Raw genomic sequence first — 72,089 nt, forward strand, 5'->3', positions numbered from 1 at the left:
CTTGTGTTTGCCTTTTGCCATCTAGTTTTCACTGGTTTTAGTTGGTCTTGTCAGTGCTGGACTCACCAGTGCAAGCTGCCTCTTCCCAGGTGGCCTCTGGTGCACAGCTTACCTCCTGCACTGCCTGGAGACTGGGTGCTGTGGCCCAGGCTGTTCAGATCCTGAAGCAGACACCTGAAGGCTCCCGCTGGGGCATGCTGGACTCACCAGAGCACACCTACTCCTCCCAGCCGGCCTCCCGGTAGCCCCTCTTGCCCCTTGCAGGACCTGGAGATGTGATGTTTCTGCCCAGGCTGTTTTGTATCTGGAAGCGGAGAGATCTGAGGGCTCTCGCCAGAGGCCTCAGGACTGGAACCTAAGCTCCATGCCACCAGAGCAAGCTGTGGGCTCCCAGTCTACCTCCGGGCGCATACCAGGTCTCCTGCACTTCCTGGAGACCAAGTGCTGTGGTCTGGGCTGCTCAGATCCCAAAGCAGACACCTGTAGTCTCCTGCCGGGGCCTGCTTGAATCACCAGAGCACACTGACTCCTCCCAGCCGGCCACCCGGAAGACCCTCTTGCCTCTTGCAGGACCTGGAGATGTGGCGTTGCTGCCCAGGCTGTTCTGGATCCGGAAGCTGAGAGATCTGAGGGCTCCCTCCATAGGCCTCAGGACTGGAACCTAAGCTCAGTGCCACTGGAGCAAGCTGTGCCCTCCCAGTATGCCTCCGGGTGCACACCAGGTCTTCTGCACTTCCTGGAGACCGAGTGCTGTGGCCCAGGCTGTTCACATCCCGAAGCAGCAGAATGAATTCTTATATACCCTTCACTTACCCTCCCATAATTTTAAGATCATATATAACCCTCCTGTATCATATATATACATATATATATGTGTGTGTATATATATATCATATATAACTGCCCCTAATTCTTAATAGTATCTACATCACAAAGGTTGGCATTTAAAACTTGGCATATATTGTGGTTTGAATATAAAATGTCTTGCTGCGTGAGAACTCTGCAGCCAATCCTGCAACATGCAGAGGAAGCTCTACTTCCAGATGCTCTAACACACCTAGGATCATATAAGATCAGAGGTGAGGAGGACATATCTGTCCAAACATCACTGGGCATAACTGGGACCAGGAAGTTCCAGGGACACAGGATACCTACCTGACCAGTGGCACAGGAACACCCTCATAGAAGCAGTGGGAGAGAGTATTGAATAGGGAGTTTCTGGGAGGGGGAACCGGGAAAGTGGATAACATTTGAAATGTAAATAAATAAAATATCCAATAAAAATAAATAATTAATTAATAAACAAATAAAATGTCTCCATAGGCTCATGTGTTTGAATATTTACTCTCTAGCTGGCAGACCAGTATTGCAATGCTGTGGAACCTATAGGAAGTGGTACATCACTGGAAGGAATAGATCACTGGGGCTTTATACTTGGTTTCTGTTTCTTACCTGGACTGTGGACACAATGTGACTAGCCACCTTACAATATAGTCACTGTGCCTTTCATATTACTATGCGCTATATTTCCCCAAACTGTAAACTGAAGGAAACTCTCTTTCCTTATGTTGCTACTTTTAAATTTTTATTATTTTTATATTCTTAATTTGTCTGTTACTTACTGTCAGATACTTAGATATAGCAATGATTGAAACAACTAAAATTGGGTTATCATTACCCAGAGAGTGTCTTATTAACAATGGCATTCAAATTTGAACAGCAATGCCCTTCTTTGGTCTTTGCTCCTAATCTTGCTGTATATTGATATGAAAGCCTGTGTTGTTTTCATGGCTCCATGTGGACATCATTTTGCCTTACTATTTTTTATTGCCAGTACCCTTGAATAATGTGTGACGATCACAACTGGAATGTGAGAAGCTTCCCAATAGTTTAGTTCATACTGTATAATGCTGCTCATAATGAGCATAATCCAAACATAAATAGATCTGGTGTTTATAGACTAATCAAAGAGAAGGTCTCTTATTCTCTAAGTCTAGATGCTTAACCCAGTTGTTCTAACAATACAACATTGAGTGCAGCAAGTGGCCCTGTGCCAGTGTTAACATGTGAGACTATGCAAAAAAGATGATGCAGATGCAGCTACCTTGGGAGAAGCTAAGGATTGCAGTTTAATGAGCTAAAGGTGGTGATAACGGCTGCTATTCCACAGACTTCACTTTAAGTAACAAGGTTACAGAATGATGCTTTATTGGTTATAATTTTGTTTTGTTTTGTTTTGTTTTGTTTTATAGAGCTAATAAAGGAACCATCTTGACCATAGTTGTTGCTAACCCTAATGCAGGTTGGAATCATTTTAAAATTCTAAATGTTACTTTTAATATTGACTTAAATACTTGGCTTGTATATTTCTTTTTGTGCATGTGCATATTCTCCAACAGTTAAATATTACAAATATTATATCAGACTAAAATGACCAACTATGCTAATTTAAGTTAAGCCTCTGTGATCCTGGAGACAAAATAACCCAAAATTCATGGAGCATTTTACCAAGACAAAATGTTAGAAATGAATCTGTTGTACTTAAGCTGAAATCATCCTTCACAGTCCCATGTCATATTGAGGGCAGTGCATGGAATGTAATTAATTATTTCGAATCAGAACATAACTTATTTCATAGAATATTTGGGTATATTTGAATATGTTTTTGATAATACTCAGAGACTAATTTTTTGAGACCCTGTGTCTCTTGAAGCCCAGACTGGCCTTGAACTTGCTATATAGTTGAGGAAAACCTTGAATTTCTCATCCTTCCATCCTCAGTCCGTGGATGCTGGAATTACAGGCAGTTGCCACTATACCAGGTGTATGCATTGCTGTGTATTTCATTCAGGGCCTCATGCATTCAATCACTGAACCACATCTCTAGTCCCTCAGAGGTCTATTGGTTATTTCCAGAGGTCAATTGGTTATTTCTAGAGCAGTGGTTCTCAACATCCCTAATCTTGTTACGCTTTAATGCAGTTACTCATGTTGTAGTGATCACCAAGCATGAATTTATTTTTATTGCTATGCATAACTGTAATTTTGATAATGAATCAAAATGTAAACATTTGATATTTAGGATATCCAATATGCAACTCCTAAAGGGGTCACAAGCCACAGTCTGCAGGTTTTATAGCACTCAGTCTCAGACTACACAGTAGGACTTGGAAAACTGTATTTTTTAAAAATAATTTATTTCATGTGCATTGGTGTTTTGCCTGTGTGTGTGTGTATGTGTGTGTGTGTGTGTGTGTGTGTGTGTGTGTGTGTGTGAGCATGTCAGATCCTCTGGAACTAGAGTTACCAGTTTTGAAATACCACATGGGTGCTGGGAATTGAACCCAGATCCTTTGGAAGAATGGTGCTCTTAACTGCAGTCATCTCCTGCCTGCTGATATCCTTACAAAAAGACAATGATCTTAGCATTTGACAGTTGGTGGGCATCTTGATCAAAATCTATGTGTTTTAGGTCAACAAATGCTTACTTATTGGCCATAATGTCCTAGTCACTGAGGTAAGGGCAAAGCAAAGAGAAAGAAGACAATCTCCTTCCTACCTCCTAAGTGATTCCATCATGGATAATTGATTACTTTTGCTAATTTTTATGCCCTTAACTACATTATTGAGAAAGATTTATTTTTCTTTTAGTGTGGTTAGAGCATCAATGATGGAAATTGGGAGTTTCCTTTAAACAAACTCACATACACATACACACTTTATGAGAGAAAAAAATTAGTGAGCTTTTCAAAGTAAAAATGACCATGGGAAAACTGCTGTAGCAGGTATTTCACTTCATCATTTTTATAAAGAATTTTATACTGCATATCTTCTTTAGAAATAGAACCAGAAAGCAGGTGCAGATGGAAATTCGTTTTCTAGATTTTATTATAGGAAATGGAAAGAATGGTAAAAATTGTTTGTATTCTGAATGTGTCTTTATTGATATTGTGTAGTTGTAGTTTGATTGCATTGTTTATCTTTTGGAATTTATTGACATTTAATAGGTATTAAGGTCTGTATTGGGTATATGTAGCCAATGTCCCAGTAATGTAAGTTAGATTCTTGTTCAGCAATTAGACTTTCTGTATTCATGGCCCTATCAACCTCTATTTCATTGGAGGTAGCTATATGGCCATGATGGATCAATGGACTAGATGCATAAAAAGGGTTTTGGGGTTAAAACTTTAAAAAAGAAGGTCAGCCCTCTTGGAGGTTCTAACTTCACTCAAGAGAAGTATATGCTCAGTATTTGTTTCTTATCAAGCCTGAGTCCAGAGGAACACATATAAAGCCCATTAGGACCCCAATGCCACCAAATACAAGTTTTCTGGGGGTACCTGAAAGCATATTGAGCAAAGTCATTGTTGTGTCATGCCACTGAGACTTGGTATCATTATATTTCCTAACTAGAGTAACACTTCTGATAATAGGTGGATTATAGATGTTACCAGATCACCATAGTTAATCTCCAGCTCATCTTAGTTATGCACCACCATTAGAGCCATTACAAAGAACATCCATTCCTTATCCCATGACAAGGCAGCCTGAATTATGTTGTTCTATGTTGGGGTCCAAGAATCTGAACTTGTCATAGTTTTTTAGTATGCTGGTGCTTCTGGTCCAAGGACCAGTGACTAAAGCAGTGACTAAAACAGAGACTACTAAGATTAACCATGTTTGGGTAGATCATGTTGCACATGTAGAAATGGCTGTGCTCTTAAATTACAATCACTATAAAAATGATATAATCTGTAAGCATGACCAATTTCTTGAGAAAACAGGCTTCAATGAAGAGATCACAAGCAGTGTCATTGACATGGTAGTCAAGAATGGAAAGAGTTGTGTGATAAAGTTTTAACCTTTGAAAGAATGAGATACAGGGCTCTGTAGGCAATAGTTTAGAGAGGAAGCTGTCATAGATTCAGCCACACTGGTCAGTGGGCAGGCACATAGACAAGAATTTTACTTCTGTTAGGAAACATTCATGTGCCTTCTAATCTGAAGATATGGAAGAAATTGGAACATGTAGGCTTATCAGAACACATTTGAAGTATACAATAAAGAGCATGAATGTAGGCACCTTTATATTAGTTTAAAGGAAGAATAAATTTGTGATTCATCTGGAAGTTTTCAAACATCTGCAGATTTGGCCTTATGTTAAGTCATCTGAATATAATGTGTATTGTGGAACTAGAAAGAGACAAGCTTAAAACATGAAGTGGTGGATCAACATGTACATTCTGCTCTCAAAGAAGATGAGGTCCCAGTGGCCTTGTGCTGTTGATACAATAAGAGGCAGGAAGCAGGTCACAGCTTGGCTGGGCAGTTTCCTGGAAAAGGGGAAATGAAATGCATTCAGCTTTGAGTTACATGGATTCCCTTGATGCCTAAATTAGTTGCGTGATATAGAATATTTGATAGAAATCACTTGATGGGTAGAGAGCCAATTGGAGTTTTGAACTAATATAATTCTCCTTCATATTTACCAATGACCTATTCTGAAAACAGCCATTGCTGATACAGCTCCAAAGATTTTCTTCTTGAACTCTAGCACAGTTCTCCACAAACTTCACAACATGTTGGAATTTTTCTGTAAGCTACAAACATCTGGAATCCAGCCTTCATCCCAGACTAAGTTCATCAGGGGATCAACACAGGATTTTTAGGGGTAGAACCCAAGCATCAACATTTTTCTCATCTTTCTTCCTCCTTCACCCATTCATCTTCTTTCTTTTTTCTGAGAGAAGATCTGAAAGGTTCAAATGGAAGAGAATAGAGAGTAGGAGGGATTTTCACAGGCACTCATCTCATTTTAACTTAGAACCTAGCATGGGGTTAATCATTATGGATGGAAAGAAAACTCCAGTTACTTGCCACCACATAAAGGAGGAAAAATATAAGTAACTTAAATTGCAGAAAGGTCAGAAAGATTGGGGGTGAAGTCTCTTGTATCCCAAGAGTCAGCAGCCTTTTTCTGTAATAATGCTGACTGATAGCAATTATTTTTGTCTGTATGGTTATATGGTCCCTAACAAGTACTAACCTCTGCTATTGTAGGTGAAAATATTCATAAAAAAGTATAAACATATGGATGTGCTTATGATCCAATAAAATATGTAGTCAAAATTAGGCAGGTTTTTGCTTCTATGAATATATTGAAAAATCAACTGAAAGTTAGTACTCAACTATATCTTTGTATGCATATATTAGTAGTAATGGCACTAGCCACAGTAGCAAAAAAGTAAAGAACAATATAGTTCATGGGATGATTAGTAAATGAATTATTTTCAGTGGAATAAGGGTCAGAAATAAAAGAAATGAAGTATGGATTCATCCCACAAAGTGAATGAAGTTCAAAATCACTATGTTGAACTGCAGGAGCCATATATGTGAGTTTGTATGTTGAATGATACCAATAATATGAAATATTCCTTATAGGTAAACTATTGATTACCAGAGGACAAGAAAGGATGGATGGAGCATAACAGCTTAAAAGGTACAAGTATCCTTTAGAAATCTGAGCTAGATCGAGGTAGTAGTTGCCCAAAATTATGACAATATTGATGCCACTCAATTGTTCGTTCTTTAATGATTCACTTTAGGTTATGAGAATTTTTGATCAATTAAATATTTAGAAAAATCCAAAACCACAAACCTTCTAGGTTTAGGCCACAGGCTATATTTTACTGACATGTCCCATACTTCTTTTGGACATTACACTGAAAGTTGATAGAGCAACTGTGCCAAAAATCAGCTTCCAAGTCTTCTGTATCAAAACCTATCACACATACTTGGTGACACTCAAGCCAACATTTCTCATTTTAGCTCTGCATCCCTACATACTTTCTCTGCTCATGACCTGGTCCTGACTCCTCCAGCTGGGAAGATGTATTCACGTCTACTTAAATTTGGGGATTTAAGGGTTTCGTAGATATGGAGAGAGGGGGCAGCCTTGTCTAGTCCCTGATTTTAGTGGAATTGGTTCAAGTTTCTCACCATTTAGTTTGATGTTGGCTACCAGTTTGCTGTATATTGCTTTTACTATGTTTAGATATGGACCTTGAATTCCTGTCCTTTCCAAGACTTTTAGCATGAAAGGATGCTGAATTTTGTCAAATGCTTTTTCAGCATCTAATGAAATGATCATGTGTTTTTTTCTTTGAGTTTGTTTATGTAGTGGATTGCATTGACAAGGCTGCCCCCTCTCTCCATATCTTTTCAATATAGTTCTTGAAGTCCTAGTTAGAGCAATTAGACAAAATAAGGAGGTCAAAGGGATACAAATTAGAAAAGAAAAAGTCAAACTATCACTATTTGCAGATGATATGATAGTATACTTAAGTGACCCTAAAACCTCTACTAGAGAACTCCTACAGCTGATAAACAACATCAGCAAAGTGGCTGGCTACAAAATCACCTCAAGCAAATCAGTAGCCTTTATATACTCAAAGGATAAGCAGACTGAGAAAGAAATTGGGGAAATGACACCCTTCACAATAGCTACAAATAGCATAAAGTATCTTGGGGTGACTCTAACCAAACAAGTGAAAGACCTATATGACAAGATCTTCAGATCTCTGAAGAAGGAAATCTAAGAAGATCTCAGAAAAGGGAAAGATCTTCCATGCTCATGGATTGGCAGGATTAATATAGTTAAAATGGCCATCTTGCCAAAGGTAATCTACAGATTCAATTCAATCCCCATAAACATCCCAACCCAGTTCTTCATAGAGTTAGAAAGAGCAATGATCAAATTCATCTGGAATAACAAAAAACCCAGGATCGCTAAAACTATTCTCAACAGTAAAAGAACTTCTGGGGATTCATTATCCCAGACCTCAAACTTTACTACAGAGCAATAGTGATAAAAACTGCATGGTATTGGTACAATATCAGGCAAGTGGATCAATGGAATAAGATTGAAGACCCAGAAATGAATCCGCACACCTATGATCACTTGATCTTTGAAAAAGGAGCTAAAAGCATCCAGTGGAAGAAAGATAATCTTTTCAACAAATGGTGCTGGTTCAATTGGAGGTCAGCATACAGAAGAATGCAAATGATCCATTCTTATCTCCTTGTACTAAGCTGAACTTCAAATGGATCAAGGACCTCCACATAAAACCTGACACACTGAAACTAAAAGAAAAGAAACTGGGGGAAGACCCTTGAGGACATGGGCACAGGGGAAAATTTCCTGAACAGATCACCAATACCTTATGCTTTAAGATCAAGAATTGACAAATGGGACCTCATAAAATTACAAAGTTTCTGTAAGGCAAAGGACACTGTTAAAAGAACTGATAATCCCAGAATAACACTCCTCCACTGCTGGTGGGGTTGCTAGTTGGTACAACCACTCTGGAAATCAGTCTGGCAGTTCCTCCAAAAACTGGGGACCTCACTTCCAGAAGATCCTGCTATACCACTCCTGGGCATATACCCAGAGGATTCCCCACCATGTAATAAGGATACATGCTCTACTCTGTTCATAGCAACCCTATTTATAATAGCCAGAACCTGGAAATAACCCAGGTATCCCTCAACAGAAGAGTGGATGCAAAAAATGTGGTATATCTACACAATGGAGTACTATTCAGCCATTATAAACAATGAATTCATGAAATTCTTAGGCAAATGGATGGAGCTAGAGAACATCATACTAAGTGAGGTAACCCAGACTCAAAAGGTGAATCATGGTATGCACCCACTAATAAGTGGATATTAACCTAGAAAACTGGAATACCCAAAACATGACCCACATATCAAATGAGGTACAAGAAGAAAGGAGGAGTGGCCCCTTGTTCTGGAAAGACTCAGTGAAGCAGTATTCGGCAAAACCAGAACGGGGAAGTGGGCAAGGGTGGGTGGGAGGACAAGGGGAGAGAAGGGGGCTTACGGGACTTTCGGGGAGTGGGGGGATAGAAAAGGGAAAATCATTTGAAATGTAAATAAAAAACATATCGCATAAAAAAAAAAACCTGACACACTGAAACTAATAGAAAAGAAACTGGGAAAGACCCGGGAGGACACGGGCACAGGGGAAAAGTTCCTGAATAGAACACCAATAGCTTATGCTCTAAGATCAAAATTTGACAAATGGGACCTCATAAAACTACAACGTTTCTGTAAGGCAAAGGACACCGTCAAAAAGACAAAACATCAACCAACAGATTGGGAAAGGATCTTCACCAACCCTAAATCTGACAGAGGGCTAATATCTAATATATACAAAGAACTCAAGAAGTAAGACCCCAGGGAACCAAATAACCCCATTAAAAAGTGGGGTACGGAGCTAAACAAAGAATTTTCACAGGAATAAATTCGGAGGGCTGAGAAACACCTTAAGACATGTTCAACATCACACATCAGAACTCTGCCTCCCGCCAGTCAGTTACGAGGGCTCCATATTGGTTCTCGGTCGCCAGAGAAATCAGACTGAGGTACACAAATATAACCCGAGACCAACATCGCGGGGGTCTAAGCCCGACGGGCGTTGGCCTGCACCCAGGCCCTGGGCTGATCGGGGGTCCACCGGGGTGCAAACCCGGCCAGGAGGTTTTTTTCCTCCCGGGCCAGCGCGCTCACCACCACCATTTTGCCTAAGGGAAGCCAGGGAGACCTAGCAGGCAAAACCAAACCGGCTAACAGGCATAGCCCGAGGCGGACATAGCAGGGGTCTCAGACGGTCAGGCCCTGGACTGCCCCCAGGTCCTGGGCTGCTCGGCGGGCCATCTGTGTGCCGACCCAGCCAGGAGCTTGTTTGCCTGGGCCAGCGCGCACCTCCGCCATTTTGCCTACAGGAAGCCAGAGAGACTTCCTGTAGCAGGCAAAACCAAACCAGCTAACAGGCATAGCCCAAGGCGGACATAGCAGGGGTCTCAGACGGTCAGGCCCTGGACTGCCCCCAGGCCCTGGGCTGCTCGGCGGGCCATCTGTGTGCCGACACAGCCAGGAGGTTGTTTATCGGGGCCGTTTGCGTACCACCACCATTTTGCCTACGGGAAGCCAGAGAGACCTAGCAGGCAAAACCAAACCGGCTAACAGGCATAGCCTGAGGCGGACATAGCAGGGGTCTCAGACGGTCAGGCCCTGGACTGCCCCCAGGCCCTGGGCTGCTCCTTGGGCCATCTGTGTGCTGACCCAGCCAGGAGGTTGTTAGCCCAGCAGACTCTCCCAGCACTCTCAGGGAACTCGCGCACACCACCATCCTAGCCACCTGACACACCCAATTAACACCCACAGCTGAGGGGAACTTTGCACCGACATTGGCCTGCCAGGCTTTTGCCTAGACTCAGGGCCTGAGCAGCTAGGCTAGCCTTGTGTGCACCAACCCGGTTGGGAGTTCTGCTGCCCAGATCATCCTGGGCGGCAGCACCACATCTTCAAGTCCTGCAAGTGGCTAGCTAGGTTTCCGGGCGGCCAGCTGGGAGAAGTCAGTGTGCTCCAGTAAATCCAGCGGGCCTCAGCGTGAGCCTTCGGGTGCCTGCTTTGGGATCTGAACAGCCTGGGCAGCAGCACCCTGTCTACAAGCAGTGGAGGAGGTAAGCTGTGCACCAGAGGCCAACTGGGAAGGGACAGCTTGCACTGGTGAGTCCAGCACTGACAAGACAAACTGACACCAGTGAGAACTAGATGGCAAAAGGCAAACGCAGGAACGTCACTAACAGAAATCAAGGCAATATGGCAACATCTGAACCCAATTCTCCTCTACCAACATGTCCTGGATACCCCATCACACCAGTAAAACAAGATTTGGATTTAAAATCACTGGTCATGATGCTGGTATAGGAACACATGAAGGACATACTTAAAGAAATTCAGGAGAAAATGGATCAAAAGTTAGAAGCCCTTGCAAGGGAAACACAAAAATCATTGAAAGAAATCCAGGAGAATGCAAAAGCCAACAAGGAGGAAATGCAAGAAACACTTAAAGAAATACAGGAGAACTTTGGTCAACAGGCTGAGGTCATAAAAGACGAAACACAAAAATCTCTTAAAGAAATACAGGAGAACTTTGGTCAACAGGCTGAGCTCATGAAAGAGGAAACACAAAAATCTCTTAAAGAATTACAGGAAAACACAAACATGCAAGTGAAGGAGCTAAGCAAAACCATCCAGGATCTAAAATCAGAAGTAGAAACAACTAAGAAAACTCAAAGGGAGACAACTTTGGAGATAGAAAGCCTTGGGAAGAAATCAGGGGACAGAGATGCAAATATCAACAACAGAATACAAGAGATAGAAGAAAGAATCTCAGATGCTGAAGATTCCATAGAAACCATGGACTCAACAGTTAAAGAAAATACAAAATGCAAAAAGTTTGTAACCCAAAATATCCAGGAAATCCAGGACACAATGAGAAGACCAAACCTAAGGATTATAGGCATAGATGAGAGTGAAGATTTACAACTTAAAGGGCCAGCAAATATCTTCAATAAAATTATGGAAGAAAACTTCCCTAACCTAAAGAGAGAGATGCCCATGAATATACAAGAAGCCTACAGAACTCCAAACAGACTGGACCAGAACAGAAATACTTCCCGTCACATAATAATCAAAACACCAAAAGTTCTAAACAAAGAAAGAATACTAAAGGCAGTAAGAGAAAAAGGCCAAGTAACATATAAAGGAAGACCTATCAGAATCACAGCAGACTTTTCACCTGAGACTATGAAGGCTAGAAGGTCCTGGGCAGATCTCATGCAGACTCTAAGAGAACACAAATGCCAACCAAAACTACTATATCCAGCAAAACTCTCAATCACCATAGATGGAGAAACTAAGATATTTCATGACAAAACCAAGTTTACCCAATATCTATCCACAAACCCAGCCCTAAAAAGGATAATAGGAGGACAACACCAATACAAGGAGGGAAACTTCACCCTGGAAAAAGCAAGATAGTAACCTTTCATCAAACCCAAAAGAAGTTAAGCATTCAAATTTAAATAATAACGTCAAAAATGATAGGAAGTAACAATCACTATTCCTTAATATCTCTTAACATCAATGGACTTAATGCCCCAATAAAAAGACACAGACTAACTGACTGGATACATAAACAGGACCCTACATTTTGCTGCTTACAGGAAACACACCTCAGGGTCAAAGACAAACACTACCTTAGAGTAAAAGGCTGGAAGACAATTTTACAAGCAAATGGTCTCAGGAAACAAGCTGGAGTAGCCATTTTAATATCAGATAAAATTGACTTTCAACCCAAAGTCATCAAAAGAGACCCTGAGGGACACTTCTTGCTGGTCAAAGGAAAAATACAAAAAGAAGAACTGTCAATCCTGAACATCTATGCCCCAAATGCAAGGGCACCCTCTTTCATAAAAGAAACTTTATTAAAACTAAAAGCACACATTGCACCTAACACAATAATTGTGGGTGACTTCAACACTGCACTTTCCTCAATGGACCGATCAGGAAAGCAGAAACTAAACAGGGACACAATGAAACTAATTGAAGCTTTGGACCAATTAGATTTAACAGATATATATAGAACATTCTATCCTAAAACAAAAGAATATACCTTTTTCTCAGCACCTCATGGTACCTTCTCCAAAATCGACCATATAATTGGTCACAAGACAGACCTCAACAAATATAAGAAGATAGAACTAATCCCATGCCTCCTATCAGATCACTATGGAGTAAAAGTGGTCTTCAATAGCAACAGAAACAACAGAAAACCCACATACACGTGGAAACTGAACAATACTCTACTCAATGATACCTTGGTCAAGGAAGAAATAAAGAAAGAAATTAAAGACTTTTTAGAACACAATGAAAATGAAAACACAACATACCCAAATCTATGGGACACAATGAAAGCAGTGCTAAGAGGAAAACTCATAGCCCTGAGTGCCTCCAAAAAGAAAATGGAGAGAGCATACATTACCAGCTTAATGACACACCTGAAAGCCCTAGAACAAAAAGAAGCTATTTCGCCCAGGAGGAGTAGAAGGCAGGAAATCATCAAACTCAGGGCCGAAATCAATCAAGTAGAAACAAAGAGAACCATACAAAAAATCAACAAAACCAGGAGCTGGTTCTTTGAGAAAATCAACAAGATAGATAAACCCTTAGCCAGACTGACCAAAGGGCACAGAGAAAGTATCCAAATTAACAAACTTAGAAATGAAAAGGGAGATATAACAACGGAAACTGAGGAAATCCAAAAAATCATCAGATCCTACTACAAGAGCCTGTACTCAACACAACTGGAGAATCTGGAGGAAATGGACAATTTCCTTGACAGATACCAAATACCAAAATTAAATCAGGACCAACTAGACCATCTAAACAGTCCCATAATGCCTAAAGAAATAGAAGGAGTCATAGAAAGTCTTCCAACCAAAAAAAGCACAGGACCAGATGGCTTCAGTGCAGAATTCTACCAGACCTTCAAAGAAGAGTTAACACCAATACTCTTCAAACTATTCCACAAAGTAGAAACAGAAGGAACACTACCCAATTCCTTCTACGAAGCCACAATTACGCTGATACCAAAGCCACAAAAAGATCCAACAAAGAAAGAGAACTTCAGACCAATTTCCCTTATGAACATCGATGCAAAAATACTCAATAAAATTCTTGCCAACCGAATCCAAGAACACATCAAAACGATCATCCACCATGATCAAGTAGGCCTTATCCCGGGAATGCAGGGTTGGTTCAATATACGGAAATCCATCAATACAATCCACTACATAAACAAACTCAAAGAACAAAACCACATGGTCATTTCATTGGATGCTGAAAAAGCATTTGACAAAATTCAGCATCCCTTCATGCTTAAAGTCTTGGAGAGAACAGGAATTCAAGGCCCATATCTAAACATAGTAAAAGCAATATACAGCAAACCGGTAGCCAGCATCAAACTAAATGGAGAGAAACTTGAAGCAATCCCACTGAAATCAGGGACCAGACAAGGCTGCCCCCTTTCTCCTTATCTTTTCAATATTGTACTTGAGGTACTAGCTCGGGCAATTCGACAACATAAGGAGGTCAAAGCGATACAAATTGGAACGGAGGAAGTCAAACTATCATTATTTGCAGACGACATGATCGTCTACCTAAGTGACCCAAAGAACTCCACTAGAGAGCTCCTACAGCTGATAAACAACTTCAGCAAAGTGGCAGGTTATAAAATCAACTCAAGCAAATCAGTGGCCTTCCTATACTCAAAGGATAAGCAGGCTAAGAAAGAAATTAGGGAAATGACCCCCTTCACAATAGCCTCAAACAGTATAAAGTATCTTGGGGTGATTCATACCAAACATGTGAAAGATCTGTATGACAAGAACTTCAAGACTCTGAAGAAGGAAATGAAGAAGACCTCAAAAAATGGGAAAACCTCCCATGCTCATGGATCAGTAGAATCAATATAGTTAAAATGGCCATTTTGCCTAAAGCACTATACAGATTCAATGCAATACCCATCAAAATCCCAACTCAGTTCTTCACAGAGTTAGAAAGAGCAATTATCAAATTCATCTGGAACAACAAAAAACCCAGGATAGCTAAAACTATTCTCAGCAACAAAAGAAAATCTGGGGGAATCAGTATCCCTGACCTCAAGCAATACTACAGAGCAATAGTGTTAAAAACTGCATGGTATTGGTACAGTGACAGACAGGAGGATCAATGGAACAGGATTGAAGATCCAGAACTGAACCCACACACCTATGGCCACTTGATCCTCGACAAAGTGGCTGAAAACATCCAATGGAAAAAAGATAGCCTTTTCAACAAATGGTGCTGGTTCAACTGGAGGTCAGCATGCAGAAGAATGCGAATTGATCCATCCTTGTCTCCTTGTACTAAGCTCAAATCCAAATGGATCAAGGACCTCCACATAAAGCCAGACACTCTGAAGCTAATAGAAAAGAAACTGGGGAAGACCCTTGAGGACATCGGTACAGGGAGAAAGTTTCTGAACAGAACACCAATAGCGTATGTTCTAAGAGCAAGAATTGACAAATGGGACCTCATAAAATTACAAAGTTTCTGTAAGGCAAAGGACACCATCAAGAGGACAAATCGGCAACCAACAAATTGGGAAAAGATCTTCACCAATCCTACAGCAGATAGAGGGCTAATATCCAATATATATAAAGAACTCAAGAAGTTAGACTCCAGAAAACCAAGCAACCCTATTAAAAAATGGGGTACAGAGTTAAACAAAGAATTCTCACCTGAAGAACTTCAGATGGCGGAGAAGCATCTTAAAAAATGCTCAACTTCATTAGTCATTAGGGAAATGCAAATCAAAACAACCCTAAGATTTCATCTTACACAAGTCAGAATGGCTAAGATTAAAAATTCAGGAGACAGCAGGTGTTGGAGAGGGTGTGGAGAAAGAGGAACACTCCTCCACTGCTGGTGGGGTTGCAAATTGGTACAACCACTCTGGAAATCAGTCTGGCGGTTCCTCAGAAAACTGGGCACCTCACTTCCAGAAGATCCTGCTATACCACTCCTGGGCATATACCCAGAAGACTCCCCACCATGTAATAAGGATACATGTTCTACTATGTTCATAGCAGCCCTATTTATAATTGCCAGATGCTGGAAAGAACCCAGGTATCCCTCAACAGAAGAGTGGATGCAAAAAATGTGGTATATCTACACAATGGAGTACTATTCAGCCATTAGAAACAATGAATTCATGAAATTCTTAGGCAAATGGATGGAGCTAGAGAACATTATACTAAGTGAGGTAACCCAGACTCAAAAGGTGAATCATGGTATGCACTCACTAATAAGTGGATATTAACCTTGAAAACTGGAATACCCAAAACATAATCCACACATCAAATGAGGTACAAGAAGAAAGGAGGAGTGGCCCCTGGTTCTGGAAAAACTCAGTGAAACAGTATTCAGCAAAACCAGAACGGGGAAGTGGGAAGGGGTGGGAGGGAGGACAGGGGAAGAGAAGGGGGCTTACGGGACTTTCGGGGAGTGGGGGGGCTAGAAAAGGGGAAATCATTTGAAATGTAAATAAATTATATCGAATAAAAAAAATTAAAAAAAAAAGAAATGTTCAACATCATTAATCATTCGGGAAATGCAAATCAAAACAACCCTGAGATTTCACCTCATACCAGTCAGAATGGCTAAGGTCAAAAAATCAGGAGACAGCAGGTGCTGGTGAGGATGTGGAGAAAGAGGAACACTCCTCCACTGCTGGTGGGATTGTAAGATGGTGCAACCACTTTGGAAATCAGTCTGGAGGTTCCTCAGAAAACTGGGCATGACACTTCCTGAGGACCCTGCTATACCACTCCTGGGCATATACCCAGAGGATTCCCCAGCATGTAATAAGGACACATGCTCCACTATGTTCATAGCAGCCCTATTTGTAGTAGCCAGAAGCTGGAAAGAACCCAGGTGTCCCTCAACAGAGGAATGGATACAAAAAATGTTGTATGTTTACACAATGGAGTACTATTCAGGCATTAGAAAGAACTGGGCATGTCACTTCTGAAAGATCCTGCTATACCACTCCTGGGCATATACCCAGAGGATTCCCCAGCATGTAATAAGGATACATGTTCCACTATGTTCATAGCAGCCCTATTTATAATAGCCAGAAGCTGGAAAGAACACAGGTATCCCTCAACAGAAGAATGGATGCAAAAAATGTGGTATATCTACACAATGGTGTACTATTCAGCCATTAGAAACAATGAATTCATGAAATTCTTAGGCAAATGGATGGAGCTGGAGAACATCATACTAAGTGAGGTAACCCAGTCTCAAAAGATCAATCATGGTATGCACTCACTAATAAGTGGATATTAGCTTGGAATAATGGAATATGCAAAACATAATCCACACTTCAAATGAGGTACAAGAAGAATGGAGGAGTGGCCCCTAGTTACGGAAAGACCCAGTGTAGTAGTATAAGACAAAGCCAGAACAAGGAAGTGGGAAGGGATGGGTGGGAGAACAGAGGGAGGAAGGGGGCTTATGTGACTTTTGGGGAGTGGGGAACCAGAAAAGGGGAAATCATTTGAAATGTAAATAAAAAATATATCGAATAAAATTTCAAAAAAAGAAAGAATGAATGAATTCATGGAATTCGTAGACAAATGGATGGAGCTGGAGATCATCATAGTAAGTGAGGTTACCCAGTCTCAAAAGATCAATCATGGTATGCACTCACTGATAAGTGGATATTAGACTAGAAACTTAGAATACCCAAGAAATAATCCACATATTAAATGATGTCCATAAAGAATGGAGGAGTGGCCCCTGGTTCTGGAAAGACTCGGTTTAACAGTATAGGGGAGTACCAGAACAGGGAAGTGGAAAGGAGTAGATAAAGGAACAGGGGGATGGAAGAGGGCTTATGGGACTTGCTGGGAGTGGGGACCCCGGAAAGGGGAAATCATTTGAAATGTAAATAAAGATTACATCGAATTTAAATAAAAGGGTTTTGTAGATTTCAAAATGCTTTTTCAGAAGGCTTCTTTCTCTCATGGGCTCTCTACATCTTTCTTCTTTCCTGAATAATGTGACTTGACACTTGTATTGGTTAAGTTCAGCATCTCCACTTATGACCAGGTTTTAGCCTTGGACAGTGCTGTCCCCTGAGATCACATGGAGGAGGTATGAAGTACTACAACTGAGAATCACTCTTTAGTCAATGCAATTGTGCATAGCTACATGAATTATCTCAAACATGGTTTACAGAAGAACTGACCAGCTGAGCCCTTCTGAAAATGGTAAAAGAGAATTATAAGCAAAATAATTGTTTTCTTTTAGGCCTCACAATTTTTTATTCGATATATTTTTATTTACATTTCAAATGATTTCCCCTTTTCTAGACCCCACTCCCCAAAAGTCCCATCAGCCCCCTTACCTCCCCCTGTTTTCCCACCCAACCCCTCCCACTTCCCTGTTCTGGTTTTGCCCTATATTGCTTCACTGAGTCTTTCCAGAACAAGGAGCCACACCTCCATTCTTGTACCTCATTTGATGTGTGGATTATGTTTTTGGTATTCCAGTTTTCTAGGTTAATATCCACTTATTAGTGAGTGCATGCCATGATTCACCTTTTGAGTCAGGGTTAACTCACTTAGTATGATGTTCTCCAGCTCCATCCATTTGCCTAAGAATTTCATGAATTCATTGTTACTAATGGCTGAATAGTACTCCATTGTGTATATATACCACTTTCTTTGCATCCACTGTTCTGTTGGATACCTGGGTTCTTTCCAGCTTCTGGCAATTATAAATAGGGCTGTTATGAACATAGTGGAACATGTATCCTTATTACATAGTGGGGAATCTTCTGGTATATGCCCAGGAGTGGTATTGCAGGATATTCTAGAAGTGAGGTGCCCAGTTTTCTGAGGAACCGCCAGACTGATTTCCAGAGTGGTTGTACCAAGTTGCAACCCCACCAGCAGTGGAGGAGTGTTCCTCTTTCTCCACATCCTTTCCAACACCTGCTGTCTCCTGAATTTTTAGTCTTAGCAATTCTGACTGTTGTAAGGTGAAATCTCAGGGTTGTTTTGATTTGCATTTCCCTAATGACTAATGAAGTTAAGCATTTTTTAAGATGCTTCTCTGCCATTCGAACTTCTTCAGGTGAAAATTCTTTGTTTAAATTTGGACTCCATTATTTAATAGGGTTATTTGGTTTTCTGGAGTCTAACATCTTGAGTTCTTTATATATATTGGATATTAGCCCTCTATCTGATGTAGGGTTGTTGAAGATCTTTTCCCAATTTGTTGGTTGCCAATTTGTCCTTTTGATGGTGTACTTTGCCTTACATAAACTTTGTAATTTTATGAGGTCCCATTTGTCAATTCTTGATCTTAGAACATAAGCTATTGGTGTTCTGTTCAGGAACTTTCCCCCTGTACCGATGTCCTCAAAGGACTTCCCCAGTTCCTTTTCTATTAGCTTCAGAGTGTCTGGCTTTATGTGGAGGTCCTTGATCCATTTGAATTTGAGCTTAGTACAAGGAGACAAGGATGGATCAATTCCCATTCTTCTGCATGCTGACTTCCAGTTGAACCAGCACCATTTGTTGAAAAGGCTATCTTTTTTTCATTGGATGTTTTCTGCCCCTTTGTCGAGAATCAAGTGGCCATAGGTGTGTGGGGTCATTTCTGGATCTTCAATCCTGTTCTATTGATCTGCCTGCCTGTCACTGTACCAATACCATGCAGTTTTTAACACTATTGAGCTGTAGTATTGCTTGAGGTCAGGGATACTGATTCCCCCAGAATTTCTTTTATTGTTGAGAATAGTTTTAGCTATCCTGGGTTTTTTGTTATTTCAGATGAATTTGAGGATTGCTCTTTCTAACTCTGAAGAATTGAGTTGGGATTTTGATAGGTATTGCGTTGAATCTGTATATTGCTTTTGGCAAAATGGCCATGCTAACTATATTAATCCTGCAGATCCATGAGCATGGGAGGTTTTTCCATTTTTTGAGGTCTTCTTACATTTCCTTCTTCATAGTCTTGAAGTTCTTGTCATACAGATCTTTCACATTTTGGTAAGAGTCACCCTAAGGTGCTTTATACTGTTTGTTGCTATTGTGAAGGGGGTCATTTCCCTAATTTCTTTCTCAGCCTGCTTATCCTTTGAGTATAGGAAGGCTACTGATTTGCTTGAGTTGATTTTATAACATGCCACTTTGCTGAAGTTGTTTATCAGCTGTAGGAGTTCTTTAGTGGAGTTTATCATATCATCTGCAAATAATGATAGTTTGACTTCTTCCCTTCAAATTTGTATCCCTTTGACCTCCTTATGTTGTCTAATTGCCCTAGCTAGGACTTCAAGAACTATATTGAAAAGGTATGGAGAGAAGGGGCAACTTTTTCTAGTCCCTGATTTTAGTGGGATTTCTTCAAGTTTCTCTCCATTTAGTTTGATGCTGGCTACCAGTTTGCTGTATATTGCTTTTACTATGTTTAGGTATGGGCCTTGAATTCCTGTTCTTTCCAAGATTATAAGCATGAAAGGATGCTGAATTTTGTCAAATGCATTTTCAGCATCCAATGAAATGACCATGTGGTTTTTTTCTTTGAGTTTGTTTATGTAGTGGATTGCATTGATGGATTTCCGTATATTGAACCAACCCTGCGTCCCTGGGATAAGGCCTACTTGATCATGGTGGATGATCATTTTGATGTGTTCTTGGATTTGGTTGGCAAGAATTTTATTGAGTATTTCTGCATCCATGTTCATAAGGGAAATTGGTCTGAAGTTCTCTTTCTTTGTTGGATCTTTGTGTGGTTTTGGTATCAGCGTAATTGTGGCTTCGTAGAATGAATTGGGTAGTGTTCCTTCTGCTTCTATTTTGTGGAATAGTTTGAAGAGTATTGTTGTTAGGTCTTCTTTGAATGTCTGATAGAATTCTGCACTGAAACCATCTGGTCCTGTGCTTTTTTTGGTTGGAAGTCTTTCTATGACCCCTTCTATTTCTTTAGGGGTTATGGGATTTTTTAGATGATCTATTTGGTCCTGATTTAATTTTGGTATTTTGTATCTGTCAAGGAAATTGTTCATTTGCTCCAGTTGTGTTGAGTATAGGCTTTTGTAGTAGGATCTGATGATTTTTTGAATTTCCTCAGTTTCTGTTGTTATATCCCCCTTTTCATTTCTAATTTTGTTAATTTGGATACTTTCTCTGTGCCCTTTTGTCAGTCTGGCTAAGGGTTTATATATCTTGTTGATTTTCTCAAAGAACCAGCTCCTGGATTTGTTGAATCTTTGTATGGTTCTCTTTGTTTCCACTTGATTGATTTCAGCCCTGAGTTTGATGATTTCCTGTCTTCTACTCCTCCTGGGGGAATTGGCTTCTTTTTCTTCCAGAGCTTTCAGGTGTGTCGTTAAGCTGCTAGTGTATTCTCTCTCCATTTTCTTTCTGGAGGCACTCAGGGCTATGAGTTTTCCTCTTAGCACTGCTTTCATTGTGTCCCAAAGATTTGTGTATGTTGTGCCTTCGTTTTCATTAAATTCTAAAACGTCTCTGATTTCTTTCTTTATTTCTTCTTTGGCCAAGGTGTCATTGAGTAGAGTATTGTTCAGCCTCCATGTGTATGTGGGCTTTCTGTTGTTTTTGTTGCTATTGAAAACCACTCTTACACCATAGTGTTCTGTTAGGAGGCATGGTATTAGTTCGATCTTGTATTTGTTGAGGCCTGTCTTGTGACCAATTATATGGTTGATTTTTGAAAAGGTACCGTGAGGTGCTGTGGAAAAGGTAGATTCTTTTGCTTTATGGTGAAATGTTCTATAAATATCAGTCAAATCCAATTGGTCCAAAGCTTCAGTTAGTTTTACTGTGTCCCTGTTTAGTTTCTGTTTTCCTGATCTGTCCATTGAGGAGAGTGGAGTGTTAAAGTCCCCCACAATTATTGTGTTAGGTGCAATGTGTGCTTTGAGCTTTAGTAAAGTTTATTTACTAATGAGGGGGCCATTGCATTTGGCGCAGAGATGTTCAGAATTGAAATTTTTCTTCGTGGATTTTTCCTTTGACCAGAAAAAAGTGTCCCTCAGTGTCTCTTTTGATGACTTTAGGTTGAAAGTCAATTTTATCTGAAATTAGAATGGCAATTCTGGCTCGTTTCCCAAGAGCATTGGCTTGTAAAATTGTCTTCTAGCCTTTTACTCTAAGGTAGTTTTTCTCTTTGACATTTAGGTGTGTTTCCTGTATGCAGCAAAATGTAGGGTCCTGTTTCCTTATCCTGTCTGTTAGTCTATGTCTTTTTATTGGTGAATTAAGTCCATTGAAGTTAAGAGCTATTAAGGAATAGTGATTATTACTTCCTGTCATTTTTGATGTTATTTTTATATTTGAGTGGTTATCCTCTTTTGGGTTTGATGAAGGAAGGTTACTGTCTTGCTTTTTTCCAGGGTGTAGTTTCCCTCCTTGTATTGGAGTTTTCCTCCTATTATTCTTTGCAGAGCTTGGTTTGTGGAAAGATATTGTGTAAATTTGGTTTTGCCATGGAATGTCTTCGTTTCTCCATCTATTGTGATTGAGAGTTTTGCTGGGTATAGTTGTCTTGGCTGACATTTGTGTTCTCTTAGAGTCTGCATGAGATCTGCCCATGATCTTCTAGCTTTCATGGTCTCTGGTGAGAAATCTGGTGTGATTCTGATAGGTCTTCCTTTATATGTTACTTGGCCCTTTTCTCTTACTGCCTTTAATATTCTTTCTTTGTTTAGTGCATTTGGGGTTTTAATTATTATGTGGCAAGAGGTATTTCTTCTCAGGTCCAGTCTGTTTGGAGTTCTGTAGGCTTCTTGTATATTCATAGGCATCTCTCTCTTTAAGTTGGGAAAGTTTTCTTCCATAATTTTGTTGAAGATATTTGCTGGCCCTTTCAGTTGTAAATCTTCACTCTCATCTATACCTATAATCCTTAGGTTTGGTCTTCTCATTGTATCCTGGATTTCCTGGATGTTCTGGGATACAAGCTTTTTGCATTTTGCATTTTCTTTGACTGTTGAGTCAATGGTTTCTATGGTATCTTCGGCACCTGAGATTCTTTCTTCCATCTCTTATATTCTGTTGTTTATATTTGCATCTATGGCCCCTGATTTCTTCTCAAGGTTTTCTATCTCCAAAATTGTCTCCGTTTGTGATTTCTTAGTTGTTTCTACTTCTGTTTTTAGATCCAGGATGGTTTTGCTCAGTTCCATCATTTGTTTGTTTGTGTTTTCCTGTAATTCTTTAAGAGATTTTTGTGTTTCCTCTTTCATGACTTCTGCCTTCTGACCCAAGTTCTCCTGCATTTCTTTAAGGTTTTTTTGTGTTTCTTCTTTGTTGGTTTCTATCTCTTGAGCCTTATTCTCCTGCATTTCTTTAAGTGATTTTTGTGTTTCCCTTATATGTGTTTCTAGCTTATTCATGTTCTGCTGTATTTCTTTAAGAGATTCATTTATTTCCTTTTTGTGTTCTTCTAGCAGCATCATGACCAGTGATTTTAAATCCAAATCTTGTTTCTCTGGTGTGTTGGCATAACCAGGACTTGCTGATGTTGGAGAGTTTGGTTCAGATGCTGCCATATTGCCTAGATTTCTTTTAGTAGCATTCCTGCGTTTGCCCTTTGCCATCTTGTTCTCTGAAGTTAGTTGTTCTTGTCTCTGGCTGGTGTTTGAGCCTCTTGAGGGGCTCTGGGGCTATTTGTGCAACACTGGATGGCTGGGTTTCCCCTGTAGCAGATTGCTGATGTGCTGTCCTCTTCTTGGGTGCCCTTGGAGCCCTAGTGTGCTTTGCCCCAGATTGTGTCTGTGAACCAGATGGTGCCTGTTTGCTCCTTTAGGGAGTGCTGAAGTGTGTATGCTGCGGGGACCTTTTCCTCGTGCTGATCTCTCTGCTGGCAGCCATTCTCCCAACCGGCTTGGTGTACACAAGGCTAGCCTAGCTGCCCAGGCCCTGAGTCTAGGCAAAAGCCTTTGAGGCCAAGGTTGGAGCAAAGTTCCCCTTGGGCTATGACTGTTAATTGGGTCTGTCAGGTGGCCAGGATGGCAGGCGTGGGCGTGCTCCCTGAAAGTTCTGGGAGAGTCTGCTGGGCTAACAACCTCCTGGCCAGGTTGACACACAGATGGCCCACCGAGCAGCCCAGTTCTTGGGGTCAGTCCAGGGCCTGTTGGGGCCTAACCTTGGGCTATGCCTGTTAGCTGGCTTTGCCTGCTAGAGCTCTCTGGTGTCCTGTGGGCAAAATGGCGGTGTGCGTGCAGGGCCCGGGCAAAAAACCTCCTGGCTGGGTTGGCACCCCGATGGCCCCCCTAACAGCCCAGGGCTGCAGGCCAATGCCCGTCGGGCTTAGACCCCCGCAATGTTGGCCTCGGGTTATATTTGCTTACCTCAGTCTGTATGATCTCTCTGGAGTCCAAGAACCAAAATGGAGGCGAGTCTCTCATGACTGACGGGAGGCAGAGTTCTAAAGTGGCTTCTGTGTGGTGAAAGGCACCGTAAATCCGCTGCTGCTTGCAGCCCGGCTGGCCAGCAAAGGTCAGTGGTCATGGGCGCAGGGCCTGCCTGGACCCTGTCACCTTGGTTCCACTGCTGATGGCCCTTCAGCTGGACCAGCCACTGCTGCCTCCACTGCCACCACTGCTGCTGCCGCTGCCGCAGCTGCTCTCAAAATTTTTAAGTAGATTTTTAAGCAGAAGGGATAGATAGTACAGTCTCCAGTATTTTTTTTTATATTTTTATTGAGAAAAGAAAACTAAATGGTTTGTGACAAATCATTATTTTATATCTTTTTGTTTTTTAATTTTTCTCTTTTTTATTGAATACATTTTTCATTTACATTATATAAGCTAAAACCTTTCCTGGTTTCCCCCCTCCCCCAAAACCCACATCCCCTTCTCCCACCCACTGCCTCTAAGTATATGCCCCTCCACCAGACACACTCCCAAACCCACCCCCCCTCTATTTCCCTTTGTTGGGGAATCTATTGAACCTTCAAGGAAACAAGAACCTCTCCTCCCACTGATGCCGGACAAGGCATTCCTCTGCCACACTTTTGGCTGGAACCATGTGTACCCCTTGGTTGACGGTTTAGTCCGTAGGAGTCCTGGCGCATCTGGGTGGCAAACATCTTTGTTCTTCCCATTGGACTGTAAACCCCTTCATCTCCTCGAGTTCACCCTCCAACTCCTCTGTGGGAAACTCCACACTTAGTCCAATGGTTGGCTGCTAGCATCTGCCTCTGTATGTGTAAGGCTCTGGCAGGGCCCCTCCAGATACAACCATGACATGCTTCTTTTGGTATGCACTTCTTGTCCATAATAGTGTTAGGGTTTGGTGACTGTTTATAGGATGAATCCCCAGGTAGGTCCATCTCTAGGTGGCCTTACCTTCAGTCTTTGCTCCATATTTTGTCTCCTTTATTGCTTCTGTGAATATTTTGTTCCCTTTCTCAGGGGAACCAAAGCAACCCCACTTCAGTCCTCCTTCTTCTTGAGCTTCTTATTTTGGGTGAGTTGTAGCTTGTGTATTTTGAACTTTTGGGCTAACATCCACTTATCAATGAGTACATACCATATGTGTTCTTTTGTGATTGGGTTACCTCACTCAGGATGACACTTTCTAGTTCCATCCATTTGATAAAGAATTTCATGAATTCATTGTTTTTAATAACTGAATAGTATTCCATTGTGTATATATACCACAATGTCTGTATCCATTCCTCTGTTGAAGGACATCTGGGTTCTTTCCAGTTTCTGGCTATTATAAATAAGGTTGCTATGATCATAGTGGATCATGTGTCCTTATTACATGTTGGAGCATGTTCTGGAGTGGTATAGGTGGGTCCTCAGGTAGCACTAGGTCTAATTTTCTGAGGAACTGCCAAACTGATTTCCAGAGTGGTTTTACCAGCTTACAATCCCACCAACAATGCAAAAGTGTTCCTCTTTCCCCACATCCTCTCCAGCATCTACTGTCCTTTGAGTGTTTCACCTTAGTCATTCTAATTGGTTTGAGGTGGAATCTCAGGGTTGTTTTGATTTGGTTTTCCCTGATAACTAAGGATGCTGAACATTTCTTTAGGTGCTTCAGGGCCATTCAAGTTTCCTCAGTTGAGAATTCCCTGTTTAGATCTGTAACCCATTTTTAATAGGATTATTTGACTCTCTGGAGTCTAACTTCTTTGTATACATTGAATATTAGCCCTCTATCAGATGTAGGATTGGTAAAGAACTTTTCCCAATGTGTTAGTTGCCATTTTGTCCAATTGACAGTGTCCTTTGCTTTATAAAAGTTTTGTAGTTTTATGAGGTCTCAGTTGTTGATTGTTGTTCTTAGAGCATAAGCCATTGGTGTTCTATCCAGGAATTTTCCCCCTGTGCCCATGTGTTAAAGGTTCTTCCTCATTTTCTCCTCTATAAGTTTCAGTGTGTCTGGTTTTATTAGTAGGTCCTTGATCCACTTGGACTTGAACTTTGTACAAGGAGATAAGAATGGGTTGATTTGCATTTTTTGCATGCCAACCTCTAGGTGATCCAGCACCATTTGTCAAAAATGCTGTCTTTTTTCCACTGGATGGTTTTATCTCCTTTATCAAATATCAAATGACCATAGGTGTGTTGGTTCTTTTCTTGGTCTTCAATTCTATTCCATTGATCTTTCCGCCTGTCTCTGTACCAATACCAAACAGTTTTCATCATTATTACTCTGCAGTAGATCTTGAGATCAGGCATAGTGATTTCCCCCAGGAGATCTTTCGTTGTGGAGAATAGTTTTTGCTATCCTGGGTTTCCAGATGAATTTGACAGTTGCACTTTCTAGCTCTAATAAGAATTAATTGGCAATTTTGATGGGGATTGCATTGAATCTGTGGATTGCTTTTGGCAAGATGGCCATTTTTATTACATTAATCCTGACAATCCATGAGCATGGGAGATCTTTCCATCTTCTGAGATCTTCTTTGATTTCTTTCTTCAGAGGCTTGAAGTTCTTGTCATACAGATATTTCACTTGCTTGGTTAGACTCACACCAAGGTATGTAATATTATTTGTGACTATTGTGAAGGGTGCCATTTCCCTAATTTCTTTCTCAGATTGTTTATCCTTTGAGTAGAGGAAGGCTACTGATTTGTTTGAGTTAATTTTGCATCCAGTCACTTTGTTGAAGTTGTTCATAAACTTTAGGAGTTCTCTGGAGGAAGTTTTATGGTCACTTAACTATATGATCATATATCATCTGCAAATAGTGATATTTTGACTTTTTCCTCTCCAGTGTATATACCTTTGACCTCCTATTGTTGTCTGATTGCTCTGGCTAGGACATCAAGTACTATACTGAATAGATTGGGAGAGAGTGGGCAGCCTTGTCTGGTCCTTGATTTTAGTGGAATTGCTTCAAGTTTCTCTCCATTTAGTTTGATATTGGCTACAGGTTTTCAGTGTATTGCTTTCACTATATTTAGGTATGGGCCTTGAATTCCAGATCTCGCCAAGATTTTTATCATGAAGAGATGCTAGATTTTGTCAAAAGCCTTTTCAGCATCTAATGTAATGAATATGTGTTTTTTCCCCTTGAATTTGTTTATGTAGTGGATTACATTGATGAATTTCCATATATTGAACCATCCCTGCATCCCTGGGATGAAGCCTACTGGGTCTTGATGGTGAATTACCTTTTTGATGTATTCTTGAATTGGGTTGGCCAGAATTTTGTTGAATAATTTTGAATTGATTTTCATAAGGGAGATTGTTCTGAAGTTCTCTTTCCTTGTTTGGTCTTCGTTTGGTTTAGGTATAAGCATTATTGTGGCATCATAGAATGAGTTGGGTAGTGTTCTGTTAGTTTCTATTTTGTGGAATAGTTTGTAGAGTATTAGCTCTTCTTTGAAGATCTGATAGGATTCCCCACTAAAACCATCTGGTCCTGGTTTTATTTATTTTTTTTTGATGGGAGACTAATAACAACTGTTTCTATTTCCTCAGGACTAATGGGACTATTTAGGTAGTTTATCTGATTCTGTTTTAACGTTGGCACCTGGTATGTATCTAGAAATTTGTCCATTTTGTCCAGATTTTCAAATTTTGTTGAGCATAAGTTCTTGTAGATCTGAAGATTTTTTGTACTTCCAAAGTTTCTGTTGTTATATCTCCCTTTTCATTTCTCATTTTCTTAATTTGAGTAGTGCCTCTGTACCCTCTGGTTAGTCTGGATAATGGTTTATCTATCTTGTTGATTTTCTCAAAGAAAATTCTCATTAAAAAAGAAATTAAAAAAGAAATTTTCTCATTAAATTCTAAAAAGTCTTTCTCTCTTTATTTCTTCCTTGTGCAAGTTATCATTGAGAAGAACATTGTTCAAAGTCCATGTTTATGAGTGTTTTCCATTGTTTTTGCTTGAACTTAAGACCAGCTTTAGGCCTTGGTGATCTGATAAGGTGCATGGAATAATTTCAGTGTTTCTGTATCTGTATCTGTTGAGGCATGTTTTGTGAACAGTTATATGGTCAATTTTAGAGAAGGTACCATGAGGTGCTGAGAAGAAGGTATATTCTTTTGCTTTAGGATGGAATGTTCTATAAATATCTGTTAGATCCATTTGGTCCATAACTTCAGTAGGTTTCACTGTGTCTCTGTTTAGTTTCTGCTTCCATGATTTGTCCATTGTTGAGAGTGGGGTGTTGAAGTCTCCCATTTTTATTGTGTGAGGTACAATGTATGCTTTGAGCTTTAGTAAAGTTTCTTTTACAAATGTGGGTGCCCTTGCTTTTGGAGCGTAGATGTTCAGAATTGAGAGTTCATCTTGGTAGATGTTTCCTTTGACCAGTATGAAGTGTCCCTCTTTATCTTTTTTGAAAACTTTTGGTTGAAACTCAATTTCATCAGATATAAGAATGGCCACTCCAGCTTGTTTCTTGGGACCATTTGCTTGGAAAATTGTTTTCCAACATTTGACTCTGAAGTAGTGACTGCCTTTGTCACTGAGGTGGGTTTCTTGTATGCAGCAAACTGTTGGGTTCTGTTTACATATCTAGTTTGTTAGTTTATGTCTTTTTATTGGGGAATTGAAACCATTAATGTTAAGAGATATTAAGGAAAGATGATTGTTGCTTCCTGTTAGTTTTGCTGTTAAAGGTGAAATTCTGTTTGTGTGGTTAATTTCTTTTGAGTTTGTTAAAAGAAGATTACTTTATTGGCTTTTCTCTATGGTGTGGTTTCCCACCTTGTGTTGGTATTTTCCACACATTATCCTTTGTAGAACTAGATTTTTGAAAAGATATTTTGTAAATTTGCTTTTGTCATGGAATGTCTTGTTTTCTCTGTCTATGATAATTGAGAGTTTTGCTCGGTATAGTAGTCTGTGGTGACATTTATGTTCTCTTAGGGTCTGTATGACATCTGCCCAGGATCTTCTAGCTTTCATAGTTTCTGGTGAGAATTTTGGTATAATTCCCACAGGTCTGCCTTTATTTGTTACTTGAACTTTATCCCTTACTGCTTTACATTCTTTCTTTGTTTAGTGCTTTTGGTATTTTGATTATTATGTGATGCAAGGAATTTTTTTATGGTCCAGTCTGTTTGGAGTTCTGTAGACTTCTTTTATGTTCATGGACATCTCTTTCTTTAGGTTAAGGAAGTATTCTTCTATAATTTTGTTGAAGATATTTACTAGCCCTTTAAGATATAAATCCTCACTCTGTTCTATACCTATAATCCTTAGGTTTAGATTTCTCATTGTGTCCTAGACTTCCTGGATGTTTTGGGTTAGGAGCTTTTTGCATTTTGCCTTTTCTTTGACTGTTGAGTCAATGTTTTGTATGGAATCTTTAGCGTCTGAGATTCTTTCTTCTATCTCTTTTATTCTGTTGTTGGTGCTTGCATCTAAGACACCTGAATTTTTTCCAAGGCTTTATATCTCCAGAGATGTCCCACTTTGCAATTTCTTTATTGTTTCTACTTTTATTTTTAGATCGTGGATAGTTTTGCTCAGTTCCTTCTGTTGTTTGTTTGTGTTTTCCTGAAATTCTTTAAGGGATTCTTGTTTTTCCTATTTAAGGGTTTCTACCTGTTGACCCATGTTCTCCTCTGTTTCTTTAAGAGATTTTTATGTTTCCTCTTTTTTTTGTTTTTTGTTTGTTTGTTTGAGACAGGGTTTCTCTGTGTAGCCCCTGGCTGTTCTGGAACTCACTCTGTAGACCAGCCTGCCCTAGAACCCTGCCTCTGCCTCCCAAGTGCTGGGGTTAAAGGTGTGTGCCACCACTGCTCAGCTTTATGTTGCCTCTTTAAGGGCTTCTGCCTGTTGACCCATGTTCTCCTGTGATTCTTTAAGGGATTTTTGTGTTTCCTCTTTAAGGGCTTCTACCTGTTGACCCATGTTCTCTTGTATTTCTTTAAGGGAGTTATTTATGTCCTTCTTGAAGTCCTCTACCAGCATCATGAGATGTGATTTTAAATCCAGCTCTTGCTTTTCTGGTATGATGGTCTACCCAGAATTTGCTGTTGTGGGAGAATTGGGTTCTGATGGCGCCATGTTGCCTTTGGTTTTGTTTTGGTAATTATCTTGCATTTGCCTTTTGCCATCTGGTTATCTCTAGTGTCAATTGGTCTTGCTGTCTCTGACTGTGGCTTCTCTGTCCTGCAAGTCTGAGTATCTGTACTCCTGAGATTCCCATTCTCTCAAATGCCCTGCATATGACTGTTTCTCCAGGAAGTATCAGGACATGGGGTCTTTCGTGGAGCAGACCTGGCAAGAGTCGAATGCCCTGTGTGCTGCTGGTTTGAATGCCCGGTGTGCTGCTGGTTATTGAAGGCCCTGTATGCTGCTGGTTCTCAAATGTTCTCCATGCTGCTGGTTCTCTAGAAAGGATCAGGAGCTGGGGTCATCCCTGTGGCAGAACTGGCAGGGGTCTACCACAGCAGAACTGATGGGCAGGCAGCAGTGGAGGAAGGGGGTAAGGAAAGGAAGGGGAATGGTATTCTGGAGGGAGGGTGGGGTTTTGGTGTTTGCTGAGTAGTGAGACCCAACAGCTCTGGGTCTCCAGAGGTAAGGGTGGTTCTTACTGATTGAATTGCATGCTGCTTGTTCTCTAGAAGTTATCAGGAGATGGGGGTCTTCCTTGTGGCAGAACTGGCAGGGTTCTGCCAGAGCAGAACTAACGGGCAGGAGCCTGTGGAGAAAGGAGCCATTATTTTATATCTCTTATTGAATTGATGTTTTGCCTGCATGTATGCTTGCATAAGAATGTCAGATACCTTGGAACTAGATTTATAGACAGTTGTGAGCTACCATGTGGGTGCTGGGAATAGGACCCAGGCCCTCTTGATGTCGGTGTTGTTAACTGCTGAACCATTTCTCCAGCTCTGTAAAATCTATTTTATAGAGTGGCAGGAAACTGGTTTTTATGACTTCTTATTACATTCTGTTGACAGTGACTTAGTCATATATCCCAATTTAAAATGTTGAGGCCCATTAGACTCCTTCCCTTCGCTTCAGTAGCTGAGGCCTCTGATTTTCTCAAGATGGCCTCAGAGCCATGGAACCAAGAGTGACTCAGAGTTTAGGTTTGGTGCTCTAATACCTTTTGGCATATATCAATGAAGGTGATACAATGCCATCAGTTCAACTCTGAAAACCAAGCATGATAAAATTATAAATTAAACTCTGTCTGCTAGATAATATGTGCTCTTAGCCCCCTTCAAATCAATCTTTGTAATAACCCACATGATGTCACAGAATGGGGAATTGTTCCCAGAAATATTTAAGAGACATGTCTGCAAGTGATAATCATATGCCCAATTCAATTGCTTTGTTTCATACCAACTTGTTTTGACAATGAAATTTAAATTTCTGTATATTAACTACATCCTAGAAACTGTACTTATTTTAAGTAAGTTCTTAAAATAAGATCATGCTCAGTGCAAAAAGTAAAAGGAAGGTCAACATTAGCAGCATGTGACATACTTTGGAGAGCAAATTCCCCCATCACAGTAAGCAAAAGGGGAGACGAGCATCAATGAAATATCTGTGAAAAATTACATCTCCTTTAAGATCCTGTTCTGATTGTCCTTTTGTGGTCCTCCAATATGTTCTACTCACTTCTTGACCCCTGTTCTAAAATCCAAGTGGGAAGTTTTCCATTTATAAACTGGGGGATGCATTGGAGCATTTCTGAACTCTCTGATCACTTCTTATACGCTATGGAAACATTTAGTTTAATATAGAAATACTTATTGGTTTCATTCTTGGTCACTTACCTGGGCAGTGGAATGAAGTGAACATATTAAAGAGAAACATTTGTAAATGAGCTTATTTTTTCTATAATTATAAACAATTATTACTGAATATAAATAATAATAGAACAAAGCAAACTCTTCCTGTAAGTACTAGAACTCTATCCATTTTGTTTCTGTGTCTCTGCCCCTAGTATACTGATAAGGAGATAAAAGGAGGAAATTAGCATTCCACTGCAAGAAAACAGAAGAACACTTAGCAACACAGAAAATGCCTGATATTAGCATCTTTCCTAAATAGCTTACATCAGAGGACAGCATCCATTGAGAACAACTTGCATGTGTGTTTCTATTTGTTCCAGTGCTTGCTTATGTGCTCCTGCCTCCATCATGGCAAAATGCTGAAGCTGGACTCCTGGAGGAATGCTGCAAGATGCAGCAGTCAAACCAGTAAATCTGTTCTAGATCTACTGCCCAGAAACCTGAAGCCATAATACATCGTTGTTGTAAACCACTGAACATAACAAGATTTAGCAGGAGGAGGAGAATGAGGTCCCAGCAACTGTTCAAAATGCAGCATCGAAAGCCCACAAATGGAAAATTAACAAGTGAGAAAGAAGGAAGTGATACATTTAATATTCATTCAATTGGAGTCATTTTGCCAAGGAGAAAGGATTGCAACTATGTCATTTTAAAGAGATTAAAGTTAGGAAAATTTTATGAATGATTAATGATATCAATACATAGCAGACACAGAATCTCACATAGATGAAAATTACCCACAGTGAGACACATTGTATTATACTGTGGAAAACAAAATTGGCAAGACACTGATTTTCTTCTAATTAACCAGAAACTAATTATATAGAAAAACTCCTTGCTGTAAAAATTGAGAACGTCGTTGCCCCTACCACGAGCCATTGGTGTAATTATTTTAATAAATACAAAGTGCAAACGTATATCACATACATAGAATAAATTACATGGTTGTGCAATATTTTCTTTTTTCTTTTTCTTTTTTCTTTTTTTTTATAAGATCAAAAACTCAGGTGACAGAAAATGCTGGAGAAGATGTGAAGAAAGAGGAAACACTCCTCCATTGCTGGTGGGATTACAAGCTGGCACAACTACTCTGGAAATCAGTTTGGCAGTTCCTCAGAGAATTGGACATAGCACTATCTGAGGACCCAGTTATACCACTCGTGGGCATATACCCATAACATACTCCAAAATGTAATAAGGACACATGCTCCACTATGTTCATAACAGACTTATTTATAATAACCAGAAGCTGGAAAGAACCCAGATGTCCCTCAACAGAGGAATTGATACAGAAAATGTGGTACATTTACACAATGGAGTACTAATCAGCTATTAAAAACAATGAATTCATGAAATTCTTAGGCAAATGGATGGAGCTAGAAAATATTATCCTGAGTGTAGTAACACAATCACAAAAGAACACACATGGTATGCACTTGCTGATAAGTGAATATTAGCCCAAAAGCTCAGAATACAACTCACAGACAACATGAAGCTCAAGAAGAAGAAAGACCAAAGTGTCTTTGATCCTTATTGGAAAGTGGATCAAAATACCAGTGGCTCACAGATAACCAATAGAATGAGCATAGGGTCCCCAATGGAGCAGCTAGAGGAAGGACCCAAGGAGCTGAAGAGGTTTGCTGAACTGCAGGGGGAACAATAATATGTACCAACCAGTACCTCCAGAGCTCCCAGGGACTAAACCACCAACCAGAGAGTACATATGGAGGGACTCCAGCTACATATGTAGCAGAAGATGACCATTTCAGACCTCAGTGAGAGGAGAGGCCATTAGTCCTGTGAAGGCTCAATTCCCCAGAAAAGGGGAATGCAAATCAGGAAATTGTGGGAGTGAGCAGAGGAAGGGTGGATGGGACAGGGAGTTTTCCGAGGGGTAATGTGGAAAAGGGATGCTATTTGAAGTGTAAATAAAGCAAATATCTAATAAAATTATCCTAAGAGAATGTAGATTTTAAAATCTTGTTTAAACTTTATTTTTACTTTATATGCTTTGTTGTTCTGTCTGAATGTATGTGTATATACCACTTGTGTGTTTGATGCCCATAGGTCCGAAGAGTGCAGAACCCCTGGGATTGGAGTTACAAGCTGTGTGAGCTGCAATGTGGATACTGAGAATTGAATCCAGGTCATCTGGAGAAGCAACTAGTACTTATAAATGCTGAGCTATTTCTCCTGCTTCCAAGAAATGTAGCTTTTAAACTTATTTATTCAGAGCTACGTGCCCCCAACAAATACTGAGAATTTTATGCTATAAGAAAGATGAGATGCCTTTATACTAGATAATTCCAAGGTTACAATTACTAAGTTTCAGCTTGAATATTTGATTAATCATAGCCTGGCTCCACAGCTTATGCTGTCAACTACTACCTCATGATATAAGCATAAGACTGTGATCCAAGGTTCAAAAATTCAACCATTGACCACAAATCACCATAGTGTATGAAAGAGCATATAACAAGTATAAAAGTGAGAAGGGACACTAATCTTGTGCTATCAAATACCATAGCTTAGCCTAGTCAAACTAGCTTTGATCAGAAACTTCAATATTGTTTGGGATCAAGAAGAATACACTGATTATGCAACTCAAACTGCACTATATACCAGCTTCAGGAGGCTTAAACCTCCCCAGTAAGTTTTGCCTCCTGATTGTGAGTGCAAAGAATAAAGGAAGAACAAAGTATGGGTACTCTGGTCCTTCTTAGATTGGGGGGGGGGGGACAACAATATACCCACAGGAGGAAATACAAAGTGTGGAGCAGAGTTGGAGAGAAAGACAATCCAGAGACTACCCCACCTAGTGATCCATCCCTATACAATTACAAAACCCAGACACCATTGTGGATGCCCACAAGTGCTGGCTGACCAGAGCTGGATATAGCTGTCACCAGGGAGGCTTTGCTAGTGCATGACAAATACAGAGGGGACACTCTCAGCCAGCCATTGAATTGAGCATAGCTTCCCCAATGGAGGAGCTAGAGAAAGGACCCAAGGAGCTGAAGGGGTTTGCAGCCCCATAGGAGGAACAACAATATGAGCCACCCAGTACCCCCCAGAGCTCCCAGGGACTAAACCACCAACCAAAGAGTACACATGGAGGGACCCATGGCTCTAGCTGCATATGCAGCAGAGAATGGCCTTGTTGGACATCAAAGGGAGGAGAGGCCCTTGGTCCTGAGATGGCTGATGCCCCTGTATAGGGGAATGCCAGGAGAGGTAAGAGGGAGTGGGTGGATTGGTGATCAGGGTGAGGAGGGATAGGTTAGGGTATTTTCAAGGGGGAAACCAGGAAAGGGGACAATATTTGAAATGTAAATAAAGAATATATCTAATAAAAAAGAATAACGTTTCATCTCTTTATAAGTTAAGTTTTTAGATTTCAACATAAGTCAGAAGAATTCAAACAGAAGAACAAAAGCTAAGTTGGTTCTTGTCTTTCAGATATAATCTCAAGTAAAATCCAGGTGTGGTGGCACACACTTTCAACCCCAGGCAGAAATAGGTGGATCTCTATGAGTGTGAGGCCAAGTTGATCATCACAGTGAGTTCCATGACAGCCAGAACTACATACTTATACCTTGTCTACAACAAACAAAACAAAACAAACCCAACAAAAATCCAATCTCAGGTACATGCTAAACACAATTATATATGTATATCTTGATAAAGTTGCTCTAAATCTATATATAATGTGTATGTTACATATTACATTGTCAAACAGCTTAATAAAGTTAAGCTAAAGAAAACCTCTTTCTACGAGAAGAATGGATCCACTACAAGTGTGGATATTTTCCTTTAAAGAAAGAGCTTCATTTTCTCTACAAGATGACTAAAATCCAACGATATATTTTACTAAGTCAGACCATAAGGAATCATAAATCGATATTTCTAATAGTTATGGATTTGTTCCCATTAGTTTTTGGCAATGTATCAATTCTTGATTTTTTAAAAGAAATTTACAAAATAGTGAAGAAAGCTTCTGGGACATGAATACAAAATACATACATTTTATAATTTTAATGTAAACAAATTCCAAACATATGGATTGCATTTCCTTTTAAAAATAAAGGGCTTTAGCATTTAATGGGAAAAGCGATTTTCAAAATATGCTTTAGATTTTGCCAAAACCGAAATCAGTCAAAATGTGCAATTAACTTTAAATGAAACCAAATTCAACTGTTCCTGCTTGCAATGACTAAAAAAGACATCTCCCATTCCTGGTCATGCCTTTCAATTCCTGACTCATGAAAGGGAAGTCAGAATGTGCTGGGTACTGTATAGATGGCTGTCAAGCCTTCTGGCAAAATGGAATCAAGCAGGACTGTGTTTCCCAGGGGAATATATGTGCTCTTCTTAAGTGTAAATCTATTTTGACTGTTCAGGATGTGTAAGAACAGTTACAGAGAGGAACTGAAGTGTTGCGTGGTATATGAGCAAGTCATTCATTTCACCAACTATGAAATGTCCTCTACATTTTCATGACCTTTTTGTATTTAAAATGAGAATATTGCATCAGTAATAAATGTACCATTAAAAACATGCTTTCTTTTCAATGAATCATGGTGAATGCAGAGACTTGTGCCTCCATGGGGGTTCAAGTGGCTGATCAGTGCTCCTGCCTAAACGAGACATTTATAATATCACTTTGAAAGATCAGGGCACATTGCAGAAGAAACGGTATAAAGAATACAAGAGTCAGAATATAGTGAGCATGGAAAACTGTTACACATCCTGCAAGACACAGTCATTTTAAGCACAACCATGCAGAAGCCTTGGGGATGCACAAACGTGGGCCGTCAAGGGCCAGGCATGGATGGAGGAGAGACTCTGGGGCTCTTACCCACCACGACTGGATTACTTTGCTTCCGATATATTAAAAAAGAGTTTCAGGGAGAGTGTCATTGCCTTTAGTTGTGTACACACTGGTGACCTTACCAGGTTCCACTGGCACTCCTAATCCAATAGTCATGTAGTTTGTTCTGGTTAAGCTAAATCAGTCACAAAACTAAATGATGTAAATCTGGGAGAGGGTCTGATAATGGTGCTGGGGTACTGATAAAGATGGGAGAAAGATAAGACAGAGTAGAGGAGAGAGTAATTAGAATGCATTACATAATATATGGAATTGTCAAGGAACAAATTTAATTAATAAGAATGTTTCCTTTTTAAAGGGACTGATGTGAGATCATATTTATTTGTACAAATAAAAATATTTTCCTTAGAATGAAATATGACTGCTTAATGAATTGCTGATGTACATAAGAGTTTCTTTCTACTTAGCGGTCATCAGTTACTCTCAGAGTTAGGAACCGAGCTGACTGAGGGGGCACGAACCTGTAGTACACCCCAAAATTCCTGAGGACACTAGAATCTACTGTTTTCTTTTTCCCTCTTAAAACACTATATTGGCCTCCTTTGAAGAAACAACAAAAATTATGTAGTAGGAGTGTTTGGGAACTGCATATGATTCTCATGAAAATTAAAAATTTAAATGTAGTTTATGGTAAAAGAGGATCTATAAGCCATTTGTAAAGAATGGTAATAAACTTGAAAAGTACATTATGACATGATAATGCAGCAAATAAATTCGGGAGGAACAATAGACAATATATAAATATTGAAATCTAGGAGAATTATTAAGGCAGATGAAGATGTGCTATATGCAGGGAAATGTATACAGAGAACAATAAATAGTGTGGACTTATGTGTGTGTGTGATAGCGGGAGTTAATGAAAGAAAATGAAATGAGCAACATAAACGCACTCTGCTCACTTCTGTCCCAACCTTGCACACCCTGCACATAGGACAGTATTCAGTTTATTGTTTCAAATAGTCATTTTCCACAGGTCTATGCCGGGAAAAGGAATATTTTCTACCTTCACATACCTTTCTCCAACTTCTTGATGCCACAAATAAATACAAAGGTCAGTGTCTTGCATTTATCTTTATTATATTAACACATTTAGGACTCAGTGTGAACTAGTAAATCCACAAACTATATGTTGCCTTTTAAAAAGCATATTTCTCACAGATCTCATTAAGTTCACAATAATTTAGTTTTCATATTTCTATTTTCACCAAAAGTGATCTAAATGGGCCACCCGTACTACTGACAGTAAAGCTATGATGGGAAGTAATCACACTCATTCTCTGCCAACCAAAAGCCTTTGCAATTCAAAGGATTGTTCCCAACAGTCTCATCTCATTTCTGTAGTTGCCCACATGTGATTAAAATTTACATAAGTATTAGGTATACTCAGTCTCTTCCTCCCTGTGACTTTTCCAAAAAGGCCACATTATTGTACATTCATAAGACACATTCAAGATTTCTTGTTCTAACTTGCAAATCAGAAATACAAAGAATGGAACCATAGAAAACAGTGGTGGTTCTAACCATTTTCCTGAAATTTTTTAAACATTGGGTTTTTTTAGAACTGAATAGTATTCACACGTGTGTGTGTGTGTGTGTGTGTGTGTGTGCACGTGTGTGCATGCTTGCATGAATGTGCATTTGCACCACTTCATTACCCATTGTCTGTTGATAGACAACTAGATTGATTACAATTAATGACATTTTAGAAGAATTTTCACATTCCCTTTCCATATCAGTCTCTTTTGAGAAGATTTTCAGGAGTGTAGTTTAAGAATCATGGAGATGCTGAAGCTGTAGAAATTTGTGGAATCAAAAAATAGTCTGATTGAAAGAGAGCTGACAGAAGAGATATGTGAGGAAGACCTTTGTCAACACAGAAACTTCTACAGCAGTGGTTCTCAACCTGCTTCACATGATGCCTTCACAGGGGTTGCCTCAGACCACCAGAAAATACAGATATTTATGATTCACAACATTAGGAAAATTCCAGTTATGAACTAGCAATGAAAATAATGTTATGGTTGTGGGGAAATGATCACCACATCATGAGGAACTGTTACAGGGTCAGATATTAGGAAAGTTAAGAACCTTGGCTGTACAGTATTAAGCTACTACAATGAGGAGTGCTTATTTTGCATCAGATTGTACCTTGGTTTCTTATAAGGGCATGCTTGGTCAATCATTCAGGCAGCTCTTTTTAATTATACAAACTTTGATTTCAAGAGGCAGCAAGGTAGATACATAGTGGTATGAAGGAAGAGAGAAGGGGAATGATATAATTATATTTTAATTTAAATAAGTATATATTTTTTAAGACAGAAACATTTTATTTGGGTGCTTACTGTAGAACTTGGCACCAATTAGAAAGATATGCCTTTTCTCAAAAAAAATGTATTACATCTGGAGAGATTCAGATGCTTTTGTTGTTAGGGTGATAACTGAAGGGATATGTGGAAAATCAATCTTGTTTCCCTCCACACCATCTCCTCAGTTGTTCATTAAAGAAGGAAAAACTTGCTGTCATTCACTTTGTCAGATTTGTAAACAAAGGCAAGTTAATACAGCATATTGACTTCACTTTCACAAGGATAGCTGCTTTCTTTGGCGTGGCAGTAAAGAAAAAGAAGCAAAGGTGGTAGAATATGTCTATGCCTTCCAGAAACCTCTGATTTGAGCCTTGTTGTTACAACAGTTTCTATGAGTTACCTCAGCCATGTCTTTTGTGAACTATAGGATTCATTGCAACCATCTCCTCTATCTAGCTGTGGGATTTTTTTTTGCTAGTGGGAGTTTTGGACTCCTTTGCTGTGAATCATTGTCCATCTCCTTACTTTCTTGGGTACATTTTTTTACTCTAATTTTGCTCTCTTTCTCTTACCTTCTGTCTCTACAGAATGGCGATCCTTAACTGGGGACCATATTTCCCACCAGTTGTATATAGTGGGGAGATACTAGAAATGCTGTTATACAACATATAATATAGAGAACAGCCACAATAATAATTTCTAGTTCAAAATGTCAGAAGAGTTGAGATTGAGAAAAATCTGTTCTAAATTGCACTGTCCTGGTGATATATCCTGCTCTAAGTATCTCCCAGGAATGGTGACATGTTGCTACTGAGTTCTACAGTTCATGTTGCTCCCTCTGTCTTTATTATCTAGCACCTCCAGCCTAGATGAGACATTCCTTTCTTTTCTACCCAGAGGAGATTGATCTTTTAGGACTTTCAGGAACTCAAACTTATTTCTTTCTATAGGGCTTCTTAGTTCTTTGCTTAAAACAAACCTTACTCTCCAACGCCAAGGAGCAAAGAGAAACACCAAATGGGTATTAGTTATTATCTTGTTGTTTTGACAAAATATCCAATCAAAGCAAGAGAGGAAGAGGTCATTTTGGCTCACAGTTGGAGCCAAATGGAGGGTACAATCCTTTGAGGTGTGAAAGTCAAAATAGCAGGAGCTTGAGGAAATTGGTCACATTTCATCCACAGTTAGGAAGGAGTGATAGGTGCTTGGACTCTGCTTGTTTTCTTCTTTTTATTCTGTCTATGACTCCAGTCTATGGAATAAGCAAACCTAAATTTAGGGTGAGCCTTTTGTACTCAGTTAACCATATAGAGATCTCTCATGAAAGTGCTCATATTAGGTGATTCTTAGTTCCATGTAATTAGCAAAAAATATTAACCATCACAGTGTATAAGTTAAATTTGACTTCAAAATCCCAGAACAAAGACTTAGGATAGTGGACCTATGCACTCATAATTCTAAATTCAAAGACTGTCACTGGGCTGGGTAGTGGTGGCTCAAGCCTTTAATCCAAGCACTTGGGAGGCAGAGGCAGGCAGATTTCTGAGTTCAAGGCAAGCCTGGTCTACAGAGTGAGTTCCAGGACAGCCAGGGATATACAGAGAAACCCTGTCTTGAAAATACCAAAAAAAAAAAAAAAACAAACCCAAAAACCAAAAAACAAAAACCAAAAAGAAAAAGAAAAAGAAAAAAGAAAGACTGTCACAAATCCATTCAGAGTTGCAAAACATTTCTTCATTTTTAAAAATAATACTTTTTTATTTTGTGTTTCAAGAAAAAAATAGGGACTCCTAAATATATTTCAATTTCAATTCAACAATGAATATGTTTCAGTGTATGCCACAACTATTGTAAGATACTGTGTCATAAGGCCATATTTCAGACATACTATGCTAAAATATTTCTTATTTGAAATTTAAATTTACCTAGATATTATGAATTTTGATTGCTTTGGTTTTTTTTCTCAGTCTGGCATCTCCCACCCTTTCAATCCCCACCCTCTTTTTTACATTCAGAGAAGCACCAGTCTCTGAATTCTTTCTCTTAATGGTGCTAAGACTGGCTACCTTGCCAGTCTTCTATTTCTTGACCCTAGCCCTCCTCCATCCTTAAGTTAGAAACAACTTTCCTCTGCATCTCATCTTGGTGGTGCTGAGATTGAATTTAGGGCTTTGCACATGCTGAGCAAGCACCCAAACACTTGAGCTGTATTCCTAAGTTTCTTTTTACTTTGTGAAACATTTTTTCCCAGACAGGCTTCAGGCTCACTCTGCAGCCTAGGAAGTCCATGGGATTTTCCTCCTTCTACCTCAGCCTTCCAAGAAATTTGAATACTGATGATCCATCAGTATTCGCCTAAATCCTTTTCTTGTGGGAATCTAGCCCACTAGCTGTGTGTTTCAGTTATTTTCTATTGCTGAACCAAGTCATGGCCAAGGCAACTTATAAAAGAAAGCCTTTATTTGGGCTTATAGTGTCAGAAGCTTAGAATCCACAATGGTAATTACGTGACAGGATAGCTAAAGTCATGCTGACAGAAACAGCTGAAAAGTTGCATTCTGATCTACAAGTAGGAGACAGAGAGAGAAAGTGGGGTGATTGCTGGTAGATTTTGAAACCTCCAATCTCACCTCCAGTGACAGACCTTCCCCAACAAGGCAAGACCTTCGAATACTTCCCAAACAATTCTAACAATGGGGAGTAAGTATTCAAGCACATTACCATATTGGAGCCATTCTCAATCAAACCACCACACCAAATAACTATGACACATTTTCAAAATCTATCCTCCAAAAATCGATTAATGGTAAGGACTGGAACAGAGATAGGCTTCAAAAACCTTTCTTAAAAGCTTACATTGGGAAAATGAAATGAAATCAACCTGCTTTTCAATACACTTTGCTTTACATGTATGACTAAAGAAATGGTTTAATTCCTTATATAATGTCTTTATTCAGCAAACTGTCCTTGCACAGCATCTGATTTAATTTACTAATACAATTATGATATTTTTCAAAAATATGGATATAAAGGATATTAAGGAATGTGGGTATGGAAGATAAGATGAGAATAAGAAATCTGGGAAAAGTAAAAGAAAAATCATCAAAAAAGATAAGAATGAGCCCTGCGGCCATCTTCGCTCCCAGTTAGACAGGACAAGCAGTCCTAGGTACAGAGATATCCCCAGTCTAAGATCTCTGGGGATGCAGACTGCCAAACTGCAGGCTGTCACCTGCGCCCAGGACCTGGGCAGATTGGTGGTTCATCTGTGTGCCAGCCAGGCGTGGGTCCTGTGCCCTGCTGGGTGCCTGCAGGATCCCCACCATCATCTTTGCTCCCTGACAGAGCAGAAGGGCAGCACCAAGCTTAGTTCACAGAGACAACCTGAGTATAACATTGCTTGGGGCAGGACACACCAGGGCTCCAACAGCATCCAAGAGGAGGGCAGAATATTAGCAGTCTGTGCCAGGGGAAACCCAGTCATCCAATGGTGAAGAAATAGCCTTACAGGCTCACAGGAGGTTCAAGCACCAGCCAATGACAACAGGACCAACTGATGCCAGAGATAACCAGATGGCAAAAGGCAAACGTAGGAACGTTACTAACAGAAATAATAGAAATATGGCAGCATCTGAACCCAATTCTTCAACAACAGCAAGTGCTAGATACCCCAACACACCAGAAAAACAAGATTTGCATTTAAAATCACTGGTCATGATGCTGTTAGAGGAACACAAGAAGAAGAACATAAATAAATCTCTTAAAGAAATACAGGAGAAAATGGATCAAAAGTTAGAAGCCCTTAGAATATGGGTCAAAAGATAAAAGCCAATAAGGAGGAAACACAAAAATCACTTACAGAAATACAGGAGAACTTGGGTCAACAGGCTGAAGTCATGAAAGAAGAAACACAAAAATCTTTTAAAGAATTACAGGAAAACACAAACAAGCAAGTGAAGGAACTGAGCAAAATAATCCAGGATCTAAAAACAGAAGTAGAAACAACTAAGAAATCACAAAGGGAGACAGCTTTGGAGATAGAAAACCTTGGGAAGAAATCAGGGGTCATAGATGCAAATAACAATAGAATACAAGAGATAGAAGAAAGAATCTCAGATGCCAAAGATACCATAGAAACCATGGCCTCAACAGTCAAAGAAATTGCAAAACGCAAAAAAGTTTTTAACCCAAAACATTCAGGAAATCCAGGACACAATGAGAAGACCAAACCTAAGGATTATAGGCATAGATGAGAGTGAAGATTTACAACTGAAAGGGCCAGCAAATATCTTCAACAAAATTATGGAAGAAAACTTCCCTAACCTAAAGAGAGAGATGCCCATTAATATATAAGAAGCCTACAGAACTCCAAACAGACTGGACCAGAACAGAAATACCTCCCGTCACATAATAATCAAAACCCCAAATATACTAAACAAAGAAAGAATATTAAAGGCAGTAAGAGAAAAAGGCCAAGTAACATATAAAGGAAGACCTATCAGAATCACACCAGACTTCTCACGAGACACTATGAAAGCCAGAAGATCCTGGGCAGATCTCATGCAGACTCTAAGAGAACACAAATGCCAGCCAAGACTACTATACCCAGCAAAACTCTCAATCACCATAGATGGAGAAACCAAGAGATACCATGACAAAACCAAATTTACACAATATCTTTCCACAAACCCAGCCCTACAAAGGATAATGGGAGGAAAACACCAATACAGGGAGGAAAACTACACCCTGGAAAAAGCAAGAGAGTAGCCTTCTTTCATCAAACCCAAAAGAAGATAACCAATCAAATATAAAAAATATCATCAAAAATGACGGGAAGTAATAATCACTATTCCTTAATATGTCTTAACATCAATGGACTCAATTCCCAAATAAAAAGACATAGACTAACAGACTGGATATGTAAACAGGATACATTTTGCTGCATACAGGGAACACACCTCAGTGTTAAAGACAAATCTACCTTAGAGTAAAAGGCTGGAAGACAATTTTACAAGCAAATGGTCTCAGGAAACAAGCTGAGGTATCCACTCTAATATCAGAAAAAATTGATTTTCAACCTAAAGTCATCAAAAGAGACACAGAAGGACACTTCTTGCTGGTCAAAGGAAAAATCCACCAAGAAGAACTCTGAATCCTGAACATCTATGCTCCAATTTTAAGGGCACTCTCATTCGTAAGAGAAGCTTTACTAAAGCTCAAAGCACACATTGCACCTAACACAATAATTGTGGATGACTTCAACACTCCACTCTCCTCAATGGACCAATCAAGAAAACACAAACTAAACAGGGACACAGTGAAACTAATTCAAGCTATGGACCAATTGGATTTAACACACACACACACACACACACACACACACACACACAAATACACACATACACACACACACATACACATATACATACACATACACATATACATATATAACATTTCATCCTAAAGCAAAAGAATATACCTTTTTCTCAGCACCTCATGGTACCTTCTCCAAAATAGATCATATAATTGGTCACAAGACAGACCTCAACAAATATAAGAAGTTCGAACTAACCCCATGCCTCCTATCAGATCACTATGGAAGAAAAGTAGTCTTCAATAGCAATGAAAAACAACAGAAAGCCCATATACACATGGAAACTGTACAATATTCTACTCAATGATACCTTGGTCATGGAAAAAATAAAAAAATAAATCAAAGACATTTTAGAATTTAATGAAAACGAAGACACAACTTACCCAAATCTATGGGACACAGTGAAAGCAGTGCTAAGAGGAAAACTCATAGCCCTGAGTGCCTCCAAAAAATAACTTGAGAGAGCATACACTAGCAGCTTAACTACACACCTGAAAGCCCTGGAACTAAAAGAAGCTAATTCACCCAGGAGGAGTAGAAGACAGGAAATCATCAAACTCAGGGCTGAAATTAATCAAGTAGAAACAAAGAGAACTATACAAAGAATCAACAAAACCAGTAGCTGGTTCTTTCAGAAAATCAACAAGATAGATAAATCCTTAGCCAGACTAACTGAAGGGCACAGAGACAGTATCCAAATTAACAAAATTAGATATGAAAAGGGATATTATAACAACAGAAACTGAGGACATTAAAAAATCATCAGATCCTACTACAAAAGCCTATACTCAACACAACTGGAGAATCTGGAGGAAATGTAGAATTTTCTAGACAGATACCAAACACCAAAATTAAATCAGGATCAAATAGATCATTTAAACAGTCCCATAACCCCTAAAGAAATAAAAGGGGTCATAGAAAGTACTATTCAGCCATTAGAAATAATGAATTCATGAAATTCTTAGACAAATGGATGGAGCTGGAGAACATCATACTAAGTGAGGTAACCCAGTCTCAAAAGATCAATCATGGTATGTACTCACTGATAAGTGAATATTAGCCTAGAAACTTTGAATACCCAGGTCATAATCCACAAATTAAATGATGTCCAAAAAGAATGGAGGAGTGGTCCCTGGTTCTGGAAAGACTCAGTGCAAGAGTATAGGGTAATTCCAGAACAGGGAAGTGGGAAGGGGTGGATGAAAGAATAGGGGGAAGGAAGAGGGCTTATGGGACTTGCGGGGAGTGGGGACCCAGAAAATGGGAAATAATTTGTAATGTAAATAAAAAATAAAATAAAATAAAATAAAATAAAGAGAAAGAAAGTCTCCCAACCAAAAAAAGCACACGACCAGATGATTTTAGTGAAGAATTCTATTAGAAAACCCACGATAGCTAAAACTCTTCTCAACAGTAAAAGAACTTCTGGGGAAATAAGTATCCCAGACCTCATGCAATACTACAGAGAAATAGTGTTAAAAACTGCATGGTATTGGTACATTGATAGGAAAGTGGACCAATGGAATAGGATTGAAGACCCAGAAATGAACCTACACACCTATGGTCACTTGATCTTTGACAAACGAGCAGAAAACATCCAGTGGAAAAAAGATAGTGTTTTCAACAAATGGTCGTGGTTCAACTGGAGGTCAGAATGCAGAAGAATGTGAATTGATCCATTCTTATCTCCTTGTACTAAGCTCACCTCCAAGTGGATCAAGGACCTCCACATAAAACCAGACACTCTGAAACTAATAGAAAAGAAACTGGGGAAGACCCTTGAGGCCATGGGCACAGGAGAAAAGTTCCTGAACAGATTACCAATACCTTATGCTCTAAGATCAAGAATTGACAAATGGGACCTCATAAAATTACAAAGTTTCTATAAGGCAAAGGACACTGCTAAAAGGACAAAACAGCAACCATCAAATTGGGAAAGGATATTAACCAACCCCACATCTGATAGAGGGCTAATATCCAATATATACAAAGAACTCAAGAAGTTAGACCCCAGGGAACCAAATAACCCTATTAAAAAATGGGGTACAGATCTTAACAAAGAATTTTCACCTGAAGAAATCTGGATGGCCGAGAGGCACCTTAAGAAGTGCTCAACATCATTAGTCATTAGGGAAATGCAAATCTAAACAACCCTGAGATTTCACCTTACACCAGTCAGAATGGCTAAGGTCAAAAACTCAGGAGACAGCAGGTGGTGGCGAGGATGTGGAGAAAGAGGAACACTCCTCTATTGCTGGTGGGGCTGTAAGATGGTACAACCATTGTGGAAATCAGTCTGGAGGTTCCTCAGAAAACTGGACATGAGACTTCCAGAGGACCCTGCTGTACCTCTCCTGGGGATATACCCAAAGAATTCCCCAGCATGCAATAAAGTCACATGCTCCATTATGTTCATAGCAGCCTTATTTATAATAGCCAAAAGCTGGAAAGAACCCAGATGCCCCTCAAAGGAGGAATGGATTCAGAAAATGTGGTATATTTACACAATGGAATACTACTCAGCAATTAGAAACCATGAATTCACAAAATTTTTAGGCAAATGGTTTGATCTGGAAAATATCATCCTAAGTGAGGTAACCCAATCACAAAAGAATACACATGGAATGCAATCTCTGATAAGTGGATATTAATTAGCCCAGAAGCCCTGAATACCCAAGGCACAAATTTCATAACAAATGACTCCCATGAAGAAGTATGGAGAGGGTCCTGATCCTGGAAAGGACCGATCTAGCATTGGAAGGGAATATAAGGACAGAGAAAAAGGAGGGAGGTGATTGGAGAAGGGATGGAGAGAAGAAGGTTTATGGGACATATGGGGAGGGGGAATCCGGGAAAGGGGAAATCACTTGGAATGTAAACAAAGAATATAGAAAATAAAAATATTAAAAAAAAAAAAGGAAAGAAAAGAAACTGAGAAAGACCTTTGAGGACACCGGCACAGGGAAAAAGTTCCTGAATAGAACACCAATAGCTTATGCTCTAAGATCAAGAATTGGCAAATGGGACCTCATAAAATTACAAAGTTTCTGCAAGGCAAAGGACACTGTCAAAAGGACCATACGACAACCAACAAACTGGGAAAAGATCTTCACCAACCCTACATCAGATAGAGGGCTAATATCCAACATATACAAAGAACTCAAGAAGTTAGATTCCAGAGAACAAAATAACCCTATTAAAAATGGGGTACAGAGCTAAACAAAGAATTTTCACCTGAAGAAATGTTCAACATCATTAGTCATTAGGGAAATGCTAATCAAAACAACCCTGAGATTTCACCTCACACTAGTCAGAATGGCTAAGTTTACAAATTCAGGAGACAGCAGGTGATGGCGAGGATGTGGAGAAAGAGAAAAACCCCTCCATTTCTGGTGGGATTGTAAGATGGTGCAACCACTTTGGAAATCAGTCTGAAGGTTCCTCAGAAAACTGGACATGACACTTCCGGAGGATCCTGCTATACCTCTCCTGGGCATATACCTAGAGGAATCCCTAGCATGCAATAAGGACACATGCTCTACTATGTTCATAGCAGCCCTATTTATAATAGCCAGAAGCTGGAAAGAACCCAGATGTCCCTCAGGGGAGGAATGGATACAGAAAATGTGGTATATTTGAATTCATGAAATTTTTTGGCAAATGGTTGCAGCTGGAATACATCATCCTAAGTGAGGTAACCCAATCACCAAAAAATACACATGGAATGCAATCACTGATAAGTGGATATTAATTAGCCCAAAAGCTCTGAATACCCAAGACACAATTGGTTTATCAAATGATTCCCATGAAGAAGGAAGGAGAGGGCCCTGGTCCTGAAAAGGTTTGATCTAACATTGTAGGGGAGTACCAGGATAGAGAAATGGGTTGGGGGGGGGGCATGATTCGGGAATGGGTGGAGAGAAGACGGCTTTCTGGGACATATGGGGAGGAGGAACCGGGAAAGGGGAAAGCATTTGGAATGTAAACAAAGAATATAGAAAATAAAAAAATAAAATATAGGGCGAAAAAAGAGATAAGAATGAGCAGCAAATACCTTAAAGAAAGCTTACTACGTGAAAAAAAAAATAAAGTCAGTACTGCTGTTTTTTCAAGAGAATTATGTAAATAGAGTATTGGGTTCAATAAATATTTGCTAAAGTAAATTAAAGACTTAGACCCTATTTTCAAGGACCTTTTAAACCATAAAAATAAGGGGAAAAACCGAAGTGAAGAAAGTAAATGATGAGACATGCTACTCCATAATCAGAAAATAATGTTCTTACAATTAAATAGTGTTAGAATTCAACAGCTATATTGCAGGTTGTTTATGTGTCTTTTAATAGCATAAGAACCAAATTACAACAGGTCAGGATAGAGCATCTTGGATGAGAAAGCTACATGTTTAAAAGTGCAAAGATAATTTTGTGATGCCAGTTAGGTCAGGTCAATTGTGTGAAAGGTGCAGACAAGAGAACAAGCAACTGAAATCCAGAGCTAGTAGGGGGTTGATTGCAGAAAGTATGGATTTCAAGTGTAAAACATGGGGCCATGCCAAGGTCCATTAGACATGTGTCCATTTAGAGGCACTGATATGCTCCTTTCACCCAAAAAGAGATTTAGATTGCCAGGTTGGAATGTTTGACATTCCCTGAGAAAACAATATCTTAAAAGCAAATGACTTTCTCAAATCAGTCCCAGATAAAACTGGAGTGAAGATGATAGGAACTTTGGGAAATCCAACATGAGGCAAATTTGGGTTGTTAATGGCAGCTGTTCCAATAATTAAGTTCAGCACGATGATTCAATTTAAGCTTAACAATGTCAGGTTTTACATTTCAGCTTCTTAATGGCTTCCACTCATTCAGTGCACCAGGAGAACTTGGTTTTGGTATGTGAAGCTGCCACTCTTGTTTAGTCAACACTAAGACAACAAACCAGAAGAAGGATGTCCATTCTGGCATTCTTGCTAAAATAATCAAACCACTAATGGCTTAATCTCAAGCAACTGGAGGAAGGTGTGTCCAATAGACACATCCATTGCCATTAAAAGTTGTTATTATGGGGCTAAGTCTTATTTTTCAAATAGGCCAATAGGCTTTTGAATTGTATTGAAACAAAGAAGCATATACACAAACTCCTTCTTTCTGCAAATGCCACTTTTATAAAAAAAAAAAAAAAAAAAAAAAAAAAAAAAAAAAAAAAAAAAAAAAAACACCGAGTCTATTGTACGGATGCATTTTTTTTTTCAACAGATGCTTGTCATAGACTGGACGAATCCTCTCCTCTACATTATCTGTCAGAGACAAAAGACTGCTGCCAACATAGTGATCCATGGTGCATTGATGGCTTAATGACTGTATTCTTTTTAGCACAGGTGTTTTCAGAGACAAGGATTTGGTCTAAAAGCATCTTTGTTCTCAGATTTACCTTCTGGATTCCTCTATAGAAAGCTGGGTTTATGAAGCAAAGAGAAAACAAAAGTGGCAGCAGATGAAGGTCTGATACCATCTTCAGGACCACAAAATGCCTGAAGCAGAAAAATGAAATGTAATTCTGATTGTCACCAAAGGATTTAAGCTTTGGTTAAGAATCTAACACTGGAGGGTTAAAGCTTAGGAAACTAAAGTCCTCTGATTCTTTTATTCCCATTGCTGTTTGAAATGTTCACTTGCAAAGCATCATTCTCACAGAATCTTCTGAAGAATCATGTGGTATATATGGAAGAACCCTTATATATCTGGTATTAGAAGTGTTGAATGACTGAATTAGAGCAGAGAGTAAGTGGGGCAAAACATTGGCTTTTACTGAATAACTTTATTTTAAAAGAGTTGTGCTTTTTCATTAAAAATAACAAACAAACTAGGTTTTGGGGAAGTAGATTTTTCCCCCAAGACTGGTAGAGTATAGTCAACAGAGGAAGTTTCTACTTAAGGTAGTGGAAAGAATGCTATAGAATTTCTAATGAAGGGATGTATGAAGTCTTGCTAGCTAATGTTGGAATTCTTGCTCATGCAGGTTTGTCCAACCATTTGACATTACCACTTTGTCATTTGCTTAGTTTACCTTATAAAAAATGCACAAAATTTCTCATAATATTTAAGTTTACAATTCTGTGTTGAGTCATGTTCCTTGATATCTTAGGGCATATGTTGACTATGTACCACAGGTTGGGTACATCCAAGGAGAAGAATATTCACCCTGATATGAGAAAGCGCAAGCCAGATACCTGGAAAAGGATTCCTGTCCAGCATCAGCAGTGCCCACCATGCTAGGAACCACATAAATACAAAGGTTTCAAATGATTTCATTATATACTACCTGATGAGGATTGCCTAAGGCCCTAAGCAAATGCCAACAGAAGGGCCTAGTTTATCCACAGAGCCAGCAAGGTAGAAATACATGGCTTAAAACTACTTCCTGTCAGGGTAGTTTATCGTGCTGCACTGGGTAATTGGGACAGTTCTTAAAAGTAACTTCAAAACAAGTGCTTGGTGGTAACCAAAAAAGACGATATAGAGATAAATATAGAGATAGATAGCTCATGTCCACAGCTTGGCTGTGAGGCTGCCTGGGTTTGACCCATGCTAGGTAATTACTTGCCCTTTCCAAACCTTAATGATTTGTTGATAAAATGTGTATGTTCATAGTATTCATCTCTTGGAGCTGTGATTTTAGGGTACAAATAAATTCACACCAAGTGGCTAGCATACTGCTTGTCAAATGGTAAAAAATTAAATGAGCTTAATGTGTTTTCCTTATTAACTGAATTAGTCCACAGAACTGCAAAGGCTCTGAGGGAAAAATAACCCAAAAAATTTACTTATTTAGATCTATGGTTTCTATATTTGGACAGTTTTCCCTGCTGATTACAATGGGCTGACAGACTCTGGAAAAAATAATCTCTATAAGTTGAAATATGGAAAAAGAGGAGGCATTCTCACACAAAGATTTGTTAGAGGGAATGAGATACTCTGTCTTACATGAGTGAAGAGCTTAATATTTCTTCTAAAAACCAGCCAATAGAAAAGCAAATACAAAATCGAGTCTTAATGCATCTGTGGCAAAGTTAAGTCCACTGGGTGCTGGGTAATGTATACTGTACATTCCAGGAATGGCGCTGCCTTGGAAATTTATTATGTGTAACATTTAATAAAGGGAAGAGCTTAACAAAGCACCCTGGAGACCTACGTTCTAATTGAGTATCTGCTTTGATGTCTGACTTAGGGCAAGTCACTGGAGTTCTGTCTCTTATTTCCAACTATTATGAAACAGGATTACAAGCACATTTGTAGCACTTTCAGACACTAAAAAGTAATGGGGGAGGGGAGAGCATCTGAAAATATGGATTCATAAAAGAAAATGGCCAGAAGGTTTGCTGGTAATGCTGTCCAGAGTACCTCTGGTTTTCAGCAGGAACACATAGTATGAAGGATCATGATGGTATCTAAACCAATGATATGGACACCTTCTCAGCACTGACTTATTAACACCACAGTGTTTAGAGACTAGAAAGGATCACCTTGTCTGTAAAATGATGTACTATATACTATATGCTCCATATACCTATTATATCATATATCACATATGGTTCACATACTACATCCTGCTACACTCACACTGGCATATCATTAAAGACAAAACCAATAAACAAAAAGCAGAGGAAGTCATATTCACTCAACTTTGATCAAGTCCAAACCTCTGTGGCCAATGGTTTGACACCTGCATTGGTTTTAGAAATTCACCACATAGAGTTTAGAAAATGGAGAATGTTCCACTAGGTGGGAGAGTTATATCTACTCTAAATAATAATGAGATGGTATTGAATGCAGAGAATACTCATCATGTTCACTTCTACTTTGCCATTCTAAAGCAAATGTTTACAAATATTTGATTTTCTTCTATATTAATATTTGGGTCCTTAGCGCTCTCCCTACTTCACATGCTCCAAAGCCCAGGGTAACCTGGAATTCAGTATGTATTTCAGGCTGGCCTCAAACTTGCAAAATTTCTCCTACTTCAGCCTCTCAATTGATGAGATTATTGGTATGAATCATTTCATCTCCTTCCTGATCCCTAAATCTTGATTTTACATCTAAACCATTTTTGGTATCATGATACTTTGTTCCAAGTTGGGTATATTCTTCAGAATCATCTAAAATGTTTCTATACATAGTCACTTAGGTGGCTGGAATAAATAGAAGTTGTGTGGTTGTATAACTGAGTCCTTAATACTCTAGTCTGTGTTGACCAAAATGTTATGCAATGAGCCTCATAATACATGTTTTTAGTTCTGTGGGTTTCAGTCTGTCTTACGTAACCTCCATGGACAAGTTGTAGCTGTTGGGTACCAGAGAGCTTGGCTCAATGCCCCCAGCTGAGCTGTTTGCACAGGTTTCTTGAGAGCAAAACATCCCGTGGCTTAGTTTGATTCCTGCCTTCCCACCTGGTATGGTATGGACTTCCCAGGTGCCTGACCTATGACTATAATTGTTTTTTCCTGTTTCCTTCCCTGGCCTCTAGTATATATATTGCTGGTCTCTTAGTAAAGTTTTGGCATTCTCCTTGCAGAATGACCTGTGTCTGTGTTTTTTGTTAATCCCCCAGGCCTACGCCTGATACTCGGTACCGTGGCAGCGCAGGCGCTGTCAGTAGCAACACCAACTTGCTTTATGCAAATGTAGATTTCCTGAGAGTGCATTGCAGTAAGAGGTCACTGATGTGTGAACACACTGGAATGTATGTAACTCTGAACTGAACATCTTAGGGTTTTACAAGAAAAGTATCCTACTTTGCTCAAGTATGGATATGTAATATGAAGTATATAAGAGACATAGGGTCAGTTTTAAGCTACTTAAATTTGTTTAGTCTAGCAGCATCTTTAGTTTTAACCTTTAGGCCTAGGCCAGGCAGTGGTCTAAGCAAGGGAGTGTTCCATAGAGTAGCCTTTTGACATCATTAATTCCAGCCCCTGTATGCACATGAGAACCTTAGTAGCTAGTAAAGTGACTGGCAGAGGGTAACTTGACCAATTTTGGGAAAAGTTAAGGCCTTGATTACAAATCTAGGTTTTTGCCTTCTCAACATTTACCTTTTAGAGTATTTCTTCCAATCCTACCACCTTTGTAAACAAGAGATAAAACGGAGGTTGCTTGATTTCTAATTAGGGAAACTTGTCATCACATCATCTTGCCACATTTTATAGCATACCAGATTCAACAATGATGCTACAACTTTCAGATAATGGCAAATTAAAAAGAAGAAAAAAACTTCATTCACTTAAAACAATTCTGCCTTTTGCATATTTTCTTTGTCAAACGTCCAGAAATGGAGTTGATTTGCCTGGTGAGGGAGGGTCTTCATTCTGTGAAAAGAAAAACCAATCCCATGTGGAATAGATTAAATGAGTCTAGTGTTGTTTTAAAAATAAACTCACATGACTATAGAAGCACCTGGGATGCAATGTGGCATGTTTTCAGTTGTCTGGGATCTTCAATATTTCTTGTTTTACTTATTTCATGATTTTCTGTGATGATAGAGATTAATTCCAATGATTGTGTTGCTTTTAGATTAGAAAGTCAAGCGTATCCCCATTTTGATACAATAAATGCAGGAGGCATTTATTTATTTATTTATTTATTTATTTATTTATTGTTCCTATTTTCTGTTGTCATTTCAATGGCAACCTTTAAGAGAAAATTCACAACCAGCTTTCATAATTTTTGCAAATATTCTTATGTGTAATTTTAGTATCTACCACATGGGAAAATAGCTGTAATTTTGATGAAGTAGGATTTCAGGAAATACAATTTACCAAAAGGGATCACCCAGATAATGGAGATGAGCTTAGCACTATGTCAAGCCTGTCAGAAGTAGCACTTATATACTCCAACTGTGGGCTGGTAAGATGGCTTAGTGGTTAAGAGCACTGAGTTCAAATTCCAGAAACCACATGGTGTCTCATAACCATCTGTAACGAGATCTGATGCCCTCTTCTAGGGTGTCTGAAGACAGTTATAGTGTACTTACACACAATAAATAAATAAATCTTTTTTTAAAAAAAGTACTCCAACCGTTTGTGTGTAGAGTGCCCTAGTTGCAAGTGTGATCTGCCTTCACTCTTAATGTTCTGAGGTCAAGGTTGAGGCTGGGAAGACTTTAGATTCTTATACAGCATTAATTTCTTCTTTGTTTTATTTTATTTATCCTTTGAAATTATAATGGCATTACCCTCCCTACATTAACCACCCATCACCTGGTCTCAAATTTATGACTGTTTTCTTTGTTAAAACACACATGAACTCACGAGTTTGCACGCGCTCACACGTGCACACACACACACACACACACACACACAGTTCTAAATACACAAATAAAACCTGCTCAGTCCTTACAGTGTTACCTGTATGACTATAAATATGTATATATGATCTCAGGGCTGATCACTTAGCATTGTATAACAAAATGGGTGACTTTTCCTCAAGAAAGACTGTCTCCTGCTCTCAGCATTTTCCAGTTGTCCATAGATTTTTGTCTAGTGTTGAATCCATGGGTGATTTTTTTTCTTTTCTTCATTGAGGGTGTTACAGGGCCTTGTTCATACTTGACCACTGAACTATACACCCTGCCATTTATTTTTTGGTTTGAATTATTAGCAACTTGCCAGGTGTGGTGGTGCATAGCTTCAACCCTAGCACTCAGAAACCAGATGACTACAAATTTCTTTGAGTTTGAGGCCAGCCTGGTCTACATAGTGAAATCCATGACAGCCAGGACTGCAGAGTGAGTCTCTGTCCAATTATTAGTGAGTTCCTTGTGTATTCTTTTGTGATTGGTTTTCCTTGCTCAGGATGACACTTTCTAGTTCCATCCATTTGCCTAAGAATTTCATGAATTCATTGCTTTTAATAGCTGAATAGTACTTCCTTGTGTAAATGTATCACATTTTCTGTATTCATTCCTCTTTTGAGGTATATCTGGGCTCTTTCCAGCTTCTGGCTATTATAAATAGGGCTGGTATGAACATAGTGGAGCATGTGTCCTTATTGCATGTAGAAATATCTACTGGGTATATGCCCAGGAGTGATATAGTTGGGTCCACAGGTAGTACTATGTCCAATTTTCTGAGGAACCACCAGACAGATTTCCAGAGTGGTTTTACCATCTTGCAATCCCACCAGCAATGGAGGAGTGTTCCTCGTTCTCCACATCTCCAGATCAAAAACTCAGGGGACAACAAATACCTTCTTTTAATTACTGACTTTTTTCCCTCACCTGGAGTTTCCACCACCTGGGCTGTGGTGACATTTTTGGAACAATGACCATTTGCTATGGGTGACTATGCAGCACACTGTAGTGTGTTGAACAGCATTCTTGGCCTTTACTCACTAGATACAGGTAACATCCATTCCTTTAGTTCTAGTAACTAAAACTGTCTCCAGATATTGCTAAATGACTCCTGTAGGAAAATTTTTCTTTGTTGAGAAGCATTGTTCAATATCTACCAGTTTGGAGGCAATCTGCCTCTTTGTTAACAATAACCATTCTTTTTGTTCTGGCTTTGGTGAACATTATAGCCATGCTTACTCAGAGGATCTGGGGTTTTAACTGTTTCTTAAATAAACATTCCACTAACCCTTCTGTCATTAGCCTCACATTTGCACATTTTTGCTGCAGTACCTGGTCCAATCAATTCCTGTGCCTTTGGGATTTCTATAACGGGTTTTCCCTGAGCTTTTTCCATTGCTGATTTAGGTTCCTACTTTCTTGAGCCTGCTAAATCAATTAGCATATCCATCTGTTCACCAGCTGCTAAAATTCTGGTTCTATTATCTCCCGTCTTTTTCTTTGTTGTACTGAGTTTCTGCCTTCCTTTAGCAAATGTCCTTACAGTCATCAGAGTTAAAGGGGGATTTTAGGAAAGGGAAGAGTTTACATATGTATTCTTGTTCACTGTCTTTAATGAAAAGCTGAGTTCATTATTTTCAAGTCATAGAAATGTAGTCTGTGACATAATTTGGCACAGGGAAGAATAGAACATAGAATGTTAGTTTCTCTAAAGAAAGAAGATTACAAGAAACAAAGGGTAGGTAATACATACATTGCACCTACTCCTACCATGTTCAAGACTTGGTGCATACTTACTGGATATGTGTTGAATAAATGAATGTTGGCTACTTTATATGGTAGTTTTATGATTTCGAACCAGTGGATACAATTCTCTTAAGGTCACCAAACACATCATGCTCCCACCAAATTAAACTGTTGGCACAAAAATAACACTTCAGGGGAAGGAAAGGGGAGAAAAAGAAGAGCCTATTCCTTAAGCTTCACTTTTGTCCTGTGGTAGGATTATTTTGTGGAGAAGTTTCTCTGTTCTCCAGAAGGGAACTTACCAAAGCAAGGTACTAATCTCACTTTCATGTTCCAGGAGTGAGCTATTTAGTCTAAATCTTTCCTGTATCAAAAAAGCAGGGGAGAACTGAGTCTCAAGAAAGCATCTCAGTGTGGTGGTCAGTGTAAAGGTGGGTCCAATCCCGGTGGGTGTGGCTTCAAACTGTTGCTGCTTTTATGACCCACCTTCCTTCTTGTCTATTATGATGGAGAATGACTCTTCCTGTCTTACCCCTTTAACAATTCCAGGATTTGTCCTCTCATAAGTTTATATTACTCTACAGTCGGTGAGAGGAATGGAAAGAGAAAAGATATATCTATTGACTCTGGCATAACTTTTTAACCAACTCATGGAAACAAATTCAAGAGAGCAAATATAAAGTTATCACTGGCAAGATTTTCACTTTATGCCAAAATGTAGCCATTTTCTGATTCATAATCGTAATTTTTTTACTTCTTAACTTCTTCTTTCAAAGAGAGGGAGTAATTGGGGGGAGATGGAGAGAAAGGGGCTGAACATATCAAAATACCGTTTGTAGAAAACTTTGGGCATGAACAAATCTCATTTCTCTAGCTATATAATACAAGATAGAATCTTAAGAATCCTCCTATTACCTTTTTATATAACATTTCTAATACATTTGTAGCTTAAGTATTAAAAACATAGAAGTAACTGATGTCCTTGAAAACATTTTAAGTCTATTTTCTGACATGCCATAGAATCTTATAGGTGGACAGATAACCAAATTGGTTAAAAATTAATGCATGGAGATCCTTTAAGGGTTAATATTTTAGCATTTGTATTTACTTATACATTCCAAGTAGATTTTCTATCAGCTTGATTTCCTAAGCGATTTCCATGAGAAAAGAACACTGCTAATTTATTTTGAATTTATAATATGAGTAAGAATGAATTTTTTGTTGGATTAAGGACTTAGACATTGTAGCTGTTTGTTGTTGCAGCATAATCTGGCATCACCTGACATATACACTTGATGCTTAATGGAGCTGATTTCTTTGTTATTTATGTATTTATTTGTCATTCCTAGGGATTGAATGCACAGCCTCATACAAGTTAGGCAGGCACTCCACACTTGCAAACCACATTTCTTTTTTTTAAATTTATTTATTTATTTTTTATTTTTTTAACATATTTTTATTTTCTATATTCTTTGTTTACAATCCAAAAGCTTTCCCCTTTCCCAGTTCCCCTTTCCCCAAAATGTCCCATAAGTCCTCTTCTCTCCATCCATTTTCCTATCTTTCCCCCTTCCTTTTCTCTGTCCTGGGACTCCCCTACAATACTGGATCAAGCCTTTCCAGGATTAGGGTCCTCTTCTTCCTTCTTCATGAGAATCATTTGATATGCTAATTGTATCTTCAGTATTCAGACTTTTAGGGCCAATTAATATCCACTTATCAATGATTGCATTCCATGTGTATTCTTTTGTGATTGTGTTATCTCGCTTAGGATGATATTTTCCAGTTCCAACCATTTGCCTAAAAAATTTATGAATTCATTGTTTTTAATTGCTGCATAGTACTCCATTGTGTATATATATCACATTTTCTGTATACATTGCTCCATTGAGGGACACCTGGGTTCTTTCCAGCTTCTGGCTATTATAAATAAGGCTGCTATGAACATCGTGGAGCATGTATCCTTATTGCATGCTGGGGAATCCTCTGGGTATATGCCCAGGAGAGATAATTCTACTTTAAATTTTATTTTTTTTAATTTTTTAGCTTCCTTTCTCTGAATATTATTTTATTTTTTATTAGATATATTCTTTTTTTAAATTTATTGATATATTTATTTACATTTCAAATGATTTCCCCTTTTTTGGACCCCCACTCCCCGAAAGTCCCATCAGTCCCCTTCCCTCCCCCTGTTTTCCCACTAGATATATTCTTTATTTACATTTCAAATGATTTCCCCTTTCCTGGCTGCTCCCTCCCCAAAAGTCCCATGAGCCCTCTTCTCTCCTCCTGTTCCCCAATAACTCCCTTCCTGCTTCCCTGTCCTGGTAATCCCCTACACTGCTGCACTGAGCCTTTCTAAAACCAGGGCCCTCTCCATCCTTCTTCTTGGGAATGATTTGATATGTGAATTGTTTCTTGGGTCTTTAAGTTTTAAAACCACTTCTCATGATGGCTGCACCCCTCAACATTTTTACCAGCAGGGCATAGAGGCTGCAATTTCTCCACATCTTTAGCAACACTTTTTTTCTAGTTTTCTTTTTTCTTTTTCAATCAAAGCCATTGATAATGGACATGAATTGTTATCTTGTTATGAATGTTGATCTCCATTTCCAGAATTATTAACACTGTTTTTTTTTTATTTTCTATATTCTTCGTTTACATTCCAAATGATTTTCTCTTTCCCGGTTCCCCCCTCCCCATATGTCCAATAAGCCCTCTTCCCTCTGCCTGTTCTCCAATCAACCCCCTCCCACTTCTCTGTCCTGGTAATCCCCTACAATGCTGCATCAAGCCTTTCCAGGACCAGAGCCCTCTCCTTCCTTATTCTTGGGAATGATTTGATATGTGAATTGTGTCTTGGGTATTCAGAGTTTCTGGGCTAATATCCACTTATCAGAGATTGCATTCCATGTGTGTTCTTTTGTGATTGGGTTGCTTCACTTAGAATGATATTTTTCCAGTTCCAACCATTTGCCTAAGAATTTCATGAATTCATTATTTTTAATTGCTGAGTAGTATTTCATTGTGTAAATATACCACATTTTCTGTATTCATTCCCCCACTGCGGGACAACTAGGTCATTTCCAGCTTCTGGTTATTATAAATAAGGCTGCTGTGAATATAGTAGAACATGTGCTCTTATTACATGTAGGAGCATCTTCTGGGTATATGCCCAGGATTGGTATAGCTGGATCCTCGGGTAGTAATATATTTAATTTTCTGAGGAACTGCCAGACTGATTTCCAGAGTGGTTGTACCAGCTTGCCATCCCACCAGCAGTGGAGGAGTGTTCCTCATTCTCCTCATCCTTGCCAACACCTTCTGTCTCTGAGGTTTTAATCTTAGCCATTCTGACTGGTGTGAGGTGACATCTCAGGGTTGTTTTGATTTGTATTTCCCTGATGACTAAGGATTTTGAACATTTCTTTAGGTGCTTCTTAGTCATTCGAAGTTTTTCAGGTGAAAATTCTTTGTTTAGTTTTGTATTCGATTTTAAAGGGGGATATTTGGCTCTCTGGAGCCTAACTTCTTCAGTTCTTTGTATATATTGGATCTTAGCCCTCTGTCAGATGTAGGATTGGTGAAGATCTTTTCCCAATTTGTTGGTTGCTGTTTTGTCTGACTGACAATGTCACTTGCCTTACAGAAACTTTGCAATTTCATGAGGTCCCATTGTCAATTCTTGCTCTTAGAGCATAAGCTATTGGTGTTCTGTTCAGGAACTTTCCCCCTGTACCAATGTCCTCAAGGGTCTTCCCCAGTTTCTTTTCTATTAGCTTCAGAGTGTCTGGCTTTATGTGGAGGTCCTTGATCCATTTGGAGTTGAGCTTAGTACAAGGAGACAAGGATGGATCAATTCGCATTCTTCTGCATGCTGCCCTCCAGTTGAACCAGCACCATTTGTTGAAAAGGCTATCTTTTTTCCATTGGATGTTTTCATCTCCTTTGTCGAGGATCAAGTGACCATAGGTGTGTGGGGTCATTTCTGGATCTTCAATCCTGTTCCATTGATCCTCCTGCCTGTCACTGTACCAATACCATGCAGTTTTTAACACTATTGCTCTGTAGCACTGCTTGAGTTCAGGGATACGGATTCCCCCAAAAGTTCCTTTACTGTTGAGAATAGTCTTAGCTATCCTGTTTTTTTTTTTTTTTTTGTTTTGTTTTGTTTTGTTTTTTGTTTTGTTTTGTTTTTTTGTTATTCCAGATGAATTTGAGAATTGCTCTTTCTAACTCTATGAAGAACTTAGTTGGGATTTTGTGCTTTGTTTTTCTTTTTCTTTGTTTTCTTTTTCTTTGTTTTTTTCATTTCCTTTTTGAGGTTATGTTTATAATTAAAACATTTCTCCCTGCCTTTTTTTCCCAAATCCCTCTATGCTCTCTTTCAATTTCATACCTCTTTCTTTTGTGTATGTGCTTATCACTTATCTTCTTAGAAAGTGTTTGTCCAAATCCTTGGGCTATTTTTAAATTAGTCTTCAGTTTTTTGTTGTTCAGATTCTTTTTCTTTTTTATCCTTGTCTTCTTCCCCCTTCCTTCTCTTTTTCCTCTTCCTTCTTCTTTCCTTTGTTTACTGCTGTATGTGTCTATTCATGTACATGCACACATGTGGTGTGGATTTCCCTAGAGGACATAAGAGGCTGCTTTATCCTTTGGAACTAGAGTTACAAGTGATTGTGATCTGCCGGATATGGGTGGTAGAACCCAAGCTCATGTCCTCTGGAAGAACAGGGAGATTTCTTAACTACTAACTCATTTCATTAGCTCCATAGATATTCATTATACATTCTGGATATTGACTCCTTATATAATACATAAAGTATGTTTCATATCATCTGATTTGATGACACTGCTTTGAGTGTAACATGGAAAGCATATCCAACAAGATAAAAATAGCTTGGATCACATCAAACTTCTGCAAACTTTTAGTGCATCAAATGACAGTATTAACAATAAAAGACTAACCACTGAATGGGGTAAAGGCTTTGCATCTCGTTGTTCTCTATGAACTTAAATAAAGTCTTTCTTGTTTTTGAGAAGCCTCTTGAATTTCCTGAACTTTTCTCTTTTTCTCGTTACTTTCCCGGTATTATTTTCTTTAAAAATACATATTGGTGTACAGAAATGTTCATCTCTTGAACTACATAAAAATATATAGCCTTCAAATTGCATATGGTTAAGGTTGAGCATATCTTTGGAATTAATTTTGTTTGCCGTTGCAACAACACAAAGTTCTTTTTTTTTTTTTTTTTAATTGCTACCAGGGTATGTCTTAACCGTCCAGGTTTTACTTCCCATTAAATACCTTCATCATGGTGCAGACATAAAAATATGAAGACTGTGATCACTTAGAGGTCTAGCAGTGAGTAGAATTTAAACAATGACACAGTGTCCAGCAGAATTTCTTCTTCCTGTTTTCACTCTTTAAAATTCAAATGCAATGGTTTTTGTGTCCTTGTGCTAAAAAGACGAAAGAAAATTTTAAAGTAGGTTTCATTCCTGTGATTTTATTGAGCCCTTAATCCAGTGAGACAGACATAATAATTCTCAATAAATATACACATGCCAAAAGAATTACAAAATGTTCCTTTCACAGACATTGAGAATTCTGTGATGGAAGGTGTTTAAGTTTTGTTTTCTATAAAATAAATATCAAAATTAAGCTGTAAATAAACTTTGAGAGAAGATTTATTAGGTTTAGCATTAAAATGGAAATAACCCTATGAAGTCCTATCCTTAAATGGATTTTTTCCAGTTCTGTCACTAAACTTTAGTGACTTAAGTGATCTGACAGCTTACTGTTTGTACACATGTATAATTCTTTAATATGGTTACCAAATACCTGGATACTAACTCTATTGTCCATTAAAGGGACATTTTATATCTGACTTTCTTTCTTTATGTAGGAAAAGCCAAGTGAGTTTGAAACATTTGAGTTTTACTAGGAAGTAGGGTATTTGGAGGGCTTTATTATAAGTCCATGGTGAATACTTAAAAGAAGACCAATTAGTATAAATGTGCAAAAATAAGTCATTACAAAATATTAAGAATGACAAGAATAGGAAATGTCCTATTTTGTTTTATTACACGAGGGAGTTTTTATTTAAAGGGGTGTTCTGTACTTTTATGAAGCACATCCTTACTTTTTACTAGACATTTTCTGTATTTACATTTCAAATGTTATCCCCTTTCCTGGTTTCTCCTCTGGAAACCCCCTATCCTGTTCCCCCTCCCTCTACTCACCAAGACACCCACTCCTGCTTCCCTGTCCTGGCATTCCCCTACACTGGGGCATCTAGCCTCAGAACCAAGGGCCTCTCCTCCCTTTGATGTCCAACAAGGCCATCCTCTGCTACATATGCAGCTGGAGCCATGGGTCGCTCCATGCGCACTCTTTGGTTGGCGGTTTAGTCCCTGGAAGCTCTGGGGGTACTGGTTGGTTCATATTGAAGTTCCTCCTATGGGCCTGCAAGTTCCTTAAGCTCCTTTGGTCCTTTCTCTAGCTCCTCCATCGGGGACCCTGTGCTCAGTTCAATGGTTGGCTGAGAGCATCCACCTCTGTATTTGTCAGGTACTGGCAGAGCCTCTCAGGAGACAGCTATATCAGGCTCCTTTCAGCAAGCACTTGTTGGCATCCAGAATAATGTCTGTGTTTGGTAACTGTATATGGGATGGATCCCACCCAGGTGATCTTTCCTTCAGTCTCTGTTGTACACGTTGTCTTTGCATCTCCTCCCATGGGTATTTTGTTCCCTCTTATAAGAACAAGAATATCCATACCTTGGTCTTCCTTTTTCTTGAGCTTCATGTGGTCAGTGAATTGTATTGTGGCTATTCCAGGCTTCTGTACTAATATCCACTTAAAAGTGAGTGCATACTCTGTGTATCCTTTTGTGATTGGGTTACTTCACTCAGGATGATATTTTCTAGTTCCATCTGTTTGTCTAAGAAGATCAAAAACTCAGGTGAAAATTAGACATAAGGACCCAGCTATACCAGTCCTGGGCATATACCCAGAAGATACTCCAGTATATAATCAGGACACATGCTTCACTATGTTCATAGCAGCTCTATTTGTAATAGCCAGCAGATAGAAAGAACCCAGGTGGTACATTTACACAATGGATTACTACTCAGCTATTATGCTTACTTTAAAATATCATTTTCTTTAATAGAAAAGGTTGCCTAAATTTGGAATCCAGTATTTATGATACCAAATAATAATAATGATGATAATAATAATAATAATAAAGATGGACATCAATATTTCATAATGTCTTCAGTTATATACACAATGGTGGTCCCATCAGGCTCTAATGAATAGTTTTAAGCCCATGGTCACACCAACAGCTCTAGTTCGTCTGATAGTTTATCAAACAAAATAAAAGAAATGAATGTGGTTTTTTTAAAAAAAGCCTATTTTGGGGAGTAGACAGAGAAGCAGGAGGGTGATGAGAAAGAATGGGATAATAATAAACAGAAGGGGATATATATGTGTGTGTGTATGTATATGCGTATGTGTATGTATAAGTGTATTAATCAATAAAAATGCTAGATATAAAAGAAGAGAGAGATAAAGATTTACTCAGATATAACCATACTCAATCACAGAAAAAAAATGAAAAAAGAAACCCACTGGTTATCATTCAGTACATAATGATGCACACACATCTTTATACCGTTGTCAAAACCCACATAATATGTAACACCAAAACTTTCTATGAACTATGGACTCTCGGTGATAATGATGTGCCAATACATGTTTATCAAGTGTAAAATATGCACCATTATGCTTCGTGGTGTTGAAATGATAGCAGTTTCGTAAGGACAGTTAGCATGTTGGAAATCTTTGTGCATCCAAGTCTATTTGCTATGAAATGAAAATTGCTCTGTAGCTAATATCTATTTCAAAATAACCACAAACACTTAGAATCTAACACTGATGTCATGCAAGTGGAATTATTATTTATAGTGGTCTTTTTAAAAGGATTTGAAACCAGAGCAAATAATGTGTTCTATATCATTACTCGTTGCTTATTCTGAGACATGGACAGTTTGCCTTACAAGAATGAGCTATCAGAATCCACTGTTACAATGGATGTAGAGATGCTCTGGAACAGGGTTTACTTCATACAGTTTTCAGGAAAAGATGATAAAATGAAAATTTCTCAAAGCAAAGACAATTAAAACGAGAAAGGAAAAGACAGCAAAACCAAAGTATCTCATGTGTTAGAAATTTCTTCAACCTTCATTTGAAAATAACCTGAGATTTTATCTAGCAATAGTAGGAGTGCCAGGAGGATATGACATAGGCTATTAAAATGATTCATTATTAATTCAAATTACAAAAACTTTACATTCATATCATCAGAATTCTTGGAATGAGATGATAGTCTTACTATCTGACATCTTGTTTCACAAATGGTAAGATCTGGACATCAGGTCAGGCATGCTAAATATAAACATTTGGAGACTTAGTCTGTACTTCTACATGGCCTATGGAAATCTCTTAGACAGAAAGTCTCATCTTCCTTGGGAGAGTATCCAAACTTCCCCTCTTTCCAAAGAAATAGCTGGTAGGGCAAGGGATCCTACTGAAACTGGAGTAGTCAGAATTTCCCTGGGACATGTATAATATCAAAAGCTTTCAAGAGATTCTGGTACTCTGTCTCGTTATTGGGGATAAATGTCTCCTCTATGAATTACACCCCTTACCTACTTAATGACAAGGGTTTTAATATTTGCAAAAACAGAAATGATACTCTTTGAAACAACTAAAATTATCTGGTTATCAAATTGTACCTTTTATAGAAATCAGAGCTATATTTTTAAAATGAAGACATTATGAATGAAGTGATTATGGCCCCGTGTGTGTGTGTGTGTGTGTGTGTGTGTGTGCGCGCGCGCGCACGCACGCACACGCGTGCACGCATTCCTATTTTCCTGATACAAAACAATCATTCACCCAAATTCAGTGGATCTACTGGAGAACATTACTATTGTTAGTAAAATACTGACAGTTTACTTGAGAGATATTTCATTGTTTTACTAATCCTAGTACTAGCATAAGTAAAATATATGAAATACTAGTGACTCAAAAGAGTCACCCCTTATTTTTTCCATGATGTATCTTATCTATCAATCAGCAATATGCTTTATATCCTGTGTCTAATATACTTCATTTCCACAACTTTAAAGAGTTGGGTGCTGACATACTCAGCTGACTTAAGAAGTCTTTCATCCAACTTGACTAGGAAAAGCCAATGTATGTTTTTCCACACTATACTAGAGCATCTATGTTTGAATAGCGTCCAATCTGATTTGGGAATTGAGGCACAAAAAAAGGTGGGGAAAAAGAACATTTCTTAGGCAATACAGTCACTTCCATAAAACTCTCCCATGGCCTTCTTGTGGGACTAATTGCTTCTTTCTAGTTACTTCCATTAACATTTTAAGAGCACTGTTACATGAGGACTGATTTTATTATTGTTCTTAGAGGATTAGTGGGCCTCTGTTAGTTTGAAAGACCCTCAAGGTCATTGGCTGTGCCCCCATAGCCAGTGACCCTAGGAGACCTCACAGCTTTGCACTGTGCCTATGAGGACGTATGCCAGAAATCAGCTAAGTAGGGTGGCAATTACTAACTTGTAGTGTCCAGGCTATCCTTGCCTTCCAAAAGCTCTTGGCCTGCATCTCCAACTTTTCCATAGTTCTTCCAACGTTTTCAACTTCCAAATGAATTTGATTTACCTTCTACTCCCCAAAATGTTCAGTTATTTGCTTGAAACAAAGTACATTAGCTGAGATATCCCTCCACCAATACTCTCAGGCTCTTCTTGCCATCACTTGCTTCCTCTCAGACATAGCACAATGGGAATCACTTAACATAAAAGCACATTTAATCTTTAAATGTGCTTTAAACTTTAAACATTTAAATGAAAATCCCAAAACATGGGATTATTATTAGTTGACTCTGGGACCACATTCCAGCTCTAATACCCATTATGTGACCTTAGAAATGTCAGTCCTCTTCTGATCACCCACCTCATCATGATGAAGTGGATGCTGTGTGTAACTAAGAAAATGGACACAAATTGACTTGTTCTGAGTTACATAACCTCAAGAAGTAAGAGCAAATACTACAGTTGGCTATCTCAATAAATCTTACCTAAAAGTGGGCAGACAAGTAAAAGGCTAAAGCTGTAATCTATAAAGAAGCAATTCTCTATTATATATGCCAAGAAAGAATGATTGGTTTTATATTCTGTGGCTTGGATGATTTCTGTGGGATGATGCCTGTGTGGTTGTCTGAGCTCAAACATGGCCTGGATCTTATCATTTTCTATTATAGTCTTGTAATGGTCTTGTTTAATATTGATGCTTAATGAAATTGTTTATGTTCATCAGTAAAACACCCATTGCTTTCTGGGACATTGCTCTGAGTACCCACCAGCTCCAGGATGCCAGTGACTACTTTTCCTTTATTGTTTCTATTACTGTATATTAATGTGCAATGTGATGGACTTGATAATAGTTTTTTTTTTTTTGTTCAGAATTTTATACTCTGACCATCATTCCTCCTCATTACCATTTTTTTAGTGTCTTGGCTGTGCTGCTAATTCTCTTTTTATTTCCAAATACTTTTCTTTCTTCCTATGAATGAACATATGCAACATAGGTTCCATGTGTATCCTGGGCTTACAGGAAACATATCTGCCTGACCTATTTTTTGAAATGTTTGTGATGACTACAGGAAGCATAACATTAGCAATTTGGTTCACATCATATTTCTCTTGGACATGTCTACTTTAAACCAGGAGCCTACTCTGGCTAATTCTACTTGTAGGACACTTATGCAAATAAAGTTTTATTAAAACATAGCCACACAATTTGATTATGCATTGCTTCTGATACTTTTTGTTTTTCATCTCCATGGTGGTTAGGAAACCTTCATTTCCCTACTGACATTCCAGTAATGGCTGAATCAATTAGTTGACATAAAAATTCTATGGCCTGTGAAGTCAAAAATATTTACCATCTGGCCCTTTATTCTAGACTCTCAGATAAAGTTTGTGTTTTAAAGGTATGAAATCCATTCGGCATTTTTATGCAATATATGTAATGATGTATATTCAACAGTAAATGGATATATTTATGTTATTCCTATATTAAACTTCCCTACTGAGGAAGTAAGAAATCTATCGTGTTACACCAGTATCCTTATAAGAGCAGTTACTGATTCCCAGTATGGTGGCTCATGCCTTTAATCCAAGCACTCAGGAAGCAGAGGCAGCAGAATCTCTCTGAATTCAAGGTCAGCCTGATCTACAAATGAAATTCCAGAACAGCCAGGATTATTACAGAGGGAAACTCTGTCTTGAAACATATCCCACCCCCTCACCCCCCAAAAAGTGAGTGGGTACTTCTTCCTCATTGATGATCTTCACCATCCGATGACATGACTCGTGGAGGGGGCTAAATCATACCATTACTTTTATGCATAGTTCTATCAGCTTAATATATAAAGATATGCAGCTGTTGTGAGTGAGCAGTGGCCATGCTAATTAAAAAGAAATGTACATCTTACTCTCATTCTGTGCTTTGCAAGTTACACTTGGAGGCCACCATTCCTGCAGTAATCAGTGACTTTCTGTGTGGAAAGTAATTTTCTATATTATCAGAGGAGCATATCTAACATGTGGTCTCCTTTGCTGAACTCAGGTGGCAAGTCAATTGGCAAAAATGATTATTATATCCTTTCTACTGACCTTTCATCTTTTCTGTTGTTGTCAATTAGCCTTGTGAAGCATTACTCTTTTTGTGTGGGTGAGTATGCCATGAAAGCATGTTTGGCATCACATTGAAAATCATGGCCTCTATACCCAGAGGATTCTCCAGCATGTAATAAGGACACATGCTCCACTATGTTCATAGCAGCCCTATTTATAATACCCAGAAGCTGGAAAGAACCCAGGTGTCCCTCAACAGAGGAATGGATACAGAAAATGTTGTATATTTACTATGGGATACTACTCAACAATTAAAAACAATGAATTCATGAAATTCTTAAATAAATAGCTGGAACTGGAAATATCATCCTGAGTGAGGTAACCCAATTACAAAAGAGCACACATGGCATGCACTCACTGATAAATGGATATTATCCCAGAAGCTTGGAATATCGAAGACACATTTCACATATCAAATGACGTCCAAGAAGGAGGAAGAACAAAGTATGAATATTTGGGTCTTTTGTAAAACAGGGAACAAAATATCCACAGAAGGAGATACAGTGAAAAAGGGTAGAGCAGAGTCTGAGGGAAAGACCATCCAGAGACTGCCCCACGCAGAGATACATCCCATATACAGTTACACAACCCAGACACTATTATCGATGCCCACAAGTACTTGCTGAGCAGAGCTGGATATAGCCGTCACCTGGGAGGCTCTGCTAGTGCATGACAAATACAGAGGTGGATGCTCTCAGTCAGCCATTGAACTGAACACAGGGTCCCCAATGGGGGAGCTAGAGAAAGGACCCAAAGAGCTGAAGGGGTTTGCAGTGCCACAGGAGGAACAATGATATGAGTCACCCAGTACTCCCAGAGTTCCCAGGGACAAAACCATCAACCAAAGAGTACACATGGAGTTACCCATGGCTCCAGATGCATAGGCAGCATAGGATGGTCTTGTTAGACACTAAATGGAGGAGAGGCCCTTGGTCCTGGAAAGACTTGATGCCGTAGTGTAGAGGAATAACAGGACAGGGAAGCGGGGAAGGGTTGATTGTGGAAGGGGAGATGGGTTATAGGATTTTTGGGGAAAGGGGGAACTAGGAAAGGGGACAACATTTGAAATGTAAATAAAGAATATATCTAATTTAAAATAATTTATTGAAAAACAAGAAGTAAATTACAAGTGATGAAGGATTAATAAACCATTATATGGAAAATATAAAAAAAGAAAGAAAGAAAAGAAAAGAAAATCATGGCCTCTAAGCCTTCTTAAATTACTCTTGAATAGTATTTTCTTGGAAGTCATTATGATTTTTGGTTCCTCCTAACCTTTGCCACTGGGGATCAAATAGCACAGCTCAGTGTTTCCGTTGCTGCATTTTATAATGGTGGTAATGTAAGAATTTACTGGCGACTTTATACATAGAGACAAAAGCATGCCACTTTATGGAGCTATTAAACACCATGGATTTTCCCACATGAGAGATCAAGCTTATTGTATTTCTCTAGCCTCACAGCCATTACCCCCAGCTTAGCTCTATTGTGTGGGATGGTGTGGTTGGCCCAGCCAGGCTCTAACCAGAAGTTGTTAGCATCTTGACTGTAGCCAAGTCATCTAACCAAGGCATAGCTGCAGAGACAACACACCCCTCTTTTCCCCAGTGCTTGTTACTGTGGGACACCTGGCCTATAAGTAGGAAAGGTTATTAGATTCCCTTTTGACAATAGAAGCTTTTCAATGGCTAACAATGCATTTTTAACAGCAGAGATTAAAGTTAAAAACATGACAAGCAGAGAGCAGTCTGCTATTGTGTGCAGACATCAGACATTTTCAGCCAAAGAAGGCAATAAGCCACACGATAAAAACTTGAACTTGAAACTCTTAGGGCTCGCCAATTAGATGCTTATCTCCTCTTTTATGGGTGAGGCTTTGTTTAAAACAAAATTTCTAAAGGGGAAAATATGGTTTCATTACCAAAATGCATTTGTTATGGAAATAGCAGGCTGGTAAAATACATGAGGAAAATGATTAACATGAAAAATGATTAAATAGTATACCTTTATGTTTGCAAGATCTTAAACATTAGAATGATAGTTTTTCATCAAGGGGGAGCTGTGGTATTCATTAAGGCTCTCTTTGGGGGTAATTTAGTTATTAGAATCAATCACGTTTTATGGAAATCATGAAAACATTTCTTAGGTTTGAAGGTTTGTGTTCTCAAAAAGTTAATAGTACTTGAATCTGGAGGTATTTACTGTGTGGTTTTAGTCACTGATATAACTCTAAAAATATGTGAAGCTGCCTGTGAGATACAAATCATTCAGCTGCCAAATATCCTTGTTTCTTCTTCAATAGAAGAAGAGGCAAGATTCTTTTTGATGGTGAGCAGGTAGGCACAGGAGTCACTGGGGCTAAATTGGGACGTCTGAGAGGACACCACAGCATGCAGCAACATCTAGCTACATATTGAAAAGGCTGGGGGAGACAGCTCAGTGACTAAGAGTATTTGTTCTGTAAGCATGAGGACATACATCTGAATCCCAAGCATGCAATAACAAGCTGGTCATGCCTATAATGGAGGGCAGAGACAGGAAGACCTGAAGAGCTTGTTGGCTAATTGTAAGCTTCTGGTTCAGTGAAAGAACCTGCCCCCAAAATATAAAGATATATGAGGTTGCTTAAAGGAGGAGCACTCCCATAGGCTCATATGTTTGAATGCTTAATCCACAGTCGATGAAATATTGGGGGAGGATTAGGAGGTGTTGCCTTGTTGGAGGAGGTACAGCATTTTTGGAGGAAGTGCATCGCTGTGGGTAGAATTTGAGGTTTCAAAATCTATGCCTCAGGATCTCTCTGTCTCTCTCCCTTCCCACCCCTCTCTCCCTGCCCCTGCTTTCCAAAGAACAAGATGTAGCTTCCAGGTACTTCTCCAGCACTGTGCCCGCCTGTCTTCCACCAGGCTCCTTGCTATGTTAATAATGAACTAACACTGAAAATGTAAAATACATCAATTGAATGCTTTATTTTTTAAGATTTGACTTGGTCACGGTGTCTCTCTACATGCTTTATGTACTCCTATAAGTGTACTCACCAGCATCTACCATGCAAATCATGCATATGTACATGCATATACTAAACACTTATACACAAATTAAAAAATGGATAGAGAAAGAAAGAATTTATTGACATAACATTTGTGCAGAGCTAAATCTCATTTAGGCAGGGACTTCAGAGCTATTGATTATCCAGGTAGTTCACTGGGGGTGGAAAGATTCACAGAACACAGGGATCAACCTAGTGACCTCTGACACAATCATGTGCTCTTCATTTCCTTTCACAGTTCCCCAGAGAGCTGGGCCCATCCCTCTGTGAAATGTAATCACTTACTGGGCATGGTCAATACTGTTGATACAACATAGAAATTTTCTTTAGAATCCTGCATATACAGTGAAGATCAATGGGAATTCCTTTAAGTATTAGGAAAATGGAAGCAACCCTGCTGGTGTTCAGATCTGGGTAAAGTCGTTAGACCTGTTGAAAGGAACTTTATTTATTTTTTTATTCATTTTACATCCTGATTGAAGCCCCTCCCTCTCCTCTGAGAAATGGGAGTCTCCCACTGAGACCAGACAAGGCAAGCCAATTAGGTGGAACAGGATTCACAGGCAGGCAACAGAGTCAGAGACATCCCCATTCTAGTGGTGGTGGTGGGGTGCTTCAACATGAAGACCAAGCGGCATATTTGCTGCATATGGCGGGGGGGGGGGGACCTTGCTTGAGCCCATGAATTCTTTTTTTATTATTATTTTCTATATTCTTTGTTTACATTCCAAATGATTTTCCTTTTCCAGATTCCCCCCTCCCCCTAAGTCCCATAAGTCCTCTTCCCTCCACCCATTCCCCAGTCACTCCCCTCCCACTCCTCTGTCCTGGTACTCCCCTACAATGCT

Source organism: Apodemus sylvaticus, chromosome X (genome assembly GCF_947179515.1).
Source record: "Apodemus sylvaticus chromosome X, mApoSyl1.1, whole genome shotgun sequence".
NCBI lineage: Eukaryota > Metazoa > Chordata > Mammalia > Rodentia > Muridae > Apodemus > Apodemus sylvaticus.